Source organism: Strongylocentrotus purpuratus, unplaced genomic scaffold (genome assembly GCF_000002235.5).
Source record: "Strongylocentrotus purpuratus isolate Spur 01 unplaced genomic scaffold, Spur_5.0 spur5_scaffold_8, whole genome shotgun sequence".
NCBI lineage: Eukaryota > Metazoa > Echinodermata > Echinoidea > Camarodonta > Strongylocentrotidae > Strongylocentrotus > Strongylocentrotus purpuratus.
In genome coordinates this window covers 17,611,034-17,683,122 of record NW_022145614.1, presented here as the reverse complement: position 1 = coordinate 17,683,122, position 72,089 = coordinate 17,611,034, and the positions used below count along the sequence as shown (strand labels likewise).

The following is a 72,089-nucleotide window of genomic DNA, read 5'->3' as shown; positions in this document are numbered from 1 at the left end:
GCAAACTGTAGTCCGAAATAAGACGACACACTTTCAAGTAGTAACATAAAGATTAAGTATTTCGTCAGGAAGATGCGAAGTATTTTTTTGGAGTCCCATCACTTAGAAAATGATGTATAATGATCAATTATAAGTGGGGGGGGGGGGGGGTGTAGAAGACGATTTATTGTACCGTTCTCGACTGTTAACCCTTGTCTGAATGAATTTCCCCCCTCCCGCGCAAAGCGCGAAAGCTTTGGCGTTTCATCAAATTATTAAAAAAAAAAAGCGATTTGCTGTACCGTTCTCGACTGTTAATCCTTATCTGAATTCAGTTTACCCCCCATCCCGCGGGGAAGTTTTGGCATTTCATTAAATTATTAGAGAAAGTAGACGATTTGTTGCACCGTTTTCGACTCTTATTAAGCACTATTTATCTGAATTCAGTTTCCCTCTCTCGCGCGATGCGCGGAAGTTTTGACGTTTCCTTAAATTATTAGAGAAAGCAGACGATTCGTTGTACCGTTTTCGACTCTTAATAAGCCCTATTTATCTGAATTCAGTTTTCCCCTCCCGCGCGAAGCGCCGGAGCCTTGACGTTTCCTTAAATTATTAGAGAAAGCAGACGATTGGGTGTACTGTTCTCGACTCTTTGTCTGAATTCAGTTTCCCCCTTCCCGCACGAAGCGCGAAAAGCTTTGACGTTTGATTCAATTATTATAGAAAGAAGACGATTTGTTGCACCGTTTTCGACTCTTATTAAGCCCTATTTATCTGAATTAAATTCAATTCATTCAATATACACAACAAATTAATTCATTCTTAGACCTACACGAACATCACATGCATTGCAGCCCTTAAATATCATCCCCTCGTCCCTTAAGTTTGAGGTGTGAACAAATGACAACCACCGAGTAGGACTTGGGCAATGCAACAGTTACCGTATTATTTATCAACCTCAATCAGATGCGTTCACATGCTTTCAAAGGGAGGGGACGAGCATAGGCGTACCCTAAATAACACTGAGTGGGGGGGGGGGGGGGGAGCCGGGCATCTACTGTACATGATTGCACTTTTTAAGCGCTCGCGCGCTGGCGCACTTTACGTCTAGGCTATAATAATACCTTGCAAAATAACGAAAAAATTATTCTGAAGTTAATGAAGTGCTTGTTCGCGCACGTCGCGCAACTAATCTTAATGATCGTGACATACTGTATACGTGTTGGCTATACAGTTATACATACATACAAAAATAACTAATTTCTCATGCATTATGCTGAAATTGAAACAATCACTTCTTTTTATTTCTTCTTCTTCCTTTTTTTCTCTCTTTTTTTGGTAATCTCAGGGGGGAGGATGTTTGTACAGGCCACCCCCCCTCCTTCAAGCTAGGGGGGGGGGGAGCACCCCCCATCCCCCCGGGATTTACGCCCCTGTCTAGTTGATAAGCATAGTAGCATACACATTCTTTAGCAGTCACACAAAACAAACCCTGGTAAATTATTATTTAATAAAATCTGAGAATGTATACTAGTATCTAGATCTATTAGGAATAAATCATTGTCAAAATAATTCCATAAATTTGGGTTTAAAAAAAAATTCCAACTATATGAGCGACAGGACTTGTATAATGATGGTTAGATGAGCATATTTTGATACCATATTTGTGACACTGGCGAGTCACTATTTGGTGTGGGGTCAAGGGGACGGAGCCCCCAGGGCTTCACGGGTTTTTAAGCATTAAATTACCGTCAGATGAGCATCCAGGTGCCCGCCTTAGGGCCCTAGGTGGAATTCAGGGGGCAGAGCCCCCGGAAGCTCAGGGGTTTTAGGCTTTTAATCACGGTCAGATGAGCAAATTTTGACACCTTATTATTTGTGACAAAGGCAGGTCACTTTTCATTTTTTCTTTCTTCATGAATTTACCATTTTTCAACAAACGCATACAAAAGTATAATTTACTAAACATTGAGGAAAAATCTCGAAAAATAATGTCATTTCAGCAACATTTGTAAATCACCGGTATCGAATTAGAAATACACCACGTTTGATTTATATTGGGGGGGGGGCATCTGTCACACCAGCCCCCTCCCCCATCAGTACGCCAGTGGGCCCCCCTGATCTTCATCTTGTTGGCTGGAAAAATCGTAACTGATCTCTCCTACCTTTCTTCTTTCTTTTTTTGTCTTTCCATTTCCTTTCCCTTCCTTCTCTCTGTTTTAGGATTGCTGGGGGGGGGGGGGGGGGAGGCATGGGCCTATCGGCCCCCCAATCCACACGTTGTTGGCGGGATTAATCGCAACTTTTCTCCCCTTCTTTTCACCCTTTTCTTTTCTTCTTCCTCTTTTTTGTTCCCTTTTAGTTCTCCTCTTTCCTTTTCCTTCCTTCGCCCCTTAGGGGGTGGAAGACAAGGGCCCTTTGGCCCCACGAACTAAAACTTGTAGGCGGGAAAATTCAACTGCTATCCCCTTCTTTTCTTTTTTTTCTTCCTCTTTTTTCCTTCCCATTCTCTCCTTTTTCCTGCTTTTCCTTTTTTTCTTCTCTCTCTCTCTCTCTCTTTCTTTTTTCGCGGGGGGGGGGGGGGGGGGGAGGGGGGGGCAAGGCCCACTCGCCCCTGGATTGGCGCCTGGCTATACAATCGTACCGCAGAAAAATAATATTTGATCAAAGCATGATATGAATAAATTCAGCCTCGATGATGACATAAGCGAACTAATCGCCAAAGGTCACGGTCTTTCAATTTTCTCTCGTAACATTATATATACTGTATGGCGTGCTCTGTTGGAATACTATACACGCAAAGGAATACAAGAATGTAAATTGTTGTATGGTTTTCAATTGCAATCATGAAACCACGCTGTGCAATTTTTTTCTTAAATTCATTGACCTAATGTTCTTACAGAGGGTGGGGGCGGGGACGGGGGATAGGGTTAGGTTTTTCCATTTTCATTTCATTTTCATAATACATGTAGTTTTTTTCATTTTCAAGAAATTACAAATGTTATATTAATAAATACTATGCAGAATTCATACGCAACAGTATTGCATTTGAAATAAAGAAATATCATAAAAACAAGCAATACCTTTGAAAGAGAAAAGTAGAATAAGTACACCTCAAAACAAAAACAGAGGTGACAGAACATTCATTATATCATTCATAATATATAAATCGTGGTATGCCTATTACATTGACGTCTTTACAATTACGACACCTCCATATACTGTGGAGGTGTTGTGGTATGATGGTTCTTTCACTCGGCTCACAGTCCTAGGGTTCGAATCCCAGCCCAGCACTTATGTCTTTCAGCTAGATATTAATCCACGCATGCCATTCTTAAACCTAAGGGTAAATGGGTACAATATTTAAACAAAAAATCCTCTTTTTTGTTATTCTTCAATGCTTATTTTATCATTATTTGTGTTAGTCATGTTTGATTAATTGCAGGTGGAAATGACAAGACCAAACTATATTTAGACATAGTGACATGATATTATGTGAAATTATTATCGTGAACAGCCTTCATGCTTTAAACCTATTTCGTGATGACATCTAGTATTGACATAGGCCTACATACACCGGGGCTTTTGGAATTCCCCAGCTCTAATAATAAAGCGTGTCTTTGATACGCTAGACACGGCACAGATCAGACAAACGGTTACACTCCTATTCTAATACCACGACACTTCGCCCATATGTCCAACAGTACGTATAACTCACTGACTCTTAATTACTGTAGGCTCCTAATATCTTTAATTCAATGACTTCAGAATATTCGTTTGACCGAAAAAGCTGTTATATAAGGAGCGAGTAACATCGGTTTTCAGAGTTATAGCCCTAACTGTGAATCACGGCGCTACGGAAATCGCCACTTGAACTGTTGTTGCTCGATATTTCCCGGTAATATCAGTGTGTGGAATCAAAGGAGGATGCTCCTGATATGACGTCATCAGGGTTTTCGTGATCGGTGAGTATAATAGTTGTTTTAATCATTTTCTCTAAGGATTAAGACCAATTTGGTAAATGAACAGAACAGATTTTAATCAGTAATCAGTTGTATTCTCGAATATTACTAAAGGAGTAGTACGGGGTAATACTTTGATTATAACAGTAGGCCTACCGATGAGGTTATTCCAATAAAACAAGATTTATTATTAGTATCAGTCTTATTATAATTATATCATAAAAATGATATATTACGTAACCCGGACATGATGTTTATAGTCAGTGGCGTAAAGAGCAAATATTTTTTTTGGGGCAGAACACAAATTCGCATCACCACCAGTGGGCAATTGCTTTTTAAGCCGGGTAGGGGGGGGGGGGGGTGGGGTAGTAGGGATGCGGATATTGACGATAACGGTCAAGATGTGGGCCTACAAACTACGTTTCAACTATGGTATACTGTTTGTTTTGTTATGTTGATTATTCATGAGGCTAGAGTACTTTACATCTACCTAATATAGCAAATTACTTAATTGCTTAAATTAATTTTCTTCACCAAACAACGTATCACAAGAGAAAATGTCAAAGAAAATAAGGAAAGAAGAAAATTGATAAAGATAATAAGGAAAGAAGAAAATTGATTAAAAAAATGTACCATAAATTCCCAAAATAGGATAATAAAAATATCACCCCAAAAAGCAGAAGCATGAGACTAATGCGAACATATTTCATTGGAAATATGTTCATGAATCGAATTAATCAATATATCGATCGTCCGTCCAGCGAGCGAGTGTACTTCTGTTCAGGATGTTTGTGAGGAAAAGGGTCTGGGCGGGTGAGTTTGTGGATGGAAGGGGGGGGGGGCTGATGGTGGTGAATGGCTAAAAGGAAAGAAAGTGAAAAGACTCTACTGATATTTTATTATTTTAATATATAAACTATAAGCTCTATTATGCCTATATGGCTATTGAAGCCTCTTTCATTTAACAGTGGGGATTTATTTATGACGAATGGGATAACTTTAAAAAAGGGGGGCAATTAAATTGTATCTTAGTTTTTAACATTAATGGAGTGATTCTCATTAGATGGAAATAGTGACCTCAATATCGACCCGATTCAACCAATATATATTGTGTCACTTATTTAGTTCTCTTAAATTGAGGGTCACGTGCATTTATACCCTGACTATATACATCTCATAATTAAAATTTGACTCTGGAAATTCCCTCTTACACTCCAATTGAATTAGTCATGGGCCATTACGTTATATTCTTATTCAAAAGGAAGCAATATGGTTCAATGGTATGTCATCAAATATCAAAATACATGAACAGGAAATGAAATGCTCGCATTCGTACACAGCTGATATACTATGGTTGTACAGTAAGAGAGAAAGGGAGGAGGGAGGTATATAGAGTACCGAAGTGCAATCGTTATAATTCGCCCGTCGTCCAGGTTACTGGTTCCAAACACCAGAACCCTCTCATGATGTTCACCGCGACATCATTCAAGCAATGTGCTGGAGCAGGGCAAAATTCAATATTTGGCGCTGGTATACAACTCTACGCCATTGTTCAGCACACAACTGTTTGGAGCCAGCAACCATGACAACTTGGCTGACGTGACGTCACACTTCTGTACTCTATAGGGAGGAAGGGAAGGAGAAAGAGAGAGAGAGAGAGAGAGAGAGAGTGGGTGGGTGGGTGGGATGTGACCCCCATCAGCCAGATATTCTTTCAAATGACGATATCCCTTAGTGCTCAAGCGCTTTGTTTTATCTACGAGATTGAAGCTAATAACGAGCGAATCGAATGGATACTGTAGCGAACGTGCTGTTGTAAGAGTTAGAGCGTCTATACGGCAGAGTTGTAGTTGGTACTGGCATTGGTAGACTGTTTACCCACTGAAGTGCTTGTTGCGGCAGTTTCTGGAAATTGCGATAAAATGATGTATACCATCCGCTCAATCTAACTTGAGTGCATGCAACAAAATTAATAAACATTTTTGCATGAAAAAGTGAAGTTAAAAACAAATAGTGTTTCTTTCCAGCATTGGGGTGCCCGGGAGTCAAAGGTAACCTTTCAGAAAGTATAATATACAAAATAAAAAGCACTTTCTCTGTACTTGTGTTCGAAAAAAACATAGTAATCCAGTACAACTGCCCCAAGCCTTCCCACATCAGTACGCCAGTGTCTACAACATAGGCACTACCAAAGGGCATTGAATTTGATTAAACATATGCCCATAATCTTTTATGTTTTTGACGTTTTATATTGCTTTCGTGTTATAGTATTTATAATAAACGTTATTTCCTCTTTTAGGATTTTCTTAGGTCCTTTCAACTGGTTTCATGACTATAATTATGATGCGTGTGCTGGCCTGGGAAAGTGAGTGTGTTTGTATACGTACATAATTATGTTGTGTGTGTGTGTGTGCGCGCGTGTGTGTGTGTGTGTGTTTTGGGGTCGGGAATGGTTTAACAAGTCAGGTTTTGGGTTTATTTGAGTGTGTTGACTTGGAAAATCAGTGTTTGCGTCCACATAGTAAAGCAACACTACCATCACTATTAATGAATTTACCCTTGTCCGAAAAAAAAGAGCAAAAGAGAGAAACACAGGATGGCATACAAATCCGTCCCCGTATATGATCTCAGTAAAGAAACGAGGTATTATGAATTCGAGGAGATGATCTAGGATATTCTTCTTTTTTTTGGGGGGGGGGGGTAGGCTGGGGGCCCTTGCATTCTTTTTGTTAATTTGTCTTCCCATTCTATTCAGCAATGAATTTATGGACACTTTGTCCTCACAATCCTAAATGCCTCTCAAAAATAAGCCTACTCGAATATCAAAGACAACAGCCTCGCTTATAGCTAATATATTTACAAATATGTATGTTAAAGCTATTTCTGGTATATAATCTCAGCTATAAGTTACTATTTCCCAATTTATACTCAATTACCTACATGTATCTTTCAATTATCTAAAACTGACAGGGATTCTTCCTAATCCAGGTTGTCGTAAGTTAACTGGTGAAAATATTGATACATTTAAACAAGGCTTAAGTTTACTTGACTTTGTTGAGGTTTTTACAACAACAAAAAAGTCTTCTATGACTTGTCATCATAACTAATCAACCTCTGTCATGTCATATCGACGAGTATGGCGATTGTAGTAATTAGAATACCAGCGCTCTCCTATTTTCTCAATCTTACTTTGCCAGTCACTCGCTTCCTTTCCTATTTGTTTTTCAATTTTAAATTAGGGCCTAAACGACATTAAACCTACGCTGCAGCCCCTCCTATATCAATTGAATGTTGATCATCTATGCCATCAGCATGTAACCTTTAAATTTAAAAAACAAAAATATTACTTAGGCCAATGTACTCTATTGCCAAAAATAGTAGTGTCAATGGCACAATAATGGGCATTAGTATGTATGATTGAATAGCTATAATAAGCCAATAGATTAATTCAATTCAAATAAAATCAAATGTGTTATAAAACCTAATTCATATTTAACTTAATCATATGTTTCTATATATACTGTAGGTATCTGGAAGTTGACAAAGATGGGGGATGATGGCGATGACAACGGAGTACGTTTTGCGTATCGTCCTAACTCGAGAGATGACCGTGAGAAGAGTAGACGAAGAGCATTTCGAAGGGATGGGACCAGACGACAAGGAAGAGGCGGTTTAACGGGTGAAGATAACGTCATGGAGAAAAGACAGAAGAGGAGGGAATTAAGTCATGACAGCGGAGACGCCACGGTGGCTAAAAGATTCAGGGGAGAAAACCTCCGAAGAGGAGGAAGCGAAACAGAAGTTGAAAGAACAAGGGGAAATGGTGGAGAGATGGGAGCTGGAAGGGAAGTGAGAGGCGAAAGAGACAACGAACGAGGTAACAGAGGAGGCCCATTCCGCCAGCGGTACAACGACAGACAACGCGACGGACAACGAAGCTGCCAAAGAGGGGGATACGTTGATCAGGACGCAGATAGATCTAGAAGAGAGGACTATCGGACACATGAAAATACCAGGTATAGTACCAAACCGTGAAGGAGTGAGTACCGTTGCTGAAAAGGGACACACTACCTTTCTTTAAAGCCTGTCCGTCTGCACTAGTTTAACCAGGAGGGATAAGACCTCCCTGCAGGTGGTTATCTGATCAAATCAGCTCTCACTAAACAAAGGAAAAAGGAGACCATGGGGAATCAACGGTCACCACTTAGGCATTGTTGGTTATATAGAGGGCGCAAGTATCTACAAGTAGTACAGACAGGCTTTAATATAGACCGCTTTGCATGTTTTATTTATATAGGCCTATTTGAGCCGATATTCTCCTACGCATGATAATGTCTGTAACAGCTAAATAGGAAACAAATATATATATATGTTTTTAATGGCGACACCTACTTGTAATAAAGTAGAAATGAATCAATTTAATAGAAATTGTACATAAAAAGCCCCGTAAATGTTGTATCCAGTCCTTTTTCAGCGACTCGACACATTTGTACAATGTTGACTTAAAAATCGTTTTTTGTGAATAAAAGGTTTTCATAACACAAGCATGAATCAATATGAATAGATTCACATCAAACCGATTCTAAAAAGCGACACAGTAACCTACTGTAAAAAAAAAAAAAATACATAAGAATATAAAATGATGAATTATGAATATTCATTTTTTGTGTGGAAATGAGCAGTGATATGCAGATGAGTAGTGTATAAATATCATTCTACAGTGAGAAAGTCACAAATCTACAAACAAATGTGTAGAGTTTTCTGTAAAATGAATAAAACTAGCATTTTGCATAATTATTAGGTTTCAACAGAAAAATTTGCATATTAGGAACAAAATAATTAAACCAAGTCGTTCGTCTTCTTTGTGCATGGCTGATCGTTAACGAAACGAAGTTAAGTCTTTGTCAACTCTGTTTGTTGCTACGGCAGGCAGGTAGTGAAAACAAAGTCGTTTAATCAAATTATGGAAATGCAAGCATTACTTTGTTATTCCTGGCTCATTTTTCCTGATTGAGGTGTCATATGAAAGGGCAGAAATTGTTCTTTTTTTGTCCTGTTGTTAAGAATCATGTAACGAATCAGAATATGAATAAACTGATGAAGCTAATATATCCGAACTTTGTTCTACTGTGTATCGAGTTAGTGGTTTCCCTCATATGCAGGGGCGTTGATCCATCTACAATAGTGACGGGGGGGGGGGGGGGGGTCATACATACGAGGCAATAAATGTGTTTGTCAGTTTGTGTGTGTGTCGGACGGGAGGGGGGGGGGGTCTTAGAGGCTTCAGCTCATTCCAACTACCAAATATTCTGTCAACTATCACCTCATATTCACGATGTGAGGTAGTCTTTTTTTCATTTGCATCACGGATTACCAATTGTACCTTTCAGGACAAATCTACAATGTGCTATTGATCTGACATGATCATTGATATCTTTATGGTAAATAAGTTGTGATAGGCGTGATGATGAAAATAATGACAGAGGTATTACAATAAAGATAAAAACAAAAATGGAAGAACTAGTAATCAATGAAAAAAGGGATACCGTGGTTAATGTGTAGGTTGGCGGTTTGGGATGTGGGATCAGGATGCTGCTGTAAAACATCGTGGATATAATTTGCATTGAGTTTACTTTCAGTCAAAACTTGAGAGATGATGAATCAAAGAATCATTGTATGGGGTTCCGGGATGATGGACAGGGGACTCATTTGTTTGCGTAGTCTTTAGAGGTCTACGGGAGGGGGGGGGGGGGTCCTCAGTCGAATCGTAGAGGAAATAAAGAGAGAGAGAGAGAGAGAGAAAGGGGGCGGGTGTTTGGTGAAAAGAAGGCGATATGACACGTCTCCACCTCACTGGACCCACATAATGACAGTGCCTTCTGTTTACTAGACCCATGCAGGGGCGCTTTCTGGGAAAGGGGGGGGGGGTGATGGGTGGGTCACAAGCGTTTGTACTTCCCTTTTTGGCTTGACTAAAGAGTACCAGTGGGTGTTTTTATAAATTGCTTCTCCCCCTTTTTTACAAATTTCTGGAGCCGCCCATTCCACCTTTAGCACGCCACTAAACTCAACCTATTCTATTTGGACTACTGGATTGATAGGACCTAATATGAGTTGAGAAGCTTACTCACTGAGGAAATTTTCTTTTAAGATCAGCAACGCCACGTTAAAAAAAGCTTCTAGTTTCATTTATCTTTAACATGAGTGCCCCACATTAACAGCATATTGCATGAGGCAGAATGTTAGCGGATTGCGCAAGACTATCCCGACACGTCACACCTGCATGATGACATTGCGCAATATTTATTGAACATGCATGAGAACTGGAATACCAAAGACCCGCGGTGCTGAAACATTCTATTGTGGAATATGAATGGTAAAGCAGAAAGTAACATTATCCGCAAAATAACACATACAACATATATGGAGCAGATGGACCTTGCACCCCAGACAATCCTGTGATTATTTAAAGTGTAAAGCAATACAAAATCAAATATTTGATTAATCATTGAAACGAGGGTGTTGGATTCGATACGCCGCCCCGTTTTGAGGCTCAGAAAATCATTTATAAAAACCCAATCCAATCTTGATGTCAGTGGACGTCTAAAAACAACGGACAGAAGTGCACATAAATATATTTCACTTTTCTTCTGGGAACCTGCCTTCAGACAATGGACATTTGGGGAACTGACGTAAATTTTCTTCATCTTTTTATCAATGTCTGGATACGCCACTGCGAGGTTGTATTACACATGCCTCGCGAAGTCACTCGTATAGTAGTCTTTGTATGACTACTATACAAAGAGGCTGAATACGGCAGTAACATACTGATGTATGTGAGAAGATCCCCACCTCCCGCTCAAAGAAAGAAAACAAAAAGAACATGATCCATACCAATCGCATAGTTCTGTAAAACATGGCGTCTATGCCGCTACAAAAAAAAGAAGAGGGGTGGGGGAGGGGGGGGGGGGGGAGAGGACAATAGAAAGAAATGAAAAAAAAAGAAGAAAGATTTGTTTATTCCAAAAGAGACATGTGGAAGTACGTTAATTTTGCTATTCCTTTGTTATTGTAATTTTGACATTTGCACCCGATTATCTTTGTTACATTATACTTTTGACTTTAGTTATCCATTGATATTAAACAAAAAATGAGGATGATCCAATTCGTTTGGATTATAATCAATAACATTTGATTACAAACACAACCCACACACGCACACATATCTCTATATTCGTGTGTGAGTGTGTGTTCAAATTCAAATTCGAATTCCATTTTGTTCCTTAAGATCCAAGCGTGTAGGGTCATTCTCGGTATGATCTTAACGAACGATAATGACAAGCAAAGGTATAGTTTATCAATATAGTTAACAAACATGTTATGGTACAAGTACCAAATTACATTAAACAGAAATGGCTGAGAAAATATACGTACGATCACGGGCCTCTTCAGGAATATAATACACTGTTGCATACAAACCTGCATGAAACACTGTTTGTTCTCCCTTCCCAACAAGCAAGATTAATAATATAATAATAGTTAATATTTCATATGAATAGAATCCCCCCCCCCAAAAAAAACTATAATCCATTAATTTATTAAATGGTGGTACCTCTATTTTATATAAGAGTTGATATTGCAAAGTCGAAATATATTAACAGTATAAAGATAAACAACAATGTGAATGAGCAAAGGAAAGAAAATACGAGGTCAAACAAACAAGGCTTGAACTTTAAATACATTCCGCTTGACATACATACGACCAATTGGATTAGAAAACTATGGACCCCATGGAAGAACAGGACCATTTTGAAAATGGTCCTGAAAGGGGCTATCCAACCGTTTGTCTATACGTAACACATTTACTTACTTTCTTATCATTTAAAATGTGTTTTATATGTATGTTTTTAAAACTTGTATGTATATATGTATTTCAAAAATAAAAACAAACAAACAAACATATATAATTCTGTCTTCGTTTATTTTTTGCGGGGGGAGGGGATGTTATGTTTATGTAGATTTTTTTTTTCAGTAGGTCTATTCGTTAATATAAATATAGTTATTGCGTTTATGTCTGTTTCGTCATTAGACATCATTAGTTTAAATTTCTTATATTTGTTTAGGTTTTAAAAGTCCAGAACTATATTGTTTAGAGCATATTTTATTTAACTGGGATCTTTTAAGTGAGTACGTTTTGATTACGAAGTGTATTTCATTCTTTACGTCAGTTTAAAAAAGAGGGCATATCCTATATATTAGCGTTATTTTCTTGTGCCATGTACTTAACACTGACGTGGACGATGCAGTGTCTATTGCTGGTGTCCGTCCCGTATTCCCTCAACAAATTTTTAACAAACCTGTCCATTTCAATGCAAAACCATGCTACTAATACACTGACGGCGCTAGTGGACTTTCGTATCCATTTTTGACCTGTAACTCCGGCGTGGAGATACTTACTAAAATATACTAAAACATCAACTAAATCTTCATCAATTGTTCAAAAATAGTCATGATTTAAAAGTCGTTATGTTTCTTAGCCCTTTCGTGTCAATTTTTCTTATCTTTATGAAGTATTTTCCCTAAAAACGAAGACATTATAATATACACTTTCTCACAGGTTTCACGGCAAACCCGGGGATATGAGAGTTAAAACATCTCCCTGGCAAACCGCTGCACAATTACAATTGCCTACGAATCATACCGTATACCGACAAAAGGGTGCGGGCGCGCGTGCGTGAAGTTAGTGACGGTCGCTAACTTCACGCACGCGCGCCCGCCCGCACCCCATCGTCTGTACGGTATGCAATTGTATTGTGCAGCGGTTTGCCGTGAAACCTATGAAACTGTCTCGCATTCCCTACATCTACATATGATGCGGAAATGGAAAGCCACTGGGGGGGGGGGGGGGGTATGCTACAGCTGCTTTCGCCTCGTATGCCAAATTCTATAATTATATGATGTCAATTTCATGCAGTATAGAACTTTCATCCCAGTATGCATAGTAAAATATGAGCGTTCGGAAGTAATATTTTTTTTTTTTTACAAATACCGAATTTATATTCAATAATTAATAAATCTTGTCTGGTCTATGCCAATCATAGGTAAATAAACGCGGGTTTCTTGTGTGCCGTGCACTTACTAAATATATAATAAACGGCTTATTTTTACCCTTGTAAAAGGGAAAGAAAAACTGCGGAATAAATAAATAATAGGCGTACTAACGAGAAAATGTCGATAAGTATGTATATTTTATGCTTTGTATAATTATAATGAACCGCCAAATGAAACATTAATAAGAAATTCAAACCGGAGGCAAAAATTGCATCCTTCTGCCTCCTCACACAACTATCGGAGATCAGCCGCCTTTAGCTGGACAAGTAACATCGGACAACTTCCCCCAAATCATCGTCTCTAAGAAAACTAGCTTCCTTGGACAATAATGATTCCAGTTTATAAATTCCAGATAAAAGATGATCCCGGTATTGCTCCGGCAACCTTTGCTTCAGATTCTTATTTTAACCAAGATAATATTAAGTGTTAGGTGTCGGGTTAGGCATAGTGGAAGCTACGAGTTTGGTTGTTGTAAGAAGTTGACCGAGGATCACTTGGGGCCGAAGCATGTTTCATGGAGCCCAAACACCTTAGCTGGTCGAGCCTAACGACTGATTGGTAGCTCCATGATTACCACCGTCTCTGGATTTATTGGGAAGGCCTAATAGAGTATTACGAATCATTAACATTGAATCGTAAACATTAGGTGTTAACCGAGACTTACTTTGTTGATGAAATAGGATGTTCTGTAAGACAACGGGTATGCAATGAATTTAATGCTATTATTGAAATAAAACCATACATATATACCGAGTGGTAATTGTTCTCTCGGTAAATCATAATGTTGTTTATGTTCTGCTCTAGAAGACGTAACGTAAAGAACACACCTTGGAGGATAGAACATGGGAGAGGTGGACACCGGGTCGGCTACCAAGGTGGCAAAGATAGAGGGGGGCGAGGAGAAGATAGGGCAGGATGGAGGAGAGACAGGGACGAAGACGGAGGACGTCGAGATAGGAGAGTGGAAGAAAGAGGAAGATGGAGAGACGGAAGGGATGCCAGAGCAGGTGACCGTGGAGCGGGGGGATGGAGAAGGGATAAAGAGGAAGACGGAAAAGATCACCATCGGAGAAGAGGAGAACAGGGAGCAAGAGAAGGAGGAATAGGCAACCGTCCAAGAGGAGAAGAACAGAAACATGACGATGCTGCAGCTCAGGGAAACGGGTGAGCCGCTATTTTAAACGACCTCTGATACCTCAGTCACACTGACAAGACCGACTTCAGAAGGACAATAGAACACAAAGAAATTACGGTAGACGCATGTATAGAAAGCATTTTACACTGAATGGTCAAGAATTTATTTGTTGATGTCGTTTGCGGACAGTTTGACTGAGGTACATGAATCATAAAACGCCAAATGTATTTCCCGAAAATGGCTACAGACCTTTATGAAAGTGACGTTTATTTCATAAATAACTTTTGGGACAATCGACGACATTGTTATTCCCCCGTCGCAGAATTAAACTCAAAGTTTGCGAGGATTTGTGCAACCAAAGCATATTATTGACTATTTTTTGGTGGTGTTCCTTTTTCTAATATGATTAATATAGAAAATATAGACCTTACAAGGGATAATTGGATGAATGTTGCACCCTTACACGGCATGATATCTATTAGTTTTACTAACTTAAAATGAATTGTGCTGGGTAAAAGAATTATTATACCTCACATGTTTAAAGTTTTGAAAAGAAGTCACTGACTGAACTTTGCACATGGACTAGCATATGGGGTGTCTAAAAATGTAACGAGAATTTGATTGGTAACATCTTTAATAAGTGCTCATCCGTCCTCAGCGAAAATCCTTCGGTAATGTTGTAGTAATATCTCCTAATATTTGCGTGAATTTTACAAGGTCTTAGGATTAATGTAATTTACGCAAGCATTACGGTAAAATAATGTCTTCATTGTCTTTATATAGAGAAATAATGGTCATATCAAATCCTATACATATAATGCGGAGAGACATGTTAATCAATGTTAATGAATCTCTTGAGAATGCATGTCTTAAAGATACTATTTCTCTTTTGCAGCCAACATCAAATTCTGTAGAACTTTGCAGGAATTATGAATAAATCTATGTCTCATATTTATGACAATTGACGAATGCTGTATTTTAAATCTGGAATCGTCACGTTCAGTTGTGATTTCACCAAGAAATTATATTTATAACGATTTAAATGCTTGTTGGGAAATGCAGAAGCGAAATGTATACGTTAACTTGTACCAAAAACAGTCATAACTGTGCAGTTGTAGCATAAAACCTTTTGAAATCCACATCTAGTTCAGGAAACACTTCTACATCATAGTCTACGAAATTTCAATGAGGATTGTCGTCTTATTTTGATATGTTACCAATTAATATCTCTTCGCATTAGTTTGGGTACAACCCGTATGGAAATATACAAATGACTTTTCATTCTTCTAAATACGTAGAATATAAACGTTGCTGATTACTTGTGTTTGTTCTTTATTACATTTTCAAAAATGTAGGAATCGAAGGGGCGAACCTAACCACAACCAAGCAAGGGGCCCTCGTGTATTTCGTCCTCTAGGCTATAAAACATTGGAACAGCTCCTTTTGAAAGACCCCGACGACGCAGTACAAGAGTTAGGTTCTCTCAAGCAAGGTTTGGGCAAGCTTCTAGAATTGACGGATATACGCTATGACCTGATCTCGCTATTGTTTCAGGTTTTTCACCATGTCTGCCAGGCGCAGGCGTCCAATGAAACTATCAACATGCTGTTAGATATGCTCGGAAGGAACCACTTCATCAGCAGGCATCTCACCCTCCATCTCATTGGGATGAGGACCGAGAGAAGCAACACAAAACTGCGAGTTTTGCCTAGATGTATTCAGGGTATCGCAAATGTCCTGTCACAGCTACAGCAACGCCTTCCAAGGTACTTGGCAGATGTTGAAGTTGCTGCGACACTCCTTGAAGATGCTGTCAGATACGCAGAGAAAAGTAAAATACTTGTCAATGAGACAATTCAAGAAGAGGTACGCCAACTTGTGAAATTTCATGAGACAATCCAACAGGAAATGCTGAAGAAGCCACGTACGGACATCGAACCCATAGCACCTCCTCCAACAAATTTCCGTAAGCATAGTGTGTTTCCAACCTCCAATGAACTGACAGATTCCTTTCGTCCTTACCTTCGAGCAAACATTAAAAAGGGAAAGTATGAAAATGTCGAACATTATCTTGACGTCCAATTTCGTCTTCTTCGAGAAGACTTTGTCCGCCCACTTAGAAAAGGCATTAGTGAATATATATCAACAGCCCGACCAGGAAAGCACGACAAACGCTACGAAGACATTCGTATATACTATGATGTAACACTGGACGAACCACTGTACTCACAGAGTGGAGTTACTTTCAGGATTCACTTCGATGAGTCTAAACTCAAAGGCGTTCGTTGGCAATCTTCGAAGCGACTGATCTATGGTTCACTCGTCATCTTGTCACCTGATGATTTCAAGACCCTCGTCTTCGGCACAGTTGCAAACCGAAAGCTTGATGATTTGGCTAAAGGCTTCATTGAAATCAAGCTCGAGAGGGACGAAGAAATTGCAGAGATCTTCACTGAAAAGACATTCATCATGGCAGAGTCTTCAGCATACTTCGAAGCTTACCGACATGTCCTGAGTCGCATACAACATGTCACTGAGCAATCAATGCCCTTAACTGATTACATCATCTCAGCATCACCAAATATTCGTCCACCTGCCTACATCCGGAACGATCGCTCCATTGAATATGACCTATCACCCATCGTCTCTGGTGATGTTCCAAACGCAAATCAAACTGCAATGCGTATAAAGACCGTGAGAATTCTCGATGATCGTGAATGGACGAGACTAGGGAACACTGGTCTTGACGAGTCCCAGCTTCGAGCCGTGCAAGCAGCACTTACTCAAGAGATGACGGTCATACAAGGCCCACCTGGCACTGGAAAAACCTACATCGGGTTGAAGATAGTTCACACTCTTCTCCAAAACAAGCGTATTTGGAAAGAAGCTCAAGTTCTAGGACTGACCGGACGTACAGGCCGTGCGAACAAACCAATCCTACTCGTCTGCTGTACAAACCATGCTTTAGATCAGTTTCTGGAAGGAGTTGCAACTTATAGCAGTGAAGGTATCGTGAGAGTTGGTGGCCGAAGTTCTAGCGAGGCTCTGAAGCGGTTCAACCTCAATTCACTCAGAAGCTCAAAGCTTCGAGAAGAGACACCTCGACACGTGAGACGTAGAATTGGGGAGGTTCATGGAGAAATCGAAAGTCTTGGGAGAGAAGTCAAAGGCCTTCAGAACAAGCTTAACCATACGAAGAAGGGCCTACTTCATGAACGAGTACTTATGAAGCACATGACTGACGCACAAGAATCCAGCCTTAACCAAGGAAATATCTTTGAAGAAGGTGGCAAATCATTTCTTGTCCATTGGCTCCTTGGTGATATTCGGATGACATTTCCACCTGAGGAGCTTGATGTTCCTGAAGATAACGGACCACCAAATGAAGAAGAAGAAAAAAACGAAGGAGAAGAAGAGCTCAATATCTTAGAGGAGGCGGATGTTCTTGACGAGATGAGACGCCTGGACGTTGACTACACACGAGATAGAATATTCACAGGCGATGCGAATGCTAACTCTGATGATGGCACTTTGGCTTTTCGAATTGACGATCTTGAAAACTTGGATGTGGGAGGGTGTCAACAAGACAAACGGGAGCTCAGCCATAGGAAGCACAACTTGGAGAGAAAGCTCAGGAGTAATGAAAGAATGTCCGACCAAGAGGCAAACACTGTTAGGGACGTCTGGGGTCTTGGAGAAGGAAAGCGATGGAGATTATACCGGTATTGGGCTCATTTACATCGCCAAGAATCTCATCGTCAGCTCGTGGAGATGCAACGGCAATTCACAAATGTTTGTCAGGAGCTACGAGAGGCACGCAGTCAAGAAGATTATGAGATCCTCAAAAATGCCTCGGTCGTTGGAATGACAACAACTGGAGCTGCAAAGTTCCATATGCTACTTCAGAGAATCCAGCCGAGGATTATGGTGGTCGAGGAAGCTGCAGAGGTCCTAGAAGCCCATATTGTGACTGCATTGACTGAGTCATGTCAACATCTCATATTGATTGGAGATCACCAACAACTTCGGCCAAGTCCTACGGTCTTCAAATTAGCTACGCAGTATAACCTGGACATATCTCTGTTTGAACGTATGATAAACAATGGTGTTCCTCACCAGCGCTTGATCCTACAGCATAGGATGAGGCCTGAAATTTCTCGACTCATGAGGATGGAAAGACTGTACCCATATCTCCAAGATGACGACTCTGTGAGGGTGTTTGATGATATCCACGGAGTTATGAAGAACATCTTCTTCATTCATCATGAAATGGAAGAAGATTCTGTGGATGAAATGAAGAGTCACTCCAACATTCACGAGGCCAAGTTCTTGGTAGGACTTTGTAGGTACTTCTTGCAGCAGGGCTACCTTCCAGAGCAGATCACCATATTGACTACTTATTCCGGTCAACTCTTTGCCTTCAAGAGTAGGATGAAAAAGAGTGACTTTGAAGGTGTCCGGGTTGCTACAGTTGACAACTTCCAGGGAGAAGAAAACGACATAATTTTACTCTCTCTCGTTCGCAGCAACAAGGAGGGAAGTGCTGGCTTCTTGAAGATCGACAACAGAATCTGCGTAGCGCTCTCGAGAGCAAGAAAGGGTCTCTACTGCATCGGAAATTTCAAACTCCTCGCACAACAAAACCCAAGTGGGCCAAACTTGTGGAGGGAAATCGTGAAGGAAGCTGAAACATATGGCACCATCGGAAAATCCCTTGTGCTTCAGTGCAGAAATCACATTGGGACACAAAATGAGGTATCAAGTGAGGCGGATTTCTCAAAAGTCCCAGAAGGAGGTTGTTCCTTACCATGTGAGGCACGTCTTACCTGTGGTCATGTTTGCCGAATGCCTTGCCACACTACCGACATGAAACATGAGAACCACAAGTGCCGTCAAAAGTGTACTCGAACAATTTGCCCCTCAGGTCATCGATGCATGAAACAGTGCTACCAGCCTTGTGACACGCAGTGCAAAAAATCTGCCGATCAGACACTGCCTTGTGGTCACCTTCAGAAAGTGCCTTGCTACAACAGCAGCTCAGAAGTAATTTGCGAATCTCCATGCCGCAGGAGACTGGATTGCGGGCATGAATGCAAGGAGTCGTGTGGAAAGATCTGTACAATGTTCTGCGAGGAAATAATTCGTCGGTCTGACTTTCCTTGTGGCCATAATGTCCTCGCCAAATGCTCTGCTGGTCCTGAGTCCTGTTCGGAACCATGTAATAAGATTTTGAGTTGTGAACATTCCTGCAAGGGCTCATGCGGCAAGTGCCACCAAGGGCGTCTTCATGTATTCTGCCAAGAAAGTTGTGGTCGTACACTCGTTTGCGGTCACCCATGCCGGTCGACATGTGCTGCGGATTGTCCACCGTGCTCAAGGAAGTGCGAGAACAGATGTCAACATAGCAAATGCAAGAAAAATTGTGGAGAACCTTGTGTCCCGTGTGCAGAGAGGTGCATCTGGCGATGTCAACATTTTCGCTGTGGGGCACAATGTGGAAAACCATGCGACAGACGTGCGTGTGATGACCCTTGTACACTCCTGCTGAAGTGTGGCCACCCTTGCATCGGACTCTGTGGCGAACCATGCCCCAAGAAGTGCAGAATCTGTGATAAGGAGGAAGTTACTATGATCCTCTTTGGCGATGAAGACGACGATAATGCTCGGTGAGATTTACTTGCAAATGCTTGCTGTGTTGATAAGCAACAAAAAAGATAAAAAAGAGAGAATAACGATAAATAACGACAAAACATGTATATTATACAAATCTTACCTATACTTTTTAATTACGTGTGCCATCAATTTAAAAATGTCAATGATTTAACACAAATTATTTTAGTAGTGACATATGAATTGAAATAGATCAATCAGGGAAATAAGCTTTCCGTCCACATCATCTCTCCTGTTCAGGTTTGTGGAGTTAGAGGACTGTAAGCATGTGATTGAAGCAAAAGGCCTGGACCAATGGATGAAGACGGATAGTGGAAGCAAGGACTCGTCAGAAACGATCTCCATTAAGGTAGCCAAGAATAATGTTTGGTCTTTAATTTATTTCTTCAGCTCCTTCGAAGACTTATGTGATCTGTATACATTTACACTGAGAACGCGCTGGAAAATAATTTTGATTAAAGGAAATTTTTGACGACTTTTCATTTTTGGATTGGCACAATTTTAGAATAATTAGAGTTTGCCTCTTTAGCCTAAGATATTTTCACGTGATCTAAATAATCTTGGTTTCATTGCTTCAATAAAAACAGAAAAAGAAAGAGGTTCAAGTAATTTGAAGATGACATATTCTATCCCAGCATATTTTTCAAAACGCAAGTAAGTGATACATTTGAGAGGAATTGAAACGACAATGCTTTAGTATACTAACAAAAATCTGAATCTTTTTGTTTTCATTTGACAGCTGAAAGAGTGTCCATGGTGCACAACACCGATCAGACGTAATCTGCGATTCGGAAACCTCATCAAACAAGCACTGGATGATATAAATGCTGTTAAAAGAAATATCTTCGGCGACGAAAACACAATCCACCATCTCCGTCGGAACCTACAAGAAAAACTTCAAGAAGTTGAGAACATGGAAATGTTCGACATCGCAAGCGATGAGAAACTTTTCCTTCAAACGATGGATGCCCGCCGCTTCTACGACATGGTCAGTTCGACGTCTGCGTTGAGCCATGGACAAATCACCGCTTTGAAAAATAGAGTCCGTTTTCTCGAGGAAATAAGAGACCGGGCTGAAGCATTGCAATCGCTGCGATCTCCATCCCTAAATCAGCAGTACGTGAAGCAGATGAAGAATGATATATTTATCCTGCAGACGTGGTTGTGCCAGGAGCCCATCGACAGGATGTCCCAGCAGCAGACTGATGACGCCAACAGGGAAGCAAAGAGGCTCCACCTAGCCCTGAATCTCTTCCGGACCCTGGTCGAGAAACCAGCTGCTCATGACAAAGCCAGCCAAGAGGTGAAGGCCGCCGAGCTTCAACTCTTTGGCGGGAAGGTCATGACTGCCCAGCGAGCAGATGAGGTCAAAAGTCTACTCAAGAAAATTGATTCCAAGTCCGGTGGGTTGGGAATTAGCGAACAAGAGAGGAAGGAAATAGTCGCCGCCATAGGTCTGACCAAAGGTCATTGGTATAAATGCCCCAGAGGGCATGTCTACGCCATCGGGGAATGTGGTGGGGCCACAGAGACGGGCAGTTGCCCTGAGTGTGGTCTAGGGATTGGGGGCACCCAACACCGACTGACAGAGGGCAATATGGTTGCTTCAGAGATGGACGGGGCGCAATATCCAGCTTGGTCTGAAGAAGCTAATAACATGGATAATTTCGACCTGATTAATTAGCATTAGAACACAATACTTGATAACATTTTGGTGACAGGCTGTCCTAATATTCTATGTCTCGTAGGCAACTCCCCCCTTCTTCCTCCGATATTCCTCTCATGCAGTTTAAATATTTAAGAAGTTCGGCATTTTATAACCAGTTTTCGACAGGTATACCGTCAAACTTTAAGAAATCAACTACACTTTCTCGTGACGTGATTTCCAGTTATTGTATTGCCAGTCTGAAATCCTGAGGTCTTGTTCATGAACATTCAAAGATGTGTAATTTATCACACTTCATGACTTGAAAGGTTATGAAAACTGTAAACGTGTAAAAGCTTTGTTGACTTTAAAGGTGAAATTGAAAGAAAATCACAAATATGTCAACTAATGTATCACTAGAAACTGGTAAGCTAACAGATGGCCATCGTAAAAGTTTCAGGTCAACTACATATCGGGTGATTTTATAAAAGTACAAATACAACCACCTCTATAGCAGCTGGGATATACGAGAGATTCGCCCGAAAAATGACGATGTTTTAATGACGTCACTATATGGACCAATACTACCCAAGCAGACGACATTCCATAGAGAATGAACATAATTTCAAAGCTATTATTTGTCAAATTATAATGAGTTTAGTGTATATAAATGTAATGGCATATCAACCCATTCAAAAGGGGATATGACCCGATTCTGATAACTAAAATATCTTGCTTGTAAATACACAGGATAGGGGTTAATTAACAATAAAAGAAACAGGACTTTCAAATTGAAACCCCCCCCCCCCCGGAATGATATTGAGGACGGCATTTGTTTCCTCTTGAAACGCCGAACATACCGCGGTGTGTGCATCTGAATATACAATGGCGTCTAAATTCGTTTACAAGCGACAGATTCCTTTATTATTGTTTCGCTGCATTTGTCATCAAAATAAAACCATGCGCGGGGTTTAGAGTGAGGCAATAGATTATACATTTAGCCTGACTGTAGTGAAGTAAGAGAAAGAACTCAAGAGAAGATGAAAACACAGGCACTGGAAATGTGTTAGATGTCATGGGACATCGTCTGCTTGTGCAAATCATGTCCATACTGTGATCTCACACATCTCAGCAGCGTTCGGAGAGCTCTTCAGGTGCTATGCCAGAGCTGTATTCAAGCGTTTTGTAATTTATATTAATCATTACTTTGAATGTTTCCAAGCATTGATTTTTGATAACCTTGTCGAATCAAAGTTTCAACTTTGCAATAATGAAAATAAATTTAGTTTTTAAAATCAATGAATATCTATTTCAAAATTAAATCAAGAATATGTTATATTGTATGTCTGAATTAAAGTTGAATTCAAAGATTGAAAAACTCATAGCCCAATGATCGAGTGTGTTCCATTTACTTAAAGGATATGTCACAGAGTTGTGTGTTATTAATTGAAAATTTAAAAACTGTTTTTGTTTTTGATTCGTAATTATTTTTTATTTTATTTTAATAAGCCACTATATATGCATAGTACATTTTCCATTTATGATATGCAGAGAAAAGCAAAACATAAACAAAATGGAGAAATATAGAAATGAAGACGCATTGAAACGATTTGTAGTAGTGCATGCAATGTTACCCATACATTGGAATAGTTTTGTTTACCTCCTTTAATTAAAATTAATTGTAACACTTATCTTGATAAAGTTTACATCTTCTTTGAGCTTTATTGATCACTCTCTACCGCCGTTTGGATCTATACAACTATAAAAATCTAAAGATTTGTATCTTCATCTATAAATAATAAATCATATTTTCACAATTATTTCCTGAAAAGAGGTCGAGAAAAAGTATTTCAACTTCATGGGCAACAGTACACAGGTGTGTTTCTTTTCTACCATGTCATTGATAAACAGTAACAGGCGAAATATGTGTAAGTCTGTTCAAGTGTGAATCTAGGATTTTGAATGTGTGTGTGTGTGTGTGAGAGAGAGAAGATATGTGATCATTAATGCTACGGTCACAAAGGTTCGTACGAACGATGATTTCGTACGAATCTCCCCGTTTTTCAATTGTCTGTCCGAATTTCCATTGTTTGAAAATCGTTCGTCCGGCGTTCGTAGCAGTTCGTAATGGCATTTGTGGCCGAGGCTTAAGAAATAATTGGGATTGTTTGTGTTTTTCTTCTTGTTTGTTTAGGATCTGCCTTGCTTGCTATGTGGAGCGAGCTTCTGGCGGGCTTGGGATACGAACGCATTATTTGAATAGTTAGATATAATATTACCCGTTTGCATTATACTTTAGAGCTTCATGGGATGACAAAATAGTCTCCCTTTTTGCCGTAGTTGGTTTGAATGGAAAAAAAGGCAGTGGTGATATATTGAGGAAATTTTTGGTGATGATTTATTTAAGGGTACCGTAGGATGATTGTATAACCATGTCCTCATTAGCTTTTGAGTATGTAAGTATGTTTAATGCGGCAGGTTGTGAAGATTATCAATGGAAGTTCAATGTTTTGTTTATGTTATGCCAGGTTATATCAACCATTAAATTTAGGAAAACACTTAGGAAATTAGTGGCTTTGAGTACCTAAATAGAATTTTTATTTGATCTGGAGTGGTCATTAAGAATCAATTGGGATTAAAGTGTTTTTTTTTTACTGTCTGTTTAGGATCTGTCTAGCTTGCTTGCTCGCTGCTATGTGGAGCGTGCCTCTTGTGGGCTTTGTGTTACAGTACAGGCAATCTATAAATGTGTTTGATTATGTTGGCATGGTGGTCTATTGTATAGATGTCTTGTGAACGTGTCCACTGAATAGGCTGTAGAGATCATCTGCCTGCTCTATTTCAATTGTGTTATTTGTTTTGTTTTTTGTATTAGGGAAAGAAAATGTTCATTCGTATTGATATAGTAGTTATTACTGTGCATGATGTATTTGAATCGGTCATGTATATTTAACTAGGAAGGTGTAAAAAGGAAGGGTATTCGCTAAGGCTTGATAATATTTTATTTTTTGTTAGTTTTTGTTTGTGTTTTAGCGGGAACGGAGAAGCCGGTTTCAGTACGTTCTTTTATAAGTTCTCGGTGATGGAAGTTGGCGGGAGGGGAGTGGCTCGCATGTGTTGTGTGGTACGGGGTGGAGTCTGCTTACTTTAACAAATAATTCAGGATAAGTATACATGTATATTTGGCTTAAGATATTTTTTAACAATTTGCTTACGGGGGAAACACTTTATGTGGTAATTTCTTTAGAGTTTATGGATGTAAGGTTAGGGATACAATTATATATAAATAAAATGGCAGTGAAATTAATTTTCATGACACTAAATGTTGAGAGGAATAAGAGGTTAAAAAGAGGGAATATTTTTGAATTGTGCAAAAGTAAAAAGAAAAGTACAATTTTTTTTACAAGAAACATATAGTACAGTAGAGGAAGAAGAGCAGTGGAAACAAGATTGGGGAGGGCCCATGTTTAAAAAACACACAAAGAAAATGCAATAATTTTTCAATCATTCATTGAAATCCCCCCTGTCCCTAACATAAAAAAAGAAAATCCTCTGTACGGCCATGCATTATAGTTCAAGGCATGGGCACAGAGATGATTATTTTAATATTGGGGACCGGGGTAAAACGCAATGAATTATTGAAAATTTATTGCATTTTCTTTCCTTTTTTTTAATAAATTGTGTGTTTTTGGTAGTTGTGTGTTTGTTGGATGTTTTTTGTTTGTTTTATGTTACAGCTGATTTCATTTTTGTTTTATGTTTCAGCTGATTTCATTTTTGTATTCATCAATCGTACAAATCGTGTAATAAAAATGTTTTGCATTCATGTCAAGGAAAAACAACTGTATTTTATTTCTAAAGTTAATTTGTATTGTTTGGAATCAATAAAAAAAAACTATTGAAAAAAAAAAAAAAAAAAAAACCGTAGGTGTGTGTGTGTGTGTGTGCGGGGGGGGGGGGGGGGGTGTAAACCATGCGACCATGCGATTTCTCGCATCGAATACGAACGCTTTTTTTTTTTATTATTTCGCAATGCCCGTATAAGTATGTGCACTTTATCCAGACATATGTTGCGCTATAGCATGTAGACAATCTAAGAGCAGCTTTTATTCATTTACAAATACCATATCTAGGCCAAGGCATACATTATTTGAACATAGTGTTTGTCTTCCAGCTTCACGAATTCACGATATTGATTTCAAATATTGACACTAAACAATACAAATTACTAACTGTATATAGTTTGTCAACCCGTTTGAAGGGAACAAAATCATAATTCATCATTCATCATAAATATGGGAAGTGCGACAGCAACATTTCACTGCGATGAGATAATTACAGTGGTTTGTAGAAAAAGTAATGCATGTCATCAATACAATTTGAATATTGATGTTGATGATGATGATAATGGTAGTAATAGTGATGATAATGACGATGAAGATAATTATGATGATAATAGTGATTATAAAGATGATTAGTTCTATTAATGATAATAATGATGGTGATGATAATAATAAAACAAATAAATAATGGTAATAATGAATTCTTTTTCTACTATTGCTGCCGCTGCTATATACGACCACCACTTGTACCACCACCACTACTACTACTACTACTACTACTACTACTACTACTACTATTACAACTACTACTAGGCCTACGATTGAAAGTCTGATGTAACTCCCTTGATGGGATAGAGATCAATTTAACTACATGCAGTGAAATCGTCGGAGTACGGGGCAGTTGTTTTCGAACATAAATCAGAAGCCCAATATACTCCTGAAACAAAACCCCTGCATGGCTCGCCTTATTTGCAAAATGAATGTCTCGGTAAGTAAAATATTCAGCATTTAAAAGCTAGATAGCACGTTGATAAAATGACCGAAATTGCTGTTATCCCAAGATTCAGTTGGAATGAATGAATTTGACTTCTCAGAAAAGGGTGCTCATGACTATTCACTGTGTATCAGTTGACGCTACTTTTACATTTGCATTATGCTTGTACATACGTCATTATTGCAGTAACTTGAAAACTATACTGTAGTATGTATACTTCGTTCTGTATAATCTGTAAGATATACTGCTGTATTCTGATCAAAGCAAGATATAAAATATTTCAGCCTCAATGCAAGCATACGTTGATGATGACACAAGCCAACTAATCGCCAAAGGTCACGCTCTTTCATTTCTGGGTGAATCGCGTCAGTTTATTGTCATTCAGTTATTTTCATATCCAAGAAAATACAAATTTTATAATAATAAGTAATATGTAGAATTTATACACAGCATTGCAGAAGAAGCAATACCCTTGAAAAAGCAAAAGTAGAGTAAGTATACTTTAAAAACAAAGAGGAGTTCGGGTGACAGAGCATATATTATATCATTCATAATATCTGAATCGTAGTAGGCTCATTTAATTGATGCTTTTTTTTATTACGACACCTCCATATACTGTGGAGGTGTTGTGGTATAATGGTTCATTCACTCGGCCCTCAGTCCTAGGGTTCGAATCTCAGCCCAGCGCTAACGTCCTTTGGCTAGATATTAATTGACACATGCCTCTTTCAACCTATATGGGCAAATAGGATACAATATTTCATAATTTATTTTACCTCTTCCTTTTCTTCTTCTTCAACTGTGTTTATTATAATTTGTTTGATCAACTGCTCTAAATCTAAGTAGAATTATTCAACTAGACCAAGCTATTTTTTAATATAATGACATGATGTTATGTGAAATTATTATTGCGAACAGCATTCATGCTTTAATCCTATTTCGTGACTATTGACACGCATACACTGGGAATTTTTGAGACGTGGAATTCCCCAGGCCTAATAATAGAGGACCGAAGTGCTAACGTCATACTCGCTCGTCGTCTCGTTTACTGGTTTTAAACAATAGAGCCTGCGCACGAGGTTCAACGTGACATCGAGACAGGTTTGGCGGTGGTGTGATTACTACGCCATTGTTTAGCACCAAATTGTTTGGAAGGAGCTACCTTGACAACTTGGCTAATATGACGTCACATTTCGGTACTCTATAAAGCGTGGCTTTGATACGCTAGACATGGTATAGATCAGACAGACGGTTACACTCCCATTCTCAAATCACACCACTTCGTCGATTGATATGTCTTACAGTATGTATAACTCACTGACTCTGAATTATAGGCTCCTGATATCTTTAATTCAATGACTACAGAATATTCGTTTGACAGAAGAAGCTGTTATATGGAGCGAGTTACATCGGTTTTCAGAGTTATATTGCCCTTACTGTGATTCACGGCACCACGGAAATCGCCGCTTGAACTGTTGCTTGATAGTTCCCCCTGATACCAGTGTGGAATCAAAAGTGGGAGTGCTGCTGATGTCATCAGAGTATTGGTGATTGGTGAGTATGGAAGTTGGTTTTAATCATTTTCTCTAAGGTTTAACCCTTACTGTACTGGGTGGGGGGGGGGGCCTGCCCCCCCTCGACATTTTCGGAGATCGCGCCGCAACCGCTCGGAATTTCGAATTGTCGTTTCATGACTTTTTTTCCTCAAGTCTTACGCACATTTTGATACCATTTTCGTCGAAATCAGATATACCTGTATGGTGTTACATAACAATTAGTATGCGCATGTCATCAAAAAAGTGCTATAATTGCATATATTCATGTACAAGCAGAAATGTGAAGATATGAATTGATATCAAATTGCTTTTACATGTTTCTCAAAGTAACTTGATGTATTTCAGAACAAAAGAATACATTAGAAATAAAACAATAGATATAATAACAAATGAAAAACAATGAAATACATAAGAAAATAAAAAATTGAAAATCGCATCAAATTTGCATAAATTATCATTATTAATTACATCAAATAACTATTTTGTGTTAGAAAAGAAGTTTCATATGAATAATGAGTTTCAACATTACAAAAGTGGATTCTGACAATTTCTGTAATGATTCTAGTTCCCTGTTTATTTCCAGATTAGATATTCATGAATGCGTTATTTACATATTTATAATTTATGCAAATTAACCTATGCATTTTCAAATATCATAAAAATAATGAAACCTCATGAATTTGAGATGAAGGAAACATTTATTCAATACATTTTCAAGATTCTTCACAAGTCTACTGACAAATATGTAGAGTTTTCTGTAAAATGCATAAAATTATCATTTTGCATAATTAATTAGGCTATAACGACAAAAATTTGCATATTAGGAAAAAACTAATTATACTATCTTGTTCCTTACGTAAATATCTACAAACATGCAAATTTTCTCGTTCATCGGACATTCGACGACCGAGATCATAGGGGGGGGGGGGGGGCTCCCAGGCCCCCCCCCCCCCCAGTCAGAGAGTGCTCGAAATAGCCCAGTACAGTAAGGGTTAAGACCTATTTGAAAAATGAACTAAACATATTTTAATCAGTAATCAGTTGTATTCTTGAATATAACTGAAGGAATGGTGTTGAGGAAAAAAAAAAACAACAACACTGGAGTAAAATTTACGGGGTTATACCATGATTGCAGGGCACTTAAGGCGAACAGTACTGAGTTAACAATGGGTAAAAAGGACATATAAGTAGTATCCCTATGACAATGATATATTAAGTAACCTAACTTTCGTGAATTCATTAATTTCGTCATCATTTCATATATTACTTGATGAATAAATACGGAAACCAAGGCCATTGATTGAAGGAGATATGTGGGGTCCTTTATCGTCTCCTTTTCATTTTCTTTCATCATCACTTTCCCCCTCTTTTAACCATCTCTCTCTCTCTCTGTGACCCTCTTCCGATTTAGCCGTTCGAAGGGGTGTGGTACGTGGAGCACGTGCTCCCTATACTTTAATTTGTTTTGGAGCCGTTTGCTTTTCGTGTTTATCAATCATAACCGCATCTTTCAGGCCCGAATGTACAAAGGGATTTGTCGACAAACCTAGGTTTATGTGTGTCATATGACGCGTTTCGAAACAGACCTTGGTCTGAAACGCGTCAAAACGCGTCATATGACGCACATAAACCTAGGTTTGTCTACAAACCTTCTTGGAGAATTCGGGCCTGAGAGTATTTTATGCGGAAACTGTCAATATGTTTTACTAACATGCTTTTAACTTTTTATAAGGAGGAGTGTGGGTTTTGGTTATCCTAATTAAGCCCAGATCGATGCATTATGATTGGATTTCATGGCTGTGGAAAATCCCCACCGGAAACATCGATGACCCTATTCCAATCGACTCCAAATCACCAATGATGTAGTCTCTCGGCAGTGTTACTTAAAATGTTGAATACTGGTCGTGCGTAATAGCGTAAGCAAATCACTGGAAATGTGTTGGGTATGTACTTAACACTTGATAGTTAATATTCAATTGTTTAAAAAATACATATTTCACGTCTGTATGTTTTTTTTTTGTCATCTTAATTTTTATTTATTTTTGTAGACAGTGAACAATATTCTAATGAGAATTAGTTGTTATTGTATTTGTAATTTTAATTCGTTTTCTTATATTCTGTTGTATTGATGTAATTCTTCGTGTTCCTGGAAATAACGTAGAATAAAAGGAAAGTAGATAAGGCGAGGCGTCAAAAATAAATTTACCAGCCAGCGGCAGCTAACTGCACTTGTGCGTCCTGGCTGCATTTTTTAAATAAGCTCAGCCGGCTACCGCTGGCGGTAGGAAATGGCATTCAAAAGCATGCGCCGGCTGCCGCCTTTCGAATGGAAACCGAGCCTCAGATCCCAGCCTGGCGCAAGCCGGCTGGGCTAATAAGTGAAAAATAATTGCCCCAGCCAGGCTTCGGCCGTAATTGCAGCCTCGATGCGCCAATACGTGAGGCGGCAGCCTGCTGGTATCGATATTTTTGACGCCTCACCTAAATACAAAATATTTGAGGTTGTCCAGAATTATTGCTAGTTGACTAGATTTTTTGGCAAACCATTACACTGGTACTACTGTATGGATAAATAACTAAGTCCGTTTTATGTTTATATTATTCTGTCATTTTAAAGACATAAGCCCAATCCTCTGCTCATCCTGAGCTCATAGTAGCTTGTATGCAATTACCAGGCATAATTAACTTGTATACCCCTAAAACTATCAGCTTCATAACCAATTAAATGAGAGTATAAAGTCAAACAATAATCATGGATTAACAATCGAGTGTCGTCTAAATCCTCTTTTACCAATTTATTCTCACTGATTTTGAGCCCTTGAATAGAAAAGTTATAATGCCACCTAAGACTAAAAAAAAGAAAAGAATCATTTACAAGCAAACATTATCTTATTCTCTTCTCGCACTCCTTGTTTAAGGCAAGTCTTGTAATTGAGTCATCCAAAATGGATAAAGTTTACGTGGGATGCTACCTACCCGGGTACGTTACGATTATTTACGATTATTTACAGAGGGGTGCAATTGTGCATCACCCCGTGCACCACATCAAACTCCCCTACTTTAAGTGAAGTATTTCATTGTATTTTGTAGTTTGGTAGGTTTATTTTAATAACTGTTTAATCATCAGATATTAATGATAGTTTAAAGATATGGAAAATGTTCTTGTATTTTATATATAGCAAAGCAATTTCACATACAAATTCACTACCAAGTGTCGTATAATCCGCCGATTGTCGTCTGCTATAAACGTCCAGTGAGCGAAAATGAGACAACCGGAGCAATATGCAGATGAGCTTCAATTCATTTGTATTTTTTTAAATCTAGAAGCTCTAGAATAATGAAATTTGCTATAAATATGGGGTTAACAGGTATAGAGAATGCAGTTCTGTTGTTATTTCAGCTATTTGGTGTCAAGAAGGGTGCCCCCTGGTGTCACGATTTTGGTAAAATCAAAATGCCTGTCTCATGAAATAGTAAAATTACACAATATAGATAATATGTCATAGTCAACATTTTGGCCAAATTTGGTGCTTTTGGAACAATCTGAACACAAATATCCCTTACACCCCCGACTAATCTTCTTTTGTCAATAGCTTTTGTAGATATCATATTTATTTCTTGCGTTTTACTGAATCTTTGAGGATACCTTATGCATCGTATGCACCTGAAATGAAGTAATGGGCAAGTAAGAAGTGCATGAAAATATGACGAGACAATAGGCTGTAAAAGATAATTGAAAGGTTATCCTATGAAAGCTAAGATATATTCAATCACATTACACAATGAATCAAAAACAAATAAAACAGAATAGAACTTTTAAAATGACTTGGATAACAGTGTAACACATGTATATGAATAGACGCACTTTCGGTGTAACCTTCTAACCTTGGTACAAGGAGATTTTGACGGTACTTGATGCTCTGTCAACAGTGGCAGGAAAAATATGCATAGGGTATCATAAAACTCTTTACCGTGAAAATAGATTCCAAAGTCACATTGACAACGACTTTTTCATTATAAGCTATTAAAATTGGGTATACTTTTCCTTGATACGCACTGAATAATCAATATTTACATATAATATGTTCATTTAGCCAGTATCTTTTAGGACTTGCCATCATGTACCCAGGGGCGTCGCTAGACCTTTTTCCCAGGGAGGGGGGTGGGGGGGGGGGGGAGGGGGGGGGGGAGGGGTGTAGAGGCCAACGATTACCGACAAAACTAGCCACCAATTACCGACAAAATTAAATGTCCCAATATCTACAAATTTAACCCTATAAACCCGGGGCAGAAGGCTAAATTGTTTTTTCTATGGACTATCTATAGGACTTGCGTATGCGCAAATTGTCATTTTCGTCGACAACATAAATATACGAATTATTTCGTCAACTTAGTCAGCATCATAGCTATATATTCCAATGCAGGCGCGCAGCTAGGATCTTATTTTAGGGAGGGCGGTAGTGAACAGAGAATCACTTAAAGAGCGCGCGAAGCGCGGAAGCTTAGACGTTTCCTTAAAATATTAGGAAAAGAAGACGATTTATTGTACCGTTTTCGACTGTTAATCATTGCTGAATGAAGCTCCCCCCCTCCCTCCGCGCGAAGCGCGAAAGCTTTGACGTTTCATTAAATTATGAGAAAAAGCAGACGATTCGGTGTACTCTTCTCGACTGAATTCAGTCGAATACTGTTCCTTATCTTAATTCAGTTCTCCCCCTGCCGCGCGAAGCGCGTAAGTTTCTAGCGTTTCATTAAATTATTAGAGAAAGTTGTACCGTTTTCGACTCTTAAATAAGCCCTAATTGTCTGAATTCAGTTTCTCCCTTTAGCGCGAAAGCTTTGACGTTTCCTTAAACTATTAGAGAAAGCAGACGATTCGTTGTACCGTTTTTGACCCTTAACCCTTGTCTGAATTCAGTTTCCTCCTCTTCGCGCGAAGCGCGAAAAGCTTAGACGTTTGATTTAATTATTATAGAAAGAAGACGATTCGTTGTACCGTTCTCGAGTCGTCTAAATGTCGTTTTCCCCTCCCGCTTGAAGCGCGGAATTTTTTCCTTTTTTTTTCCATCAAAATATAGAGAAAGAAGACGATTCGTTGTACCGTTTTCGACTCTTAATAAGCCATATTTGTCTGAATTCAGTTTCCCCCTCTCGCGCGAAGCGCGTAATTTTTGGCGTTTCATCAAAATATTATAGAGAAAGGAAGACGATTCATCGTACCGTTGTTGACTCTTAATCTTTGTTTGAATTTAGTTTCCCCGAAAATTTTAAACCTCTGATTTCTTTAGCTGATATTATAGGAATGTGAAACTTTGAGAAAATACAAGTATTGTAGTTGTAGTCACTCTCACAGTCGTCACAGAGGATACAAAGTCACAGTTCGTAGGGAAAAAAACTTGTCGGCTGACCGAAAATATACATCTCACCGACTTCAAACTTCTGCATTGATATATCGACCAAGAAAACCGACACAGCTGACCCGACACAGCAACATATTTATCCGTGTCTTTGTTGCTCCCTCGACGAGACGACTCCACCCAACAACCCCCTCTCTCTTTTACTCCCACTCCTTTTCTCTCAGGCTCTTACCTCCCCTCTCTCTCCTTGCTTTTATCCCCTGTTTATTTTGTTTCCCTTTTTCATTTTCCTTCTTTTTTCCGTTTCTTTCTTTTCTTTCTTTTCCTTTCTTTCCTCTCCTCCCTCTTTTTTTCTCTTTCTTTCTTCTCTTTTCTTCCCTTTCTTTCCTTTCTTTTCCTTTCCTTCTTTTCTTTTCCTTTTCTTTTTTCTTTTCTTTTCTTTCCCTTTCCCTCTCTTTTCCCTCTCCCCCTTTTCTCTCTTTTCCCGACGGCAGCGCAATTTTACTGGCAATATCCTGACAGGTGGGGGTGTCGCACCTCCACACCCCCCTTTGGTGACGCCCCTGCATGTACCTCTGCCATGTCACATCGACACGTATGGCGATTATGGCATTTAAAATACCAGCGCTCTTCTCCTTTCTTAATCTTTCTTTGCCAGTCACTCTCTTCCTTTTTCATTTGTTCACCAATTTAAACTTTGCAGCCCCTCCTATATCAAATTTATTCTGATGTTCTATGCATTCAGCATGCAACCTATGAATAAAAAAAAAAATCCTACGCAAGCATATGTACCCTATTGCCCCCCCCCCAAAGGTAATGTCAATGTCACATTAATGGGGATGAGTTTGTTTGTTTATAAAGATATATAAACCAATAAATAAATTTAATTAAAAAATAACAAAATATGTTTATATAACCTAATTCATATTTTCTTATATAACGTAATCATATGTTTCTCTGTATATTCTAGATGTCTCGAAGCTGACAAAGATGTGGGGTTATGATGATGATGACAACGGAAGCCGTTTTGCGTATCGTCCTAACTCGAGAGATGACCGTGAGAAGAGTAGACGAAGTGGATTTCGAAGGGATGGGACCAGAGGACAAGGCAGAGGAGGTGTAACGGGTGGAGATAACGTCATGTGGGGAAAACAGAAGAGGAGGAAAGTAAGTCGTGATAGAGAAGACGCCATTAAGGCTAAAAGATTCAGGGGAGATAACTTCCGAAAAGGAAGGGACACAGAAGGAGCGAGAGGAAGGGGACATGATGGAGAGAGAGGAGCTGGAAGGGAAGTTGGAGGCCAAAGAGGCAGTAACAGAGGAGGCCCATTCCGCCAGCGCTACGACAGGCAACACGACGGACAGCGAGGCGTTCGGCCTAGAGGCCGCTGCCAAAGAGGGGACCACGTGGCTCAGAACGCAGCTAGATCTAGAAGAGAAGGCTATCGGACACGGGAAAATACTAGGTAAAGTACAAAATCTTAAAGGAGTGAGTAACATTGCTGAAAAGGATTCACTTCCTTTCTTCAAGATAGATCGCTTTGCATGTTTTGCTTCCTTAGGCCTCTATGATCCGATATTCTTTTACACATTATAATACGTTGCAATGAATATTTTTGTAACAGGTAAATAGGTTAAAATATTTGTTTATGACGACACCTAGACCTACTTGTAATAAAGTAGAAATTAGTCAGTTTAGTAGAAATTGTACATACAAATCCCCGTAAATGTTGTATTCAGTACTTTTTCCAGCGAGTTGACACATTTGTTTAACGGTGAGTTGAAAAAAATAACACTTAAACTTTGTGTCAGTCTTGAAATGTATGAAAGGCGGTAGGTAAAAGTAAGAAAAAAATAGCTCTTCGTGACATGAATATGAATCAATCTAAATATATTCACATCATTTATTTCTACCATTTCAGATATGGACAGACCCAAGGAAAATACCCAAATATCCAAAGTAACTTCAGACCACTAAGTTCCACACTTCTCATCGAAATACTTGAAAAAGACCCTTCCGAGGCCGCTACAGAACTTGGGTCCCTAAAAGGAAGCCTTCAAGCCAGTCTCAATGAAGACTCGATGGATGAGGTACAACAGCATCGTCTTTGGGGGGCTCTAGCATTTATTTGCGGAGCTCTAGGTACAGAACAAACAGTGATCATGCTCCTGACAATGGCCCTCGAGTCCAAACTCTGTCGTCAGCATTTACTCACGTTTTTGACCAATCTCAGGCGTCCAAGAGAGAACATCGACGCAAGGCGGTTAAACCTTTTGAAGAATGTCATCACTGTCTTCCACTCAGCCATGCAAAGTTTGCCAAGCCGTGCTTCAGATCTCAAAGTTGCAGTCACTCTCATCTCCGATGCTGTAGCAGACATGGATGAAGACGACAAACGTGATGACATCATGGAGTCAATAAAGTCGTTGAGTAGTCACAATGAGGACATTGAAAAAGAAAGGGAAAGAAAGAGACAGATGGACCGCATTTCTAAGAACCCACCTCCTGACGACTTCCGCCAGCAAGACATTCTTCCCACTGTCAAGGAATTGCAACCCGGATATAAGCCGTTTCTCCGCCCTCATCTGACTAGCGGTGTATATGCCGATGCAGACCACTACCTGGATGTTCAGTTCAGACTCCTGAAAGAAGACTTCGTCTACCCTCTTCGCAATGGGATATCAGAGTACTTAACTTTCAAGAAGGCGAACCCTGAAAGAAGGGCCAAACTTCAGGATGTGCGAATCTACGAGGAAGCCCACTACGTAAAATCTGTCCGTGATTTCTCCGGAATTTCACATTACATGGCTTTTAAGAAGTTACCTCGTGTCCGATGGCAAACGACAAAACGACTCATGTACGGATCATTGCTCATCCTATCAACGGATGATTTTAAGTCCTACGTATTTGCTACAGTGGCCAAACGGGACGTAGAAGAATTAGAGAAGGGAATGGTAGCTATAGCATTGGTCGACCAAGAAGATGCATCATGTCTACATAATAAGAATTTTGTGATGGCAGAGTCCTCTGTCTTCTTTGGAGCTTATCGCCCAGTTCTCCTGGGTCTCTAGCGAATGTCTGGCCCATGCTTGCCGTTTTCCCAATACACCTTGAGCATGTTCCATGATGTAAAGCCACCCAGGTATCTCCAAGATTTGATGGTAACTGAAGACGGTGAAATTCCATGTAGTATTGATATCTCACCTCTGCTGAAAGGCATACCACGATGCTCTCCACTAGTTGATGTGCCTGGCGATGGTGCTTGGCCTGATATTGACGATGTACAGCTCGACCAATCACAATATGAAGCTGCCAAGACTGCTCTCACCAAAGAACTTTCTGTCATACAGGGTCCCCCAGGTACTGGCAAGACTTTCATAGGTCTGAAAATTGTAGAGACCCTTCTCCTCAACAGAGAAATCTGGTCAAGTGAAGAAAAACCTAGCCCAATATTACTCGTGTGCTGCACAAATCATGCACTGGATCAATTTCTGGAGGGGATCTTAACATTAAATTGCTCTGGCATCGTACGAGTTGGAGGCCGTAGCAAGAGTGAGCGGTTGCAGTCGTTGAACCTTAAACGGATGGTTGGTCGGAGGGGACTACATGGTGAAGAGTACGTTCAACGAAGGATTCGTCATGTCAAGAAAGAAGTTGACGCTACAAAGAGACGTGTGGAGAGAACGCAAGCCAGAATAGAGGGTGCAAGAAATGGGATCATCAACGAGTACGAACTAGGCCCGTTCATGTCATGGCAGCATTACAACAGCCTCCTGCGTCTTTCTCATTTGAAACAGTTAAACTCCTGGCTCGTAGAGTGGCTTCTCTGTGAATGTGAATATGACAGGGATTGGAACCAGCAAGCAAGACAGGATACACTAGAACAGAGAAATAAACAGCAAGGAGAAGAGAGGATAGAAAGCACAAAGCCTGATCCTGTGCCAAATGAAGCAACAGTTAAGGTAGAATCCGAACGAAGTGCCATCGAGTCAGAAAGAATGATTGATGGCGAATATGGTAAGGAAGATTCTGATGAAGAGGAAGACGAAGACTACCCTTTCCTAGGCCTTGACTTAAATGATCTGAACAAAGCAGAGGACGGTATCTTGCGGAGGTTCATCCAAAGGAAGATGTCTGGCAAAGATGTTCTCGATCCAGGTGCTCTTCAATCAGTAATGGATATTTGGAGTATGTGTCCAAATGACCGCTGGGCACTCTACCATATTTGGTTGCATAACTACCTTCAACAGTTGAAAGGAAAACTGCCAGCCTATGAACTCCAATTCAAGAAATCTTGTGGTCAGCTTGGTGAAGCTAAAGACGTAGAGAAATACCAAATCCTTCGACAGGCAACTATAATCGGTATGACTACAACTGGAGCAGCTAATCACCAGCAGGTTTTGCAGAGAGTCCGGCCAAAGATTGTAGTAGTTGAGGAGGCAGCTGAGGTACTGGAGGCACACATCATTACGGCATTAAATGCATTCTGTCAACAGCTCATTCTCATTGGAGATCATCAACAACTTCGACCAAAACCGAACGTGTACCACCTGGCCAAGAAGTATCATCTGGACGTTTCATTGTTTGAAAGACTTATCAACAATGAATTTCCTTACTCACAGCTTGAGCTGCAACATCGGATGCGTATCGAACTGTCGAATCTGATGAGAAGGCACTTCTACAGCAACCTTCGCGACCATGAAACGGTGAAGCAATACGAAAGTTTGAAAGCAGTTCAAAAAGATATCTTCTTTCTAGATCACGCGGAACCAGAAGATGAAATGGAAGATACACAGAGTCACTACAATCTCCATGAAGCCAGACTCGTAGTAGCGTTGTGTAAATACTTCCTGCAGCAGGGGTATGAACCTGATAAGGTTACAATCCTCACAGCTTATACAGGTCAGCTACTGAAAATCAAACACATGATGGATCGTAGCAATTTTGAGGGAGTCAAAGTTACCTCAATAGACAGCTACCAGGGTGAAGAGAATGATATCATTCTTCTGTCATTTGTGAGGAGCAACAATCATGGGCGCATTGGATTCTTGGGGATTTCGAACCGAGTCTGTGTCTCATTGTCAAGAGCAAAGAAAGGGCTCTACTGCGTTGGAAACTTCACCCTCTTTGCAGAAAAGAGTAAGCTATGGAAGGGAATAGTGAAAGATCTAGAGTCAATGGGATCTATCGGAGATTCCCTTACGCTGCAATGCACCAATCATCCAGAAGAGAAGACAGCGGTGAAAACTGCCGATGACTTCAAGAAGGTACCACTAGGAGGATGTAGTAGAGACTGTGATACCAGGCTTGATTGTGGACACGTTTGTCGATTAAAATGTCACTCAGCGGATCTAAATCATCTCGTCTACAAGTGCAAGGCTCCTTGCTCCGAGGTTATCTGTGAGAAAAACCACAAATGTCCAATGCTATGTTCAGATCTTTGCTCGACCTCTTGTTCAGTCATTGTGGAGAAGATTCTGCCCTGCCGTCATGTCTGCAAAAGGGAGTGTAATACCGACATTCAGGTCATTATGTGCGAGGAAAAGGTTGACAAAACCTTAAGTTGCTCACACGTCCAATCTCTTCCTTGCCACATGTCAACGGCGGGACTTGAAAAAGAGTGCGAGGTCATCATCAACAAGGAACTGCAGTGCGGCCACAGAAAGACAGAGAAATGTAATGGAAGTGGTCGATGTGATGAGATAGTCTTACAAGTTCTGGGATGTAACCATACCTGCCAAGCAGCGTGCCATAAAGATCCAAAGAACATCAGATGCGAGGAAAATGTTGAGAAAACCCTACCATGTGGACATATGCATGCTCTTCTCTGTTCCGAAAGTATTGACAATTTTAGGTGCAATACAATTACCAGAAAAAATCGTTCATGTGGACACGAAATCATGGAGAAGTGCTGCCATAACAGTAAATGTTCCGAACTTGTAGAGAAAACCTTGCTTTGCCGTCATAAATTTGAGATGAAGTGTTCGACCGAAGTTGAAACAGTAGTATGCGAAGCAAAGTGCGGTAAGCAGCTTCCATGTGACCACACTTGCAAGCAAAGGTGTGGGGTGGATTGCACTGAGAACTGCACAGAGATGATCACCAGAGAAGACTGGCCATGTGGTCATAAGGTAACCGTTAAATGTTGTGATGAAAGCGACGCATGCTACATCGCCTGTGAGGAGATCTTGATGTGTGGTCACAAGTGCAAAGGGACCTGTGGAAAATGCTCACAAGGTCGTTATCACCACCCCTGCATTGAGACGTGTAAGAAAAAGCTGGTGTGCGGACATGAATGCGCCCTCAATTGCGATGCACCATGTCTTTCATGTGAAAAGAAATGTCCTCGGCGTTGTCGTCACTCGCAGTGCAAGCATCCGTGCAGTGAACCATGTGATGTTTGTACGAAACGATGCAACTGGAAATGTAAGCATTACGAGTGTAAGACGTTGTGCTGCGAACCTTGTGACAGACCCCCATGCAACAAGCCCTGTCCAAAGAAACGGAAATGTGGTCACCCTTGCATCGGCTTATGTGGTGAGATCTGTCCCAATAAATGTCGCATCTGCGACGAAGAAGATTTGGAGCAACGTTTCTTTGGGACCGAAGATATCCAGACGGCAAGGTGAGCTGAATTTTATAGAACCATCCTTTTAGCAAATAAATCAAGGAAGACGCCTACAACATACAACACATATGTTAAGAGATGACGTTGAATATTCTAATTGCTACCTTTTTCATAGAAACTGCATTTCACAATATAGAGGAACCCCCTTGTAAATTTCCTGCTTAATTTCATCATTACCACTACATGCCTCTGTACAAGAAAGACTATTGAATGTCAATGGAATAAGATATCATTGCAGTACTTCGATAATTCGTCTAGATTCATATTGCTCTTCATGCTCCTTGGAGGATAAAATTAAAGTATTGGAAAAGAATTAGAACCATTAAAAACCATTCCTTAAAACTATATGAGAATATGCCAACAGCAGAGCTAGATCCGTGCTTTTACACATTTCAAAATTTCTTTTGCTACGTCTAAAGGTACATTCAACTAGAAGACTGTGGACATTACTTTGAGGTAGGAGAGCTTGACAAGTTCCTTGGACTAAGCACACAACCCGACGGTGCAGGAACATTTACCAAATTATCGGTAATACTACAACATTTGTTTGTATTAATTATTAATTAATTTGTCTTTTGAATTTGGGTCGCTTTATCGTTGATTACGACACACCTCTAATCTAAAAAGTACATGCATGTGTAAATGTGTTAAAGGTAGACTAACAAGGATTTGGCCTAATTCATATAACACGTGCAGTAAGAATTATTCTTTTAACTCCTAAATTTGTTGATGTTTCAGTCACTTTGGTGTTAATTGATTACTGTGACACTGAAATTAATATTGGTTTTTATTTTGTTTCATTTTAAAGGTAAAAACCTGTCCAAGATGCGAAAAACCCATTCAGTTAAGTCGTCGCTACCGGAATATCCTGAGAGAATCTTCAGCGATTAAGCCGCGAATCGTGGAAAAGCTACAGGATGCTCGCAATAGCAATGAAGACAAACACCTCCTCCATGAAGTCAACTTAGCCGTCATGTCGGCGAGACAAACCATTCAAATTTTGTCACTCCAATCGTCAACAGCGATCTACTCAACGCAATTTGGGGCATTGGTAGAGAGTAGAAAAATGATAAACCGGCCATTTTTGAACAAGCTTCATGAACTTCTCCAGGTATCAACAGAGGAACTGCACAGGCATAGCGAGTCGTCACCGAATGTGCTCGTAGATCAACGCGCAAACGATCTCTGGAATGAGATGAATCGAGTGACGATCATGTGTGACTTGGCCGAAGTATTGAGGGAAGGAGCAACAGAATCGACCGAAGTACCCAGACTTCTCAATATCCTAGACCAGGACAGGAATATGACATCAGGACATGTCATCCTTAACGAAATTCGCAATGTAAATGGGATGAGCCATACTGGCAGTAGCCTACGGACTTCCAAACGCCCTTCTCGTCTTTCCTTCGACGTAAACATGTGGTTTACTTGTGCCAAAGGACATCCCGTTTCGAATGATCAGCTCAAGGAGGACGCGTGCGAGGACTGCGTCTTGGAGAAGGATGAGCAGGAAAGATCCCGCTCCGAGGTTTCTGCAGCTGTAGGACAACCGGATGACCAAAGACAGAATGTGCCCAGTCATCGAGGTGTCGGTAGTCAGCAAGGCCAGCGGGGTAGGGGACGAGGACGTGTAAGAAGAGGTAGAGGTGGAAGGGGTGGTCACAAGAGAGACTACCAAAGAAACTATGGCCCGTTTTATGCCTGAATATGCGATCAGAATGTTCGTACATAAGATATTGCTAGACATTTTGCAGGAAGATGTATATAATCGATATAAATCACGGTTTATGAATCCTACTGACCTTCGTATGAAAGATGTTTTACCCAGATATGCTTTATTGAAAGATCGTAATTGATTCGAGCTACATGTATAATATTTTTCATTGAGATGAATAACGCCTGAGCAATAAATTGATAACGAATTCGAAGTATACTGATTTGCCGAAGTCTTTTTAATCTGTTTAGAATGTATTGGTTTCAGTATAATTTATTCAAATTATTTTTCATGAATTATTTTGAGGACTTATGACAAATATGAAAAATATGAAAGAAAAGAACTTATGAAAGACATTCCATGTGCTTTGTGAGGTATAAATAATCGTTTCGTAACGTATGTAAATATTCTTTATATTTTCTGTTTTTATTTTAATTGGACCAATTGTTTAACCCCACCTTTTCCCTGTTTAATGATATTAAATAATAATACAAAAGTTACTTATAAAGCGCTTACCACCGCCGTCTCTAAGCGCTATTAATACTTAAATAGTATGGTAGAAATATAGAAGAACGCAGAAAAAGTACATGTCTGTATAAGAATACAAATTCGTATCAATATGTTGTAAATAGATCTTCACTTTCTTGATCTTCAATCAAGATGCACTTAGGTGTACACTAGTTTAAGAATTTGAATTTTAGAAATATATTGATCGTATCCAACAGTTCAAAGTTGTTTTAATGCAATACTGTACTAGAAGCCCTACCGCAGAATCCCTTCTAGTGCCATGTGAAGTCAACGGTAGCAGTATGGTGTCGTTGGTTCTCGCAGCGAAGTGGAAATCAATTATTTGATTATACACCGTTGGCAAGTTGACCGTGAGAAGGTTCTGTGCAATTACTAGTATGCTAGAACAGAAAGTTCATCAATTCAGGATAGCTTTAAGTTAAGATGGCACACATGGGAACATGTTGTTGTGTTTAATATGCAATGTTGATAAGGCTGAACAGTCTGTACACTTAATTGTGTCTGAGAAAGGCGAATTATGAAATTTAACATATGAATTTCACTATTGGTTGGTATTACATGAACCACCATCCTACTAAGAAAACGCATTGTAAAGCATTGTTAAAAATCACGATTTTCCCATTTTATCCCTCAAGATGTAAATAGAAAATTGATTTACATGAAGGTTATTTTGTGTAAATCATTGATTCATGCAGTTAGTTTTCATGTATAAAGTTTATTTGACTACTCATGCTTTTTTTGTAATTGATAGATTTAATTAGAATCAATAATACTGTTAAGATAAAAGAGTTATGTATACTCCTTGGTCATTCAGCAGTTGACAAATATGTATCGTATCTTTAGAAATATTAGAAAGAATCGTGACACATTGGTACTGCTTTAATAAATTGTATTGGTAGATATAAGCACTAAAAAATATATAGAATAACAATATTTTTTATTATGTATAGATATCAAGATTTTCATTTAAGGTTTTGTGACATTCTTCACTACATAAATTTCCATCATCTCATACTGGTGATCTACTATTAGCGTTGTTGAGGTTAAGAAAAGAAAAGCAACGTATTAGATGATAGCCGATCAAAGAATATACTTCTAAATTGAAGAATTTTTGCTGATGACAAGTACTAAAATATTGAAAAATTACTCTCATTATCAGAATTTGGGAATAAAGGTTAACATTACTGTACATAATATTGATTTTCTATCCTCACGGTCGTTTATTATAATTGCAATTTTATAATGGAGATTTATGCAACCTAGGTTTAAACTCCCAAGTGTTCATGAAACGGAACAGTAAAACAATATAATCTCCCTTTTTTTGTTTGGACCAACCTTTCATGTTTGATATGTGTGGAGTCCCATGTACTCATTTTTGTTTGCGGTGCTTGTGACTTTCAACAATGTTGAATCCAATTTCTTTTCATTTTTATCGTTTCGAACTTGACAGCATACATCAAGTCATATGTAATGCATGATCAATTTCATTTCCGATTGCTTCTCGGCAGTTTCGTTCACATGACTATAGAACTCAGGATTTCATTTTTGTTGCTGTTGTTAAGAATCAGGTAACGAATCACAAAATAAACTAGATTTGTAATACTTGTTTGGAACAAGTATAGGTGGGCTGGTCCAACTAAAAGTTAAGACAAAATGAGGAGCACATTTGAGATAGCTAATCGTCTCAGCTACAACACACTCAAAGTTCAGCTCAAACGAAGATAAAACAACGGAGATTTTGCTCGCGAAAGACGGAAATGTAGAATCGAGTTTTGAGAAAAAGTCATGTCCCGTAGAGAATACACGCAAAAAGTGAAAAATGACATTCTTCCTTTAATCGCAAAAAAAGCCATGATTCCTTTGTCAAAATGAAAAATCTTGTATACTGCATTTGTATTGAATTGTCTTAGCTAGAACATATCGAAAGTTGAAAGAAAATCGATCAATATTTACAGAGATACAATCAATTTTCCATAATAATGCTGACGTCATAATATGCAAATTGAAATTTTGAGTTCGGAGGCCATTGTGATGACGTCATGAGTTAATTGAGGGTCAAATGAGACATGAAACAATATCTCCGAATCATACTCTATTAAAATATGAAAACAAATTGGGGTCACCTTGCATCCTTAAGAGCTACAATGGATTTTGTATAGGCATGTTTTTGCCCATATTTGCTATGTATTACAAGAGCTCGCGCGCACGGAAATTTTTGTTAAACGGTCGATCAATCCGTTATTAATAGTCATAAAGAAACAAACGTGGTATCAATTTGTTTGTAAATATATGTGGAATATTATGAAAGAAAAAAAAAGGCAATTCAATGTTGTGCAAAAGTTTTACGCGCGAAAACGCGCACGCATGCGCGTGTGCGCGATTTTTTATAAAATGCTTAGAATGGCCTAAAACGTATGCAAAATGATTTTGAGATGATTTTGAGCATTTCAAAATTTTGCGCGCGCATTGACGCGCGGACGTACGCGCACGCGCGCGTTATTTGACTTTTTATTGACCGGACGGATATTGACCTTGATCATGATAAATATGAATGAGAAATACCTTTTGGTTATGAAGATATGATCATGAGTTGTTTTTCGTAAAATTTTACAAAATGGCGCCTAGATGACGTCATCAGTGAAGGTCAATGTTGAAAACGTTATTGTGCTTTGTACATATGCCTATACATATGTGTGCCAAATTTCAAGGCATTTGATTGAGCCATTTTCAAGATATCTTGCTAACAAAAAAGTGGTTAGAAATAAGAAAAATATTTAATAACTAGACATATAATACTTGTTTGGAACAAGTATAGGTGGGCTGCCATCTAAAATTTGAGACCAAATTGAGCAAAAATAAGCGACATACTGCTTAAATATTCTTAAAAAACAATATCATGTTGATTCATAACGTGAACTAAATTCACCTTCTATAGGCACAACACGCAAATTATGAAATTTTTAACATGAGGCCTTTAATCGAAATTTTCACTATGATGACGTCATCAAAATGAAAAATGGTGATAACTGAGCTTGTAGAGAATTGTCCTAGCTACAACATATCGAAATTTGGAAGAAAATCGATCAATATATACAGAGATACAATCAATTTTCCATAAATATGCTGACTTCATAATATGCAAATTCATATTTTTAGTTCCAAGGCCATTATAATGATGTCACGATACACCTAATGGCCAAATGAGACATAAAATCATATTTACGACTCATACTCTATCCAAATATGAAAAAGAAATTGGGGTCTAGGTGCATTCCAAAGAGCTATAATGGATTATGTATAGGCATGTTTTTGCCCATATATGCTATGTATTACATAGGCTCGCGCGCACGGAACTTTATGTTAAACGGACGCTCATTCCGTTTTTAATAGTAAAAAAGAGATAAACATGGAATCAATCTGTTTGTAAAAAAATGTGGAATATCATGAAAGAAAAAAAATGGCGATTTTATGTTGTGTAATAGTTTTACGCGCGAAAACGCGCACGCATGCGCCCGGCGCGATTTTTTATAAAATGCTTAAAATGGCCTAAAACGTATGCAAAATAATTTTGAGACTTTTTTGAGCATTTTGAAATTTTGCGCGCGCACTGACGCGCGAACGTACGCGCACGCGCGCGTTTTTTAACCCGAAATTGACCGGACTGATATTGACCTTAATCATGATAAATATGAATGAGAAATGACTTACCGTTATGAAAATATGATCATGAGTAAATTTTCAGAAAATTTCACAAAATGGCGCCTAGATGACGTCATCAGTCAAGGTCAAAGTTGAAAACCTTACCGTGTTTTCTCCATATGCCTATACATATGTGTGTCAAATTTCAAGTTATTTTATTGAGCCATTTTCAACTTATCTTGTTAACAAAAAAGTGGTTAGAAATAAAACTAGATTTGTAATACTTGTTTCGAACAAGTATAGGTGGGCTGATCCAACAAAAAATTGAGACAAAATAAAGGGTACATTTGAGATAGCTTTTTGTCTCAGCTACAACATACTCAAAGTTCAGCGTAAATGAAGCTAAAACGACGAAGATATTGCTCGCGAAAGACAGGAATGTAGAATCGAGTTTTGAGAAAAAGTCATGTCCCATAGAGAATACACGGTAAATGTGAAAAATTGACATGCCTCCTTCAATCTCAAAAAAGCCATGATGCCTTTGTCAAAATGAAGAATAATAGCAACTGCATTTGTAGAAAATTGTCTCAGCTAAAACATATCAAAATTTTCCATAAATATGCTGACGTCATAATATGCAAATTGGAATTTTGAGTTCGGAGGCCATTTTGATGACGTCAGAAGTTAATTGAGGGTCAAATGAGACATGAAAAAATATCTCCGAATCATACTCTATTAAAATATGAAACAAAATTGGGGTCACCTTGCATCTTAAAGAGCTACGATGGATTTTGTATAGGCATGTTTTTGCCAATATATGCTATGTATTACAAGAGCTCGCGCGCACGGAAATTTTTGTTAAACGGTCTATCATTCTGTAATTAATTGTCATAAAGAGACAAACATGGTATCAATTTGTTTGTAAATATATGTGGAATATTATGAAAGAAATAAAATGGCGATTCTATGTTGTGCAATAGTTTTACGCGCGAAAACGCGCACGTATGCGCGTGTGCGCGATTTTTTATAAAATGCTTAGAATGGCCTAAAACGTATGCAAAATGATTTTGAGACGATTTTGAGCTTTTCAAAATTTTGCGCGCGCATTGACGCGCGGACGTACGCGCATGCGCGCGTTATTTGACCTGAAATTGACCGGACGGATATTGACCTTGATCATGATAAATATGAATGAAAAATACCTTTTGGTTAAGAAGATATGATCATGAGTTGATTTTCGTAAAATTTTACAAAATGGCGCCTAGATGACGTCATCAGTAAAGGTCAATGTTGAAAACGTTATTGTGCTTTGTACATATGCCTATACATATGTGTGCTAAATTTCAAGGCATTTGATTGAGCCATTTCCAAGTTATCTTGCCAACAAAAAAGTGGTTAGAAATAAGAAAAATATATAATAATAAATAAATAAATAAATAAATAAAGGCAATTCTAACGAAATTATAAGGTGGTCTGTACGTTATACAGCCCACCTGATAAATAATAAATAATAAATAAAGGCAATTCTAACGAAATTATAAGGTGGTCTGTACGTTATACAGCCCACCTGATAAATAAACTAGACATATAATACTTGTTTGGAACAAGTATAGGTGGGCTGGTCAACTAACATTTGAGAAAAAATAGGGCAAAAATAAGCGACATACTGCTTACAAATTCTTAAAAGACAATATCATGTAGATTCATAACGTGAACTAAATTCACCTTCTATAGGCATAACACGCAAATTATGAAGTTTTTGACATGAGGCCTTTAATCAAAATTTTCACTATGATGACGTCATCAAAATGAAAAATGGTTATTACTGCGCTTGTAGAGAATTGTCTTAGCTACAACATATCGAAATTTTGAAGAAAATTGATCAATATTTACAGAGATACAATCAATTTTACATAAATATGCTGACGTCATAATATGCAAATTCGTATTTTGAGTTCCAAGGCCATTGTGATGATGTCACGATACACTTAATGGCCAAATGAGACATGGAATCATATTTCCGTCTCATACTCTATCTTAATATGAAAAAAAATTGAGGATCCTGGTGCATTCCAAAGAGCTATAACGGATTTTGTATAGGCATGTTTTTGCCCATATATGCTATGTATTAAAAGACCTCGCGCGCACTGACATTTATCTTGAATTTACGCTCATCTTGTTAATAATGGTCATAAAGAGATAAACATGGAATCAAATTCCTTGAAAAAATATGAGAAATATCATGAAAGAAAAAAAAATGGCGATTCTATGTTTTTTAATGGTGTTACGCGCGAAAACGCGCGCGCATGCTCGTACGCGCGATTTTTTATAAAATGCTTAAAATGACCTGAAACGTATGCAAAATAAATTTGAGACGATTTTGAGCATTTAAAAATTTTGCGCGCGCATTGACGCGCGGACGTACGCGCACGCGCGCGTTTTTTGACCTGAAATTGACTGGACTGATATTGACCTTGATCATAATAAATATGAATGAGAAATACCTTTTGGTTATGAAGATATGATCATGAGTTTATTTTCAGAAAATTTCACAAAATGGCGCCTAGATGACGTCATCAGTCAAGGTCAAGGTTGAAAACCTTACTGTGTTTTGTCCATATGCCTATACATATGTGTGCCAAATTTCAACGCATTTGATTGAGCCATTTTTAAGTTATCTTGTTAACAAAAAAGTGGTTAGAAATAAAATAAAGAAATAAAGGCAATTTTAACGAAAACATAAGGTGGTCTGTATTATATACAGCCCACCTGACTAGACATAATACTTGTTAGGAACAAGTATAGGTGGGCTGGTCAAATAAAATTTGAGACAAAATAGAGCAAAACAAAGCAAAATACTGCTAAAAAACAATGTCTTGTAGATTAATGATGTCAACGAAATTCAACTTCCATAGGCATAACACGCAACTTACGAAATTTCTTATATGTACCCTTTAATCGTAATTTCCACTATGATGATGTGATCAAAATGAAAAGTGGTGGGTACTGAGTTTGTACAGCATTGTTTTAGCTACAACATATCAAAATTTTGAAGAAAATCAATGAATATTTACAGAGATACAATCAATTTTCCATAAATGTGCTGACTTCATAATATGCAAATTCGTATTTTGAGTTCCAAGGCCATTATGATGATGTCACGATACACTTAATGGCCAAATGAGACATGGGATCATATTTCCGACTCATACTCTATCTAAATATGAAAAAACATTGAAGGTCACGGTTCATTCTAAAGAGCTATAGTAGATTTTGTATTGGCATGTTTTTGCCCATATATGCTATGTAATAAAAGAGCTCGCGCGCACAGACATTTATCTTGAATTGACGCTCATCTTGTTATTAATGGTCATAAAGAGATAAACATGGTATCAAATTCCTCGAAAAAATATGAGAAATATCATGAAAGAAAAAAAATGGCGATCCTATGTTGTGTAATGGTGTTACGCGCGAAAACGCGCGCGCATGCCCGCGCGCGCGATTTTTTATAAAATGCTTAAAATGACCTGAAACGTATGCAAAAAAAATTTGAGACGATTCTGAGCATTTTCAAATTTTGCGCGCGCACTGACGCGCGGACATACGCGCACGCGCGTGTTTTTTGTCCTGAAATTAACCGGACTGATATTGACCTTGATCATGATAAATATGAATGAGAAATACCCTTTGGTTATGAAGATATGATCATGAGATGATTTTCAGAAAATTTCACAAAATGGCGCCTAGATGACGTCATCAGTCAAGGTCAAGGTTGAAAACCTTACCGTGTCTTGTCCATATGCCTATACATATGTGTGCCAAATTTCAAGTTATTTGATTTAGCCATTTTCAAGTTATCTTGTTAACAAAAAAGTGGTTAGAAATAAAACTAGACATAATACTTGTTTGGAACAAGTATAGGTGGGCTGGTCAACTAAAATTTGAGAAAAAATAGAGCAAAAATAAGCGAGATACTGCTAAAAAACAATGTCATGTAGATTAATGATGTGAACGAAATTCACGTTCCATAGGCATAACACGCAACTTAAGAAATTTCTGATATGTGCCTTTCATCGTAAATTTCACTATGATGTCGTGATCAAAATGAAAAATGGTGATGACTGAGCTTGTAGAGAATTGTCTTTGCTACAACATATCGAAATTTGGAAGAAAATCGATCAATATTTACAGAGATGCAATCAATTTTCCATAAATATGCTGACGTCATTATATGCAAATTCGTATTTTGAGTTCCAAGGCCATTATGATGATGTCACGATACACTTAATGGCCAAATGAGACATGGAATCATTTCTCCGACTCATACTCTATCTAAATATGAAAACAAATTGAATGTCACGGCTCATTCCAAAGAGCTATAATGTATTTTGTATAGGCATGTTTTTGCCCATATATGCTATGTATTAAAAGAGCTCGCGCGCACAGACGTTTATCTTGAATTGACACTCATCTTGTTATTAACGGTCATAAAGAGATAAACATGGTATCAAATTCCTCGAAAAAATATGAGAAATATCATGAAAGAAAAAAAAATGGCGATTCTATGTTTTGTAATGTTGTTACGCGCGAAAACGCGCGCGCATGCTCGTACGCGCGATTTTTTATAAAATGCTTGAAATGACCTGAAACGTATGCAAAAAAAATTTGAGACGATTTTGAGCATTTTAAATTTTTGCGCGCGCACTGACGCGCGGACGTACGCGCACGCGCGGGCTTTTTGACATGAAATTGACCGGACTGATATTGACCTTGATCATGATAAATATGAATGAGAAATAACTTACCGTTATGAAAATATGATCATGAGTAAATTTTCAGAAAATTTCACAAAATGGCGCCTAGATGACGTCATCAGTCAAGGTCAAGGTTTAAAACCTTACCGTGTTTTCTCCATATGCCTATACATATGTGTGCCAAATTTCAAGTTATTTGATTTAGCCATTTTCAAGTTATCTTGTTAACAAAAAAGTGGTTAGAAATAAAATAAATAAATAACTAGAAATTTAATTCGTCATGGGGACGAATTAGGTGGTCTGTCTTCAAGTCTTATGATGTATTATAATATTTACTATATTGAGAAAGGGAGAAGTTATATAGACATGTAAACAATGATGATTATGATGATGATGATGATGATCTTGATAGTAATGGGGATGACGATGATGATGATGATGATCATGATGATGTTGATGATTATCATTAACAGACCACGATGACATCAGACTGAAAAAAATGAGAGAACATTTAGATAGTATATAGTCTCAGCTACAACATACTCAAAAATCAACAAAAATCAAGCCGAAATAACGGCGATATTGCTCGCAAAAGACAAGAATGTAGAATCCAGATTTGAGAAAAAGTCATCTCCCATAAGGATTACACGCAAAAAGTAATGGATCTAGTGATAATAGGGTAATAATAAAGTAAATATGGTTGTTTATTACATTATTTGCGATTGTACGTGTTTTAATATTCAAAGGAGATGGTAGAGTGAATGGTCAAAAAGAAAAAAAAGTGAAGAAAAAAAAATTGTTGGAGACGCCCGGACTCGAACCAGGGACCTCGAGGTCGGAAGTCAAGTGCGTTACCGATATACCAAAACATTTCCCATAGAGATTACACGTAAACGGAAAATGGAATGCACAAATCCCACTTTGTAATTGAAATATGAGCATGATCCCGGCATCTGATCGAAAAATAAGGGGCACACTTGTGATAGCTTATTGTCTCAGCTACAACATACTCAAAGTTCAGCGTAAACAAAGCTAAAACGACGGAGATATTGCTCGCAAAAGACAGGATGTAGAATCCAGTTTTGAGAAAAAGTCATGTCCCATAGAGAATACACGCAAAATGTGAAAAATTGACATGCCTCCTTTAATCGCAAAAATACGCCGTGATGCCTTTGTCAAAATGAAATATTGTGGCAACTGCATTTGTAGAAAATTGTCTCAGCTAGATCATATCAAAATTTGGAAGAAAATCAATCAACATTTACAGAGATACAGTCAATTTTCCAGAAAAATACTGACGTCATAATATGCAAATTTAAATTTTGAGTTGGGAGGCCATTATGATGACGTCATGAGTTAATTGAGGGTCAAATGAGACATGAAATCATATTTCCAATTCATACTCTATCAAAATATGGAGAAAAAAATTGGGTTCACTTTGCATCCTAAAGCGCTACAATGGATTTTGTATAGGCATGTTTTTGCCCATGTATGCTATGTATTACAAGAGCTCGCACGCACGGACATTATCTTAAACGGACGCTCATTCCGTTATTACTGGTCAGAAAAAGGTGAACAAGGTATCAAAATGCTTGGAAAAATGTGTCAAACATGATGACAGAAAAAATTCAGCGATTCTATGTTGCAAAATATCAGTACGCGCGAAAACGCGCGCCCATCCGCGTGTGCGCGTTTTTTTGCAAAATGCTTGAAATGGCCTGAAACGTATGCAAAATTAATTTGAGACGATTTGGAGAATTTTTATTTTTTGCGCGCGCGGTGACGCGCGGACGTACGCATTCGCGCGCGTTTTCTGACCTGAAATTGACCGGACGGATATTGACCTTAATCGTGATAAATATGAATGAGAAATGCCTTTCCGTTATGAAGATATGATCATGAGTAAAAAGTACCAACAAAAACACAAAATGGCGCCTGGATGACGTCATGAAAACTTGATGACCTTGAAAATGTTACTCTAACGTCTCATGACAATGACCTATGACTGTGCCAAAACTGAACGAAATTGACTAAACTGATCTTGAGTTATCCTGTTAACAAAAAAGTGTGAAAATAAATAAAAATAAATAATAATAATAATAATAATAATAAAGAAAGAAAATTCTGACGAAAACAATAGGTGATCTGTCGTTGACAGACCACCTAATAATAAAGGCAATTTTAACAAAATTATAAGGTGGTCTGTATAGATACAGCCCACCTGATAAATAAATAATAATAAAGGCAATTTTAACAAAATTATAAGGTGGTCTGTATAGATACAGCCCACCTGATAAAGAAACTAGACATATAATACTTGTTTGGAACAAGTATAGGTGGGCTGCCATCTAAAATTTGAGACCAAATTGAGCAAAAATAAGCGACATACTGCTTAAATATTCTTAAAAAACAATATCATGTTGATTCATAACGTGAACTAAATTCACCTTCTATAGGCACAACACGCAAATTATGAAATTTTTAACATGAGGCCTTTAATCGAAATTTTCACTATGATGACGTCATCAAAATGAAAAATGGTGATAACTGAGCTTGTAGAGAATTGTCATAGCTACAACATATCGAAATTTGGAAGAAAATCGATCAATATATACAGAGATACAATCAATTTTCCATAAATATGCTGACTTCATAATATGCAAATTCATATTTTTAGTTCCAAGGCCATTATAATGATGTCACGATACACCTAATGGCCAAATGAGACATAAAATCATATTTCCGACTCATACTCTATCCAAATATGAAAAAGAAATTGGGGTCTAGGTGCATTCCAAAGAGCTATAATGGATTATGTATAGGCATGTTTTTGCCCATATATGCTATGTATTACATAGGCTCGCGCGCACGGAACTTTATGTTAAACGGACGCTCATTCCGTTTTTAATAGTAAAAAAGAGATAAACATGGAATCAATCTGTTTGTAAAAAAATGTGGAATATCATGAAAGAAAAAAAATGGCGATTTTATGTTGTGTAATAGTTTTACGCGCGAAAACGCGCACGCATGCGCCCGGCGCGATTTTTTTTATAAAATGCTTAAAATGGCCTAAAACGTATGCAAAATAATTTTGAGACTTTTTTGAGCATTTTGAAATTTTGCGCGCGCACTGACGCGCGAACGTACGCGCACGCGCGCGTTTTTTGACCCGAAATTGACCGGACTGATATTGACCTTAATCATGATAAATATGAATGAGAAATGACTTACCGTTATGAAAATATGATCATGAGTAAATTTTCAGAAAATTTCACAAAATGGCGCCTAGATGACGTCATCAGTCAAGGTCAAAGTTGAAAACCTTACCGTGTTTTCTCCATATGCCTATACATATGTGTGTCAAATTTCAAGTTATTTTATTGAGCCATTTTCAACTTATCTTGTTAACAAAAAAGTGGTTAGAAATAAAATAAAGAAACTAGACATAATACTTGTTTGGAACAAGTATAGGTGGGCTGGTCAACTTAAATTTGAAAACAAAATAGAGCAAAATCAAGCGAGATACTGCTTGAAAATTCTTAAAAAACACTATCATGTAGATTCATTACGTGAACGAAATTCACCTTCTATAGTCATAACACGCAAATTATGAATTTTCTGACATGAGGCCTTTAACCAAAATTTTCACTCTGATGACGTCATCAAAATGAAAAAAGGGTTAAATTGAACTTGTAGAGAATTATCTTAGCTACAACATATTGAAATTTTGAAGAAAATCAATCAATATATACAGAGATACAATCAATTTTCCATAAATATGCTGACGTCATAATATGCAAATTCGTATTTTGAGTTCCAAGGCCATTATGATGATGTCACGATACACTTAATGGCCAAATGAGACATGAAATCATATTTCTGACTCATACTCTTTTCAAATATTAAAACAGAATTGGGGTCCAGGTGCATCCCAAAGAGCTATAATGGATTGTGTATAGGCATTTTTTTGCCCATGTATGTTATGTATTACAAGAGCTCGCGCGCACTGACATTTATCTTGAATTTACGCTCATCTTGTTAATAATGGTCATAAAGAGATAAACATGGTATCAAATTCCTTGAAAAAATATGAGAAATATCATGAAAGAAAAAAAAATGGCGATTCTATGTTTTGTAATGGTGTTACGCGCGAAAACGCGCGCGCATGCTCGTACGCGCGATTTTTTATAAAATGCTTAATATGACCTGAAACGTATGCAAAATAAATTTGAGACGATTTTGAGCATTTAAAAATTTTGCGCGCGCACTGACGCGCGGACGTACGCGCACGCGCGCGTTTTAGGACATGAAATTAACCGGACAAATATTGACCTTGATCATGATAAATATGAATGAGAAATGACTTTCCTTTATGAAGATATGATCATGAGTTAATTTTCACAAAATGGCGCCTAGATGACGTCATCAGTCAAGGTCAAGGTTGAAAAGGTTATTTTGATTTTGTTATATGCCTATACATATGTGTGCCAAATTTCAAAGCATTTGATTGAACCATTTCAAAGTTAACTTGCTAACAAAAAAGTGGGTCGAAATAAGAAAAATAAATAAATAACTAGACATATAATACTTGTTTGGAACAAGTATAGGTGGGCTGGTCAACTAACATTTGAGACAAAATAGAGCAAAAATAAGCGACATACTGCTTACAAATTCTTAAAAGACAATATCATGTAGATTCATAACGTGAACTAAATTCACCTTCTATAGGCATAACACGCAAATTATGAAGTTTTTGACATGAGGCCTTTAATCAAAATTTTTACTATGATGACGTCATCAAAATGAAAAATGGTTATTACTGCGCTTGCAGAGAATTGTCTTAGCTACAACATATCGAAATTTTGAAGAAAATTGATCAATATTTTCAGAGATACAATCAATTTTACATAAATATGCTGACGTCATAATATGCAAATTCGTATTTTGAGTTCCAAGGCCATTGTGATGATGTCACGATACACTTAATGGCCAAATGAGACATGGAATCATATTTCCGACTCATACTCTATCTAAATATGAAAAAAAATTGAGGATCCCGGTGCATTCCAAAGAGCTATAACGGATTTTGTATAGGCATGTTTTTGCCCATGTATGCTATGTATTAAAAGAGCTCGCGCGCACTGACATTTATCTTGAATTTACGCTCATCTTGTTAATAATGGTCATAAAGAGATAAACATGGAATTAAATTCCTTGAAAAAATATGAGAAATATCATGAAAGAAAAAAAAATGGCGATTCTATGTTTTTTAATGGTGTTACGCGCGAAAACGCGCGCGCATGCTCGTACGCGCGATTTTTTATAAAATGCTTAAAATGACCTGAAACGTATGCAAAATAAATTTGAGACGATTTTGAGCATTTAAAAATTTTGCGCGCGCATTGACGCGCGGACGTACGCGCACGCGCGCGTTTTTTGACCTGAAATTGACTTGACTGATATTGACCTTGATCATAATAAATATGAATGAGAAATACCTTTTGGTTATGAAGATATGATCATGAGTTTATTTTCAGAAAATTTCACAAAATGGCGCCTAGATGACGTCATCAGTCAAGGTCAAGGTTGAAAACCTTACTGTGTTTTCTCCATATGCCTATACATATGTGTGCCAAATTTCAAGTTATTTGATTAAGCTTTTTCTAAGTTATCGTGCTAACAAAAAGTGGGTCGAAATAAGAAAAATAAATAAATAAATAAATAAAGGCGATTTTAACAAAAATATAAGGTGGTCTGTATTAGATACAGCCCACCTGATAATAATAAATAATAATAAAGGCAATTTTAACAAAATTATAAGGTGGTCTGTATTAGATACAGCCCACCTGATAAAGGCAATTTTAACGAAAACATAAGGTGGTCTGTATTATATACAGCCCACCTGATAAAGGCAATTTTAACGAAAACATAAGGTGGTCTGTATTATATACAGCCCACCTGATAAATAAAGGCAATTCTAACGAAATTATAAGGTGGTCTGTACGTTATACAGCCCACCTGATAAACTTGTTATACCTCTCTCCGAACATTTCTCTACTTTTATTTTGTATTGTGGGAGGGAACATCATACATACGATGCAATAACTGTTTTTGTCTGTTTGTGATTTTGTTGTTGTTGGGGGTGGGGAATCTTAGAGGCTTCAGCTCATTTCAACATGGAAACTACCAAATATTCTTTCAACTGTCATCTTAAACTCACAAAGCGAGGTGGTTTCTTTCTCATTTGAGGGGGTGGGGATCGGAATGGTGATTTCAAACATCGTGGATATAATTTGCATTGAGTCTTCTTTCAGTAAAAACTGGAGAGATGATAAATCATAATATTATTGTATAGGGTTCCTGGATGACGGACAGGTGCTGAACAGGGGACTCATTGGTTTGCGTAATTTTCAGAGGTGTACGGGGGATTTCCCTCAGTCGAATAATAGAGGAAATAAAAAGAGAGAGAGAGAGAGAGGGACGAAGAGAATGAAGGGGGGGGGGTGCATGTGGTGAAAAGAAGGTGATGTGACACTTCTCCACACTCTTTCTCAATCGCTTGACGTTATAATCCGCATGCCTTCCACCAAGTAAATACAACAACCAAACTCGTAGCTTCGACCACTTCCCTAACATTATGCCTAACCCGATACCTTACTATCTGGGATAAAATAAGCATCTGGAGCAAAGGTTGGCGGAACACTGCCGGGATTATCTTATCTGGGATTTTTTTAAAGGGAATAATTATTGTCCAAGGAAGCTTATTTTCTCATAGACGATGATGTTTAGGGGGTAGTTGTGCCAACTTGTGCGATGTTACTTGCCCGATGGCGGTTGATCTTCGATAGTTGCCCGATGAGGCACAAGGATGCGAATTTTGCTTGTTGTTTGAACTTGCTATTCGTAAGGGTTTCGTTTGGCGGTTTATTACAAATCATTAACTATGCTTATTTATCGAGATTTTTCGTTAGTACGCTTATTTATTAAGTTATTCCGCAGTTTTTCTTTTCCCTTTGACAAGCGTAAGAATAAACCGTATAAATTATTTTTAGTGGGTGCACGGCACACAAGAAACCCGCGTTTATTTACCATTGATAGGTAGAGCAAGGCAACATTCATAAATCATGGAATATAAATTCGGTATTTGGACTTTGACCAAAATAATATTACTTCCGAACGCTCATATTTTACAATGCATACTGGGATAAAAGTTGTATACTGTATGAAATTGACATCATATATAAATAGTATAGGCTTTGGCAAACGAGGCGGAGGCAGCTGCAGCATTCCCCCCCCCCCCCCCCGCGGCTTCCCATAATCACATCATGATACTGAATACTTAACAAAATTAAAACTTATACATAACATATATCTAAATTACAAATTGGAAACCTATGTATTACTCGATATCGACAAATCACATAATAGCTAAATACACGGAAATCATAATAAACAATAGTAGCCTCGTGATTGAAGAAGGTCGGTATAAGAAAATAACGCTAATCTTAGGTTATGCCCTTTTTAAAACTGAAGTAGAGGTTGAAATACACTTCAAAATAAAATGTACTCACTTAGAAGATCCCAGATTAAAAATATGCTCTAAAATTAACAATATAGTTCCGGACTTTAAAAACCTAAACGACCATAAGAAATTTAAACAAATGATGTCCAATGACGAAACCGACATAAACGCAATAATTATATTTGGAATGGGGGAATAGAAATGAAGAAACGTACTAAAAAATAATAAAGGAAGTGCGATAGCGAAATTTCATTTTGATGAGAGAATTACATAGAGTTTAAATAAATTAATTTGACTGCTCAGAGAAGGGTGTTCATCATGATTTTTCACTTTGTAAGTGTACGCTCTAATTATAAGAGAGACTTTTACATTATGCTTGTACATGCGTCATTATTGCATAAACCTGAAAAGTATACTGTATTATGTTTACTTTGTTCTGTAAACTGTGTAAGCAGGAAACTCCCTGGTGTAAGGTTGACTATACTGTATTCTGATCAAAGCATGTTATAAATAAATTCAGCCTCGATGCAAGCATACGTTAATGATGACATAAGCGAACTAATCGCGAAAGGTCATGGTCTTTCAATTCCGGGTGAATCGCGTCAGACATCACGCGACACATGGGGATTCCCCGCTCTCGTGACATAACAATAGGGACTTTTAGATTTGCACGTCGACATCTTTGACTGCAACGTGTGACGTCATTTTAAGGCACTGCGCATGCGTTACGTCGTCTCAGTCGGCGATCGAGAATGCGTCAACCTTGATTTTCCTAAATCTAGTACATACATACATATTGGTATTTGTATAGCGCCTTAAAATGCTCAAGGTACTAGTATGCCGCGAGCGCATAAAATATACAGTTCCTCAGGTAGACAAAGGAACATCCCTTCCCTGCTATTATGTAAAAATGTGTAGAACAGGTGTCACATGCATATTCACCTCTTCTACACATTTTTACATAATAGCAGTGAAGGGATATTCTTTTGTTGAGGGTAGAATGAGGAACTGTATATTTTGTCCTCTTTCTTTGTCCGTGATGTTCATAGTGTTACTTCCTGCATGCATGTATCGTCGAGTACAATCTAAAAGATTTCTAATTGTAGTCAACATGGGCAGTTAAGTATGTTGACACGCATGATCAGTCGGCGTTCGTCGTGTTCTCGTTCACTCAATCTAAAAGTCCCTAATACTGTATGTAGGGCGTGCTCTGTTGGAATACCAGATAATGATTACACGCAAAGGAATACAAGCATACTTGTAGATTGTTGTATAGTTTTCAATTGCAATCATGAAACCACGCTGTACATTTTTTGCTTAAATTCATTGAAACACTGTTTTTATGGAGAGTGGGGGGGGGGGGGGGGGGAGGGATTTAAAAGAAAAATCATAATAATAAAATACCATGCAGAATTTATACACAACAGTATCGCATTTGAAATAAAGAAATATCAATAAAAACAGCTTTGTAAAAGAAAAGTGGAAAAAGTACACCTCAAGAACAAAGAGGAGTTGGGGTGACAGACCATTCATTATATGATTCATAATATATAAATCTTGGTAGGCCTATTAAATTGACGTCCGTAAAATTATGACAGCTCCTGTACTGTGGAGGTGTTGTGGTATAGTGGTTCGTTCACTCAACTCTCAGTGACTTGTCGTAGGGTTCGAATCCCAGCCCAGCACTAATGTCTTTTGGCAAGATATTAATCCACACATGCCACTCTCCACCTATATGGGCAAATGGGTACAATATTTTATAATTTATTTCTTCCTCTTCTCTTTCCTCTTCTTCTTACTGTTGTTATTATAATTTTAATAGTCATTAGTTAATGGCTATGAATCTAAGTAGAATTATCAAGGCCAAGCTATTTTTAGACATTATGATGACATGATATTATGTGAAATTACTAATTATGAACAGCCTTCACGCTTTACACCTATTTCGTGACTATTGGCATGCATACAGTCACTGGGGATTTTTGATACGTGGAATTCCCCAGGTCTAATAATAAAGTGTCTTTGATACGCTAGACACGGCCCAGATCAGACAGACGATGACACTCCCATTTTCATGTCACACCACTTCGTTGATTGACGTTTTTTTTATATTATGTCCAACAGTCCGTAGAAGTCAATGACTCTGAATGGTAGGCTTCTAATATTTTTAATTTAATGACTACAGAATATTCGTTTGACCGAAAAAGCTGTCATAAGGGGCGACTTACATCAGTTTTCAGAGGTATCGCCCTTACTGTGAATCACGGCGCTACGGGGAAATCGCCGCTTGAACTGTTGCTCGATATTCCCCCCTGATGCCAGTGTGGAATCAGAAGGGAGGATACTCCTGATGTCATCAGAGTATTGGTGATCGGTGAGTTTGATAGTTGTTTTTAATCATTTGCTCCAAGGATTAAGACCGACTCGGTACATGAACAGGACAGATTTTTAATCAATAATCTGTTGTTTTCTCGAATATTACTAAAGGTATATTGTGAAGGAATTAACAAAAGAAAATAAAATACTGGTGCGATATGTACGGGGTAATACTATGATTTTGAGCAGTACTGATGAGCAGGGCGTCGCTAGACCTCTTCCAGTGGGGAAGGGTGTAGAGCCCACCGATTACCAACAAAACTAGCCAATTACCGACACCTACACTGTTGGTCATAATGGTTGAATAATTATTTTTCCCCCAATTTATTGAATGATTTTGACAATGATTTATCCCTAATAGATCTAGATAATAGTATACATTCTCAAATTTTATTGAACGACAATTGGGGAGTGTTTGTTTTGCGTGACTGCTATAGCATGTGTGTGCTACAATGCTAATCAACTAGGGGACCTACGTCCTTAAGTCATAACTGACAGTAATGGGGATTAATACCTCATAAAAGGGCATTAATATAGCACATCTACACGGTTTTGATCCTGGGGGCTCACAGTAATGAGGCCATTGCTTAGCCAAAGAATCATGACTGTACGCAGCGGGCGCTAGGGTACGTCGACGCCCCCACAAAAACAAAACAAAACTAAGAAAATGCAATAAATTTTCAATAATTCATTGCATTTTGCCCCGAACCCCCCCAAAAGAAATCTTCTATGTGGGCATGCCTTGAACCATAAGACCTGGCCCTACGGAGGAATTTTTCCTGCCGGGGACTGGGGGAAAATGCAATGATTTATTGAAAATTTATTGCATTTTCTTTGTTTTTTTTTGTTTTTGTGGGGGCGTCGACGTACCCTAGCGCCCGTTGCGTACAGTCATGATTCTTTGATAGCTAGCTTTGTCGTTTCATCAATTTATTAGAGAAGGAAGACGATTCGTTGTACCGTTCTCGACTCTTAATCCTTCTCTGAACTCAGCTTACCCCCTTTTCGCGCCAAAGCTTTGACTTCTCATTAAATTATTACTCTTAATCCTTGTCTGAATTCATTTTTGCCTCCCCCCCGCGCAAAGCGCGTAAAGTTTGACGTTTCATTGAATTTTTAGAGAAAGAAGACGATTCCGTTTCATCGTTTTCGACTCTTAATCATTGTCTGAATTTTCAAAAAAGTTTCTTTGTTAAAAAGTCAAGGTTAGTAGGGGAAACTGCTATTTATTATATTGATGGATGTGATGCGGACTCCAAGGCCATTGATTGAACGGAGGATATGGGGTCCTTTACCGTCTCTTTTTAACATGTTCCATTCACCCTCCTTTTACCATCTCTGAGGAGGCGCGATAGCTCAGTCGGTAGAGCAGTGTTCTCGTAGTCCGGTGACCCGGGTTCGAAACCAAGTCGATGCGCTAGTGCCCTTTGGTAATGCATTCATCCTCATTACCAGGTCCCTTTGGAGAGGACCTAAAGCCATCGGCCGCCTGGTTGCTTACTTAGAAGCATTTATGCTTTCTTAGCAGTCAGGTAAAAAAAACCACCATCGCTATCACTATCACTGACTCACGCTTACTGATTCTTATTTAGCCATTTGAAGGGGTGGGATATGAGGCAGCTTGTTTTTGAACCATTTGCTTTTCTCGGTTTTCAATCATAAACACAACCTTCAGTGTTTACAGAGTATATCTTGCGAACACAGTCAATATGTACTTTTACATGTTTAAGCGGAGGATTGTGGATGTCGGTTATCCTAGTAACGCCCCCTAGAATCACTATAACAAATGATAGGATTTCATGGATGTGGGAATCCCCACCGGAAACATTATTAATGACCCATTCACAATTGACCCCAAATCAACCAACATAACCGGTTATTCAAAAAATTGCTACTCGGGATTATGTCAGGCGCGGATCCAGGATTTCTTAGGGGGGGGGGGGGTGCCTACATTTGAAATCAATTTGAAATTTAGTGTGCAGAAATTTGAAAATCGCGGCGGTCGATAATTCGCTCAGTGGGGGAGGGGGGGGGGGGGGAGACAGTGAGCCCAATATTTTTTTCGGCCCTCGAAATGTGAAAAATCGCTACCCCCTTTGAGCATTAAGGGTGGGGGGGGGGGTGGCATCTAAAAAAAAAGATAAAACTAACGTGTTTTTACACCTTTTCCCCCGGGGGGGGGGGGGGCGGGCCCTGGATCCGCCACTGTATGCACTTTCTTGATGTACTGTCTCGATGATGTTAACGAAAATGTGTTAGCGTAAGGAAGTCACTGGAGATTTGTTGATTATATAGTTCAAAATCGATAACTAGTATTCACTTCATCGAAAGCCTACTGTATGGTATTCACTTGTTTTTTTAAATACATATTTAACGTCAATGTAACTAGATCTGTTAGTGTCTTTGGTTTTAAACGCAAATTGAAATTACATTTATTGAGTAACTATGTCGACAATTAACGTAAAAAATTGTATCACCAGAAATGATATTAGGAAATAATTTATCAATTGTTATTGATAACGTGCATTATCTTTTTGTTTTTGTTATGTTTGATTATTCAATATAAATGTCAGCATTTCACATTCTCTCACCCCACCCCCCCTCCTCTCTTCTATTTTTTTCTTTTTCTTTACACCTAATACCATTTTCCCCTATATACATATAACTTTCTTCTTTCTCTGTTTTTTTTTCTTCTCTGTTTTGTTGTTTTTCTCGTTCCAGTTTGCTTTTTTCCTCTTGATCCCTTTGTATATATTTTCATCCTCTCCTTTTCACATTTCAAGCTATCCCTTTTGTAAATATTTCCCCCATATTTAATCATGTGTAGTTTTTGATAACTTTGAAACATTTTTAAAAGTGAAACATTAATGGATTATGTTATATGGGGACCTTGCTCTTACAAGCCCAGCTTTTCTAAGGTCTCCACTTTCTTTCATTTGGATTATATATCGACTTAAAATTGCACTTAAATTGTTTTTTCTTATGCTATTTTTTGTTCTATTATTATATGTAAAAATGTTGTGAAAGAAAGAAATAAAATGAACCTTGAACCTTGAACGTCTTTATGTCTTTTTCGTCATCTCAATATTGAATGTTTTTTGTAAAATACCACATTTTAGTGAGATGGGAAATGTTTGAGGTTGTGCAAAACTATTGCAAGTTGACTTTTTTTGTGTGTGCAAAACCATTGAATTGATATTATTGTATGAAGAAATAATCAAGTCCGTTTTATTTTTTTTTATCCTGAAGCCCGGCCTTCCGTGCGCCGCTCATATAGTAGCTTGTATGTAGTTAACCGATGTAATTGACCTTTATACCCAGAAACATAATCAGCTTCAGATAACCACTTAATGAGAGCGTGAGGTCAAACAATAATCACGTACCAGTCATCATATCAGTGGTGGATCGAGGATATTCCAAGAGGTAGGGGGCGTGAAATTTACGAAATTGTGGTAAAAGTCGTGGGGTCCGAGGCCTGCTTTATGGCCCCTGGAAAATGTTGAACAATAAGATACTCAAGTCACATCTATTTCTGCTAGAAATTACTTTATTACCAGCCTACATATACTTTACTGATCTCTGAGAAGTGTCTAACTTTTGTTTTTAAGTGGCCCAAACATTGTGGAGCGTGTGTGCAGCGCTTTGCAACTGCAAGGAAAAGGCGCTATATCAAATATCTTTTGGATTTGATTGGATGGTACATCCTGAGGCATTTATGTGAATATTTTGTTTTCCTGTGTGAATATTGAGCTTTTTTTCATGCATTTCTCCAAAAAAAATCAATAAAAATAACAAGTTAAACAATGGCGAAGTCTGATCATCTATTTTCCAATTAAAGGGAGGCGGGGGCGGCCGTGAAATGTACCAAGCAGTAAATTGGTAAAGGCAAGTTGTGGCCAGACGGTGCGATTCGTAAAAGCCACCGCTGACCAATCAGAGACAAGAAACAAGACCCAACGGCATCACGTCCGTCGATCAACAGCATGTGCAACTAATCCTAGTAGGCTACAGTCTGACTATTTATTATGCCTCTCTCTCTTTTTTCTTCACTTTGTGAGTCGATCCCTCTCTCCGTAGAGCTCTGTATCCTGCTTTTTTTTCGAAAGGAAAAAAAAGGGGGTGTGCGTGCGCCCCCAACGTCCCCAAACCACCTTACACCCCCACGCCACCTGGATCCGCCCATGACGATTCAATTTTTCTTTTCTGTGGATTTATAATCGATGTAGTGCAAAACAAAACGAAACAAAACAAAACAAGAATAACACCAAGGTCGTCACATCATCACCCTAAATGCTTACACAAAAATAGTATACCTATTAAACTTTGTTAAATTCTCATTTCAGGGTTATAGCCTGTGGTCCGTGGAATTATATATTTAAGATTAGCTTATATTCTGTCTGATGATAACTTTTTTAAAACTCGGCTGCTACTGATGACTGATCAGCAGCCGTTTAAAAGTGTTGCTAAAATCCTCTTGTAGGCATAAATAGTCAGTTTTGACTGAATTGCCTTGAAACATAGTCTAACAACAACATCTTGTACCAAATTATTCGCATTGATTTTGATCCCTTGAATAGAAAAGTTATAATGTCAACTCAAACTAAAAAGGACTCATTTACAAGCGAAATTTATTTTATTCCCTTCTGACGATGACTTTTTAATCACTAGCTATCAAAGTTAGGTACAGCTTTTCTATGATACAAACTGACTATTCACTATTTACATGTATGTCCATTTATCCATTTATCTAGTATTTTCTAGGACTTACCATCAAACTAATGAAAATCTGCCATGTCGTATCTAGTTATACTAATTATGACTTTTGATTATTTAGGCATATTCTTTTAATTGCCATTTTTACTCTGTTTATTACAGTAATTTCAGTTTTATTTGATCGTATGGGTTCTAGGACACTTACCCCCTGGACATCCACCCCGGATAACCACCCCCAGTCAACTACCCATATGGAAACGTTGTATCATCCGCTCAATTTGACTTACGTGCATAGAGCAAATAAGCATTTTTGCATGAAAAAGTGAAGTTTTCTAAAATGTGCGTTTCTTTCCAGCATTGGGATGCCCGGTAGGCACTTGGGTAACCTTTCAAAAAGTACAAAATAAAAAAATAATATGCAATTTGTCTGACATTTGTCAGAAAAAAACATTAAAAGTCCAGCACGATGTCTTCTCTTTTTGCATGGGAGAAAAGCAAAGTAGCTAGTTTCAGTCACACTTTGGTCGCTCTCGCAAGCTCTCACTCGTTCCATTGTGGTCAGGTGCTTTTTGGGTGAGCGGCTTATGAATATACTAATCGTTAGCAAGCGCGTAGCCAGGATTTCATTTAAGGGGGGGGGCGGTAGTGAGCACGCGAAGCGTGCGAATCACTTACAGAGCGCGCGTAGCGCGCTCCCTAGGGGGGTGGGTGCAGGGATGTTTTGATTTTTCATTGCATTATTAGAGAAAGAAGACGATTCGTAGGACCGTTCTCGACACTTAATCCTTATCTAAATTCAGTTTCTTTTGACGTTTAATTAGAGAAAGAAGACGATTCGTTGGACCGTTCTCGACTCTTAATCCTTATCTAAATTCAGTTTCTTTTGACGTTTCATTAGAGAAAGAAGACGATTCGTTGTACCGTCCTCGACTCTTAATCCTTGTTTGAAACAAGTTCCATTTCCTCCGCGCGTAGCGCGGAAGCTCTGACGTTTCATTAGAATATTAATGAAAGAAGACGATTCGTTGTACCATTAAGAAACGACTCTTAATCCTGGTCTGAATTCAGTTTCCCCACTCCCGCGGAAGCTTTGACGTTTCATAAATAATTAGAGAAAGAAGACAATACGTTGGACCGTTCTCGACTCTTAATCTTTTTTCTTCCTACGTCCTCTCCCTTTTTTTTGGCCGGCTTTTTTGCGGGGCGACCGTCCCCACCGCCCACCCTGGCTACGCGCCTGATCGTTAGCTTTCGTCTTTTTTTGTTAGAATAAAGGAAACATAAAAGCTTGAAAAATAACCTTCAGCGTCATCGTCGCTAATTGGCGTCTTGTATTGTAAAATGCTACACTTTCACAATGTTAAATTATCAACAAAATATAACATTATTTTTTCTGATACCACTAAAGTTTTGGGCTTTATTTAATGAGTAATTTTTAAATAATAGCGTTTTTACTGTTTTGATGCACTGGATTGTACCATTGAAGTCGCAGGGTAGAAAGATGCATTTTTCAACGTACCGAGGGGGGGGGGGTACTAACATATTAATACATACGGGGGTGTGCCGCTCTAAAGGGTAACATTTTCACCAAAAAACCCTGATTATGGATCCTACTTTTAACAAAAATACCATTCAAAATAGGTCCGTTTTGTCTTTATTTCAAAATCTTCGGGTGTTTGCCATGTAAACACTTGAAAATACCCGAACATTTTGAAAAAAATTGTCTTTTTATCGAGAAAATGCCCCCAAAATAAAGGGCCCCGTACGGTTTTCCCTAAGTAAATGTTAAGCGCGAAGCGCAACATTGCAAAAAAGCAGACGAGAGTGGGAGAGAGAGATAATGAGAGACAGAGAGGATACAGGCGCGTAGCCATTATGTGGTGGGGGCGGTCGCCCCCCCCCAAAAAAAAAAGAGAGAGAAAGAAGATAGGAAGATGACGTAGGAAGAAAAAGGATTATGAGTCGAGAACGGTACAATGAATCGTCTTCTTTCTCTAATAATTTAATGAAACGTCAAAGCTTCAGCGCTTCGCGCGGGAATGGGGGGGGGGGGAACTGAATTCAGAAAAGGATTAAGACTCGAGAATGGTACAACTAATCGTCTTCTTTCTCTAATAATTTAATGAAATGTCAAAGCTTCCGCGCTTCGCGCGGGAGGGGGGGGGGGGGAACTGAATTCAGACAAGGATTAAGAGTCGAGAATGGTACAACGAATCGTCTTATTTTTTAATAATTTAATGAAACGTCAGTTCTTCTGCGCTTCACGCGGGAAGGGGGAAATTTTCCCTCCCTGTACCCACCCCCTAGGAGGTGCTCACTACCGCCCTCCTAAATTAAAATCCTACATATATGCTTGAGAGGATAATAACCCAGGTAGCAAGCCCATGTGGCATTCACATGGGTCCCATATTCTCTAAAATGCTATCTTTATTGAGGGTGACTTGAAAAAGTTAATAACTTGGAAGGGAGGGGGTGCAACCTGCCACACGCCTCTACCCCTTGGTTGCTTTGATCCATTGCCGAAAATTGCGCCACTCCGACTGACCGCAAGTTTAGAAGGCCTGGTGCAGACGATGCGTGGGTTTTACAGTAAGAATAGTAATGGCGGACGAACATAGCGCTGCTAGCGATGAAGATGGAGCTTGAGGGGATATCGGATTAGTAGACATAATATGGCCCAAGATTCTTCCGTTACTACTATTCATGAGCTAGCTAAAACCTGCGTATGCGTACATGGAAACCGTTAAGGTTAATGATAGGGTTATAATAATCATGCAAACCCTATATCACTGAACCCATCGTTTAATAGAACGTTGTAGTTGTGGGTTCGAACATCAGTATTTATTCAGTTCTATTTCTTGCCTTTATAAATAGCGAGGCAAAGCAATAAATAATCAAAGTCTAATCGTCTGTGAGGTAGGCACAACTAGCTAGACTCTTCGCGAACTTAGTTGCATGGTCGGGCGCTCGCGCGCACATAAGCTCGTGAATAATGAACGAATCTTGAATGTCGACCGATATACGAGAGTGGTAGTTGGTAGCATGGTTACTCACTGGAGACGATTCTACTTCCTAGTCTTACATGTTACATATAGCAGGCGCGGATCCAGGGGGGCCCTAGCCCCCCCCCCAAGTTTAAACAAAAAGTTGCCCTGAACATTACCTTTTCTTTTTTGATCAAGGGGGGGGGGGGGGGGGTTGTTTAGTAAAAAAAAAAAAAAAAAAAAGCGCTCATTATCGAAAGGCGCGATTTCCAATTTTCGGGGTCAAAATAGAAAAAATAAATAGTGTTCACTACCTCCCCCCTCCCACACCCCCCCCCCCCACTGAGCGAAATATCGGCCGGCCCGATTTAAATCGATTTCAAATTTGGGCCTCCCCCCTAAGAAATCCTCGATCCGCGCCTGACATGTAGGCCACTTACTAAGCACATTCTTTGCCCGACTATATATTTTGTAATTTGTCATTTTCCAACAAATGCATATTAAAAAATTAAGGGAAAATCATGAAATTTCAGCAACATTTGTAAATCCCTGGTATCGAACTAGAAATAAACCAGGTTTAATTTTGTTTCGGGGGGGGGGGGGGGGAGCTGGCAACTGCCCCAAGGCCCCTCCATCAGTTCGCCAGTGTCTATAGTATTGAAGAAAAAAAGTATTGAATTTGATTGAATATGCCCATAATTTTTTTTATTTTTTCAAAGTTTTAATTTGATTTCGTGTTTACATATATTATCTATGATAACATTATTTCCTCTAAATAAGTTTGAGTGATTTTCTGAGGCCCTTTCAGCTGGTTTCATGATCATAGGATGCGTATACTTGCCTGCAAAAGTGAGTGTGTTTGTGTGTGTTTTGGGGTGGGGAATGGTTAATTAAGTCAATATTTGGGTTTACTCGAGTGTGTTGACTAGAAAATCAGTGTTTGTATCCACCCAGTAATGCAACGCTACCACCCAATGCCTGAATTTACACTGATCGAAAAACAAAGAGAGAATTTTTTTTTTCAATCCCGGGATGGCATACAAATACAACCCTACAGTCTCTTAAAGCTCTTAAAGCACCAAATTTGGTCAAGATATTGACCTTACCATATTTTGTTTTAAATTTTGATGGGCGCCAAAAACGCCACTGGGGCCGTCATTATGGTACAATTCACAATGGCCACCAAATGAGCTGGAATACAATTGTATTTTCAAATTAAAAGGGCTAGAAAATGAAATATTGTAAAAGTTTGAGGCCAACAGATGGTAAATCTCATTCTGAATTTACTTCATCAACTCGATGTCTAGAAGGGCGTCCCTTTTAGGCATTATGGTAAAAATCTAAAATGGCCGCCATTTGAGCTCATGTTTTAATTTAATGATATGATTTCTGTAAGTAGAGCGTTTAAAGGTCTAGGCAATGTGATTCTGATGTTATTTCATTGATTTGATGCGAAGAAGGGCGCCCCTACGAGTCGCAATTTTGGTCAAAACCAAAATGGCTGCCAGATGAGTTTCAATTAATTTGTATTTTCAAATATTGCAATAGGATCCTGTGAAAGCTTAAATACATTCAATCACATTAAACAGTGATTCGCTAGAGCACAACACAGAATATAACTTTTAAAATGATTTGAATAACAATGTAAACATGCATACATGGCTAGACGCACTTTCGGTGCATCTGCCTAAACTTGGTACGAGGAAATTTTGACGGCACTTAAAAAAAACCCCTGATGCTCTGTCATCCGCGGCAAAAGAAATTATGCATAAATATCGAAAAACAGAAAACAATTTACTCTTTACCGTGAACTAGATTTTGAGGTCACAAATTGTGTAAACGTTTTCTTTGATACGCACTGGCTATTTATTATTTACATGTATGTCCATTGATCTAATCAGAACTAATGAACCTCTGCCATGCTGTAATGACATAAAGATCGATCTTTACATGCCAGTCACTCTCTTCCTTTCGTATTTGTTTTCTGACTTAAAATTCGGGCCAAACTGACATTAAGCTTAAGCTGCAGCCCCTCCTATATCAAATATATGTTGATCCTCTATGCGTTTAGCATGCAATCTTTAAAAAGAAATCTCCTACCTACAAAAATCAAAAGTAGTGTCAATGTCCCATAAATGGGATAGGTATGTTTGTTTGAATAGATATAATAAGCCAATATATTGATTCAATTAAAAAAAACTTAATCATAGTTTCTCTGTATACTTTAGATATCTGGAAGGTGACACATTTCTGGGGTGATGATGACAACGAATAAGGTTTTGCGTATCGTCGTAACTCGAGAGATGACCGTGGGAGGAGTAGACGAAGGTCATTTCAAAAGGGTGGGACTAAAAGTCAAGGAAGAGGAGCTGTAACGGATTGTGATAACGGCATGTCGATACGACAGAACTGGAGGGAAGGAAGACGTGATAGAGAAGACGCCATGATGGATAAAAGCTTCAGGGGAGATGACTTCCGAGGAAAAGAAAGGGACACAGAAGAAGAGAGAGAAAGGGGACTTGATAGAGAGAGGGGAGCTGGAAGGGAAGTTGGAGGCAAAAGAGACGGTAACAAAGGAGGCCCATTCCGCCAGGGTGGGACAAGAGGAGCTGTAACGGATAGAGATAATGGCATGTCCATAGGACAGAACTGGAGGGAAGGAAGTCGTGAAAGAGCAGACGCCACGATGGCTGAAATCATTGGGGGAGATAACAGCAAGTGGAGAAGACAGAACTGGAGGGAAGGAAGTCGTGAAAGAGCAGACGCCACGATGGCTGTAAGCATTGGGGGAGATAACGGCAAGTGGAGAAGACAGAACCGGAGGGAAGGAAGTCGTCATAGAGGAGACACCATGATGGATGAAAGCTTCAGGGGAGATAACTTCCGAAGAGGAGAAAGGGACATGGAAGGAGAGAGACAAAGGGGACTAGATGTAAAAAAGGGAGCTGGAAAGGTAGTTGGAGGCGAAAGAGACGGTAACGGAGGACAAGTAAGAGAAGCTGTAACGAATAGAGATAACGACATGGCGAGAAGACAAAACTGGATGGAAGGAAGCCGTGATGAAAGAGGCACCATGATGGATGAAAGCATTGGGGGAGATAACAGCAAGTGGAGAAGACAGAACTGGAGGGAAGGAAGTCGTGAAAGAGTAGACACCATGATGGCTGAAAGCATTGGGGGAGATAACAGCAAGTGGAGAAGACAGAACTTGAGGGAAGGAAGTCGTGATAGAGGAGACACCATGATGGATGAAAGCTTCAGGGGAGATAACTTCCGAAGAGGAGAAAGGGACATAGAAGGAGAGAGGCAAAGGGGGCATGATGTAAATAGGGGAGCTGGAAGGGAAGTTGGAGGCGAAAGAGACGGTGATGGAGGACAAGTAAGAGAAGCTGTAACGGATAGAGATAACGACATGGTGAGAAGACAGAACTGGAGGGAAGGAGGCCGTGATGAAAGAGGCACCATGATGGATGAAAGCATTGGGGGAGATAACAGCAAGTGGAGAAGACAGAACTGGAGGGAAGGAAGTCGTGATAGAGGAGACACCATGATGGATGAAAGCTTCAGGGGAGATAACTTCCGAAGAGGAGAAAGGGACATAGAAGGAGAGAGGCAAAGGGGGCATGATGTAAATAGGGGAGCTGGAAGGGAAGTTGGAGGCGAAAGAGACGGTGATAGAGGACAAGTAAGAGAAGCTGTAACGGATAGAGATAACGACATGGTGAGAAGACAGAACTGGAGGGAAGGAGGCCGTGATGAAAGAGGCACCATGATGGCTGAAAGCATTGGGGGAGATAACAGCAAGTGGAGAAGACAGAACTGGAGGGAAGGAAGTCGTGAAAGAGTAGACACCATGATGGCTGAAAGCATTGGGGGAGATAACAGCAAGTGGAGAAGACAGAACTGGAGGGAAGGAAGTCGTGATAGAGGAGACACCATGATGGATGAAAGCTTCAGGGGAGATAACTTCCGAAGAGGA

The 72,089-nt window shown here is 38.7% G+C and overlaps 2 protein-coding genes and 2 pseudogenes across 2 annotated transcripts; all 4 read left to right on the top strand.

The window, feature by feature from the left end:
• The first annotated feature begins 14,188 nt into the window (after positions 1-14,188).
• On the top strand, positions 14,189-17,450 carry LOC115920376 (NFX1-type zinc finger-containing protein 1-like). The gene is made up of 3 exons (XM_030976077.1): positions 14,189-14,216; positions 15,605-17,295; positions 17,445-17,450. Exons 1-3 carry the CDS (start codon positions 14,189-14,191, stop codon positions 17,448-17,450), a joined length of 1,725 nt encoding a protein of 574 aa, XP_030831937.1.
• A 22-nt stretch (positions 17,451-17,472) lies between these two features.
• On the top strand, positions 17,473-21,902 carry LOC588427 (annotated as a pseudogene).
• A 12,339-nt stretch (positions 21,903-34,241) lies between these two features.
• On the top strand, positions 34,242-36,323 carry LOC588448 (NFX1-type zinc finger-containing protein 1-like). Its single transcript, XM_030976076.1, has 2 exons — positions 34,242-34,717; positions 35,174-36,323. Exons 1-2 carry the CDS (start codon positions 34,242-34,244, stop codon positions 36,321-36,323), a joined length of 1,626 nt encoding a protein of 541 aa, XP_030831936.1.
• A 45-nt stretch (positions 36,324-36,368) lies between these two features.
• Positions 36,369-39,097, top strand: LOC115920375 (annotated as a pseudogene).
• The last annotated feature ends 32,992 nt before the right edge of the window (positions 39,098-72,089 follow it).

Coding starts and splice junctions, on each gene's coding strand:
- LOC115920376 (XM_030976077.1), top strand. CDS start 14,189: ATGACGATGCTGCAGCTCAGGGAAACGG. Junction 14,217..15,604: donor GCTGCAGCTCAGGGAAACGG/GTGAGCCGCTAT, acceptor TTCGTCCTCTAG/GCTATAAAACATTGGAACAG.
- LOC588448 (XM_030976076.1), top strand. CDS start 34,242: ATGTGGGGTTATGATGATGATGACAACGGAAGCCGTTTTGCGTATCGT. Junction 34,718..35,173: donor CGGACACGGGAAAATACTAG/GTAAAGTACAAA, acceptor CTACCATTTCAG/ATATGGACAGACCCAAGGAA.